Raw genomic sequence first — 70,303 nt, 5'->3', positions numbered from 1 at the left:
GCACCTCACCGCTGAAGGAAGACACCACTGCAAATGCATAGGAATAACCCTAATCAATGTTACTGCCTTTATTTTATCATGGCACGTGTACAAAGATTAAGGAGCATCATAAAATTTAGCAGTTTTGAACGTGAAGTTTCGCTTGGGTATAAGAATAAATCAACTAGAAAAGCATAGGAAGGAGATGAATAGGAAAAACAAGGAGCTGGATTAATTTGCAGCAGCACTGAGGTAATATCCAAGAGAAAACAAAAACTTTTTACAATATGAGAATGATCTTTCAGCCCCTTCTATCACCTGTTCAAATCACTTTTTCCCAGTACATGGCCCCTAAGCTTGAGAGGTTCCAACATTTATCTAAATTCTATTTACATTCCTTCATTCCCATTTTCACCGTCTTTTTAAATAGAGCATTTCAGAAAACCACTATTGTCTAAATAAAAAATGTTTTCTTCAAACCCTTCTAATCAAAGAGAGATTCAAGATGGCAGTAAGTAGCAGGACTTGCTCTTGAATGCTTGTTCTCATTTTTTATTGGAGCCTTTTGCAGTGGTTAAATCGGCAAAATTCACATGGCAGCTACACATTGGTCATGGGTGGAGTGGCAGCTCCTCCTGGTGGTTGGAGGCAGTGGCAGATGTAGCTCATGGCTACTGGAGGTGATAGCAGGGACATTCTTTCAGTATTCAAGGCTTGTGACAGCACAACCCCTCCAGTGATTGGAGGTGGCAGTAGCAATGAACATTAAAATAGTGGCACTGGGAAGGTGACATCGCAGAGATTGGCTCTTGATGAGACAGTGGTAGAACCCTGCTCCTTAAAAAGTGTCCCCCTGGCGTTATAGACCCTTCAAGCAAGGGGAAATGTTTTTGTATGTTCTCTCGCTCTCAGAACTTTATATTCAAATCAGACCCATTCAGAGCCTTCCTTGCACTAAGGAAAATAACTTTAATTGATCTCGTCTATCTCACTAACTAAATCACTCCAAGACAAGCAACATGGCCGGTAAATCTCCTCCATACTCTTTATAGTACAATCACATCCATCCAACACCACGGCAACCAGAGTTGCACACACTACTCCAACTGGGTCCAATGTTATATACAGCGCCATTATTAATGCTGTTCTTGTTTTCAATGTTTTGACATATCAAAACAAGCACATACCTTTTTCACATCTTATCTACCAGCTCTGCTGTCTTCAGGACTGTGGACAAGCAGTGGGAAGACTTGAAGTTTGCGCCTTGGAGCAAAACATCTCTAGTACTATCCAATTTCAAAACCACAGGCAATGTAGTCACACTCGTCATACATGTGAAATTGACTGTGTCCAGTAACTATGTAAAATCCAGAACACAAGGACATTTGAAAATAGAAGATTGTTAAATCTTTACAGCATTTGAGACTGGGTGAATGTAAGGAATACTCAGTATATTAAATATTTTGCTTTGGACAGGTAGTCTTCTTAATGATTTACTTAGGATTTTCTAACAAAACAATTGTGTTTATTGCACAAAATGTTTGCAAATAGAAGATAGCTACTGAATAGATCAAAAAATTCAGAAAATGCTTTACATATAGTGGTACAACCTGTAAATCACTAGCACATAAGGGAATCTAATCTAATCTAAACATGGAGTGGTTGAAGCAGATCATATTGACAAGGGAGAGTTTGATGGATACGTGGAAAAACAGATACATGAGTTCAGGATGGGAAAGTTAATGATCATATAAAGCCACTTGTAAAATGGTATTAGATTAGCTAGATCTAACCGGTATTAGATAGACAGAATAGCTGGATGAGCAGAAACTTCCTCCAATGTAAAGATTATTGAAGTCATTGACTTCGCAACACAAAATTTGTACCCATCCACACTGCCACCCCAATCCGTTATGTCTGGCAATTGAGGCTGAACCAGACGGTTTGCAAACTTGGTGTGGTATTAGATCCCAGGCTGAACTTTTCGCGACATGTAAACACAGACACTAAGGCTAGAAGGCGAGGACTGCAGATACCAGAGATCAGAATCAAAAAGTATGGCACCAAATACCACAGTAGGTCAGGTAGTATCTGAGGAGCAGGAGAATTGACATTTTGGGCAATAAGCCCTTCATCAGGAAAGTTGCAGGGAGCGGGGGAAAAAAGGGGCTGAGATATAAAAAGGAGGTTGGGGGTGGGGTGGCAATAGGTGGATGCAGGCAGGGGGTGAGTCAGAGCAGAGTGTAGAGTGGATAGGTGAGAAGGAAGATGGACAGATGGGACAGTTCAAGAGGGTGGTGCCATGTTGTGAAGGTTGGATCTTGGAGGGGGGGGGGGAAAGAAGAGGGGAGAGGAGAAATCTGGTGAAGTGGATGTTGATGCCATGTGGTTGTAGGGCCCCAAGGTAGAAGATAATTCCTCCAGGTATTAGGTGCCGTAATTTGGTGATGGTGGTGGTTCAGGACTTGCTTGTGCTTGATGGAGTGGGAGGTGAAGTTGAAGTGGTTGGCCACAGGGTGGTGGTGTTGTTTGGTGCATGTCCCAGAGATGTTCCCTGAAATGTTCTGCAAATTGGCATCCTATCTCCCCAATGTAGAGGAGACCACATTGAGAGCAATGGACACAGATGACATGTGTGGAAGTGCAGGAAATTGTCTGCTGAATTTGGGCGGATCCTTTGGGGCCTTGAATGGAGGTAGGGGTGTTGGGAGCGGGGGAGGGAGGTGGTGTGGGTGCAGGTGCAGGATTTACACCTTTTGCAGAAGCTAGGGAAGGTGCTGTGAGTGGAGGGCGGGTTGGTGGGGGTGTGTGGACCAAACAAGGGAGTCGCAGAGGGAATGGTCTTTGCAGAATGCTGATAGTGATGGGGAGGAAAATATCTCTCTGGTAGTGGAAATGGTGGAGGATGATGCGCTGTATTCTGAGATTGGTGGGGTGAAAGGTGAGGACTAGGCACGTTCAATCCTTGTTGCATTTGGACAGGTGGGGTTCAAGGCTGCCTGGCATTTTCCTCCATGACATCAGCCTACATATAAACTAATGAATTAGGAACTGGAACAGTCTCCTTAAGCCTTTTCCAACTTCTGGATGGTCGGATAGGGTTTTCAACTCCACTTTCCTGCCTCCCCTTCAAAACTCAAGAATCTACCTTTAACTTAAAAAAATTAAAATTACTCCAGTTCACCTACTGCTGAAACTTCTGTGTCTTACCACCTTCAATTTTGAGCTAACACACATCATCTGGCCTCCATTATTAGAGTCATAGAGATGTACAGCACAGAAACAGGGAGATGGGACAATGGGCTGAGAAGTGGCAAATGGAGTTTAACTGAGATAAAGGAGGTGCTGCATTTTGGGAAAGTAAATCTTAGCAGGACTTATACACTTAATGGTAAGGTCCTAGGGAATGTTGCTGAACAAGGACACCTTGGAGTACAGGTTCATAGCTCCTTGAAAGTGGAGTCACAGGTAGATAGGATAGTGAAGGAAGCATTTGGTATGCTTTCTTTTATTGGTCAGAGTATTGAGTACAGGAGTTGGGAGGTCATGTTGCAGCTGTACAGGACATTGGATAGGCCACTGTTGGAATATGGCATGCAATTCTGGTCTCTTTCCTATTGGAAAGATGGTGTGAAGCTTGAAAGGGTTCAGAAAAGATTTACAAGGATGTTGCCAGGGTTGGACAATTTGAGCTTGAGGGAGAGGTTGAATAGGCTGGGGCTGTTTTCCCTGCAACGTCGTAGACTGAGGGATGAACTTATAGAGGTTTATAAGATCATGATGGGCATGGATAGGATAAATAGACAAAGTCCTTTCTCTGGGGTGGGGAGTCAAGAACTAGAGGGCATAGGTTTAGGGTGAGAGGGGAAAGATATAAAAGAGACCGAAGGGGCAACTTTTTCACAGAGGGTGATAAGTGTATGGAATGAGCTGCCAGAGGATGTGGTGGAGGCTGGTACAATTGCAACATTTAAAAAGGCATCTGGATAGGTATATGAATAGGAAGGGTTTGGAGGGATATGGGCCAGGTGCTGGCAGGTGGGATTAGATTGGGATGGGATATCTGGTTGGCATGGACGAGTGGACCGAAGGATATTCTACCCTTTGATCTTGAGGTAACGTAAATTTCTGCAGTCATGGTGGTGAATGGGACACCTGTCTCCCAGTTAAAAAGTGACAATTTAAAAATTCTTACCTGTTCTTAAATTCCTCCAAGGCCTTACCCTTTCCTATCATTTCCAGATCTGCAATATGAGTAACCTGTGCTCCTCTAATTCTAGCATCTTGAGCATTGATTTTTTAGCGGTGCATAGAGCTTCCTAGCCCTCTGTGGTTCTCTTAACAGGCAATTTAAGCATTCCTATTTAACTAAGCTTTTGGTCATCTGATCTAAAATTAACATAGGTAACTTGAGTTATAACATTTCTGTAAAATAACTTGCTGTGTTATTATGCTATGGATGCAAAGTACAAGTTTTGGTAAACTTAGCACATTTTCCACATCAAGTAAACGTGCAATAGATGTCTGTACTTCACAAATAAAAATTTAGTTGTCGACATGCAATTTACAAGGTGAACACGTAATCTAATTGAAGTGAATGTATTTTAACTACACCGACAAAAATAATTTCTGGAGAAATGACACATTTCTAAAGTCATTTAGTTGCTTTTATGTCTCAGTCTCTCTCCTACTCCACAGTACATTTCACATATAACAACTCAGCATGTTCCATGCAGGAGAAATCTGTTAGTATACAAACAGAAAACATTGGAAATATATAGTAGATTAGCAACTGAAAAAAAGAAATATTTAATTAATGTTTAATTTAGGATCCAATTTTAGTGTCAGCCTACATTCCCATCTTCAGACATTGAAGATGAATTATTTCTTAAATAAAGATTGCATCAGTTAGCAGTTTATACTAAAATGTGATTAAAAACTATTTTACAGGCTTTTCGTAACTTGCAAAGGTAGCTTCACTCAGGGTTACCACTGACCAGTAACTCAACTGGACTCAACACAAATACAGCAACAAGAGCAGGTCAGAGACTAGGAATACTGAAGTAACTCCTCCTGATTTTCCAAAGCCTGACCAGCATCTACAAGGCACTAATCAGCTCCAGCTTGACACTACCCTTCCCTACAGGCATGGTGGATCTACCTACAGCACATGGAGTAGTTAAAGGCAGCATTTCACCACCACCTTCTCAAGGGCAACTCAGGACAGCCAATAAATGCTGGCCGAGCCATTAAACACTCGAGTTAAGAGAGCCAGGAGCTAATGTAGGCTCAGAAGGCTAAAGATTTGTGTAGTGCAGGGTATGTATAGCAAAATTTGCGGCTGATTTCAGGATTTTCCTGCAACATTCCTGGATTTTTAAAAAATGTGTAGAAATTGATCCATTTTAGTCTACACTGACAGACTGAATTCCAAAGGTTCAATTCCCTTATAGTGAAGAAGTGCCTTATATCTATCCTAAATGACCTGCACTTGGTTCTGAGATCTTTCTTGCAGATATTTTCAAATCAACCTTCCATAGCAGGTGGGACTTGGACCTGGGCCACTTGATTCAGAGGGAGGTGCGACAAAAGATCTTCCTTGCAGACTGCTGACCAGAATTCAATGCACGTGCATTTGATAGTGGATGTATATGCTGACGGCTGCACAAGTTGAATCAGCTTCTGACCTGTTTCTTATGTGTATCGCCACAAGTTTTCAAGTATCAGTAAGTTTATAGTCTCAAACAGGAACTGTTGGTGTCTTTGCTGCAAATGATTTTCTTGAGACAGCCACTCTCCTGCACATATGATTGTGGTTCATCAGATCATGCAGAAGCCAAAAGCTCTTCCCACTTAGGCTACCCACTTGATAGTCAGTGCTCAGTTGCTGCACATATTGGAATACAAAAGATTGGCTGAAATTCTTCACATAAATCAGACACTGAAATTGCTTCTCAAAGCCTTTTTTTGAGACATATCTGAATTTTTAAAAATGTGCAGTGGAATTGACCTGTCCAGTTTCGAAAGAAACCAAGACTGAGATGAAGATTGGAAACAAACATCTGTGGAAGGCTAAACCATAAAAATAACAGAACCAGAACTCCTATGATGATTCCAGGCTCACAGTACAAATCAGCTGATAAAAGGTGGAGGATAAAATCCAGGAAATTTCAGTGAACAAAAATAGTTTCTGCAGCTGTTGAAGACAACATTGCTGAATCAATACTATCCAGAGACTGTCACAAAAGGTTTTGGAGAGGTTCTGCAAACATGTGCTATTTTGGGGATTCGTGTGCCTGTGGAACTCAGGTTAGTTACAGTTATTGTTGGCTGGGGATCGGAGAGAAGGAGCTGACATTCTGTGCGGAAGCCAGTATTCTGAAAGACTGAAATCCGTGACATACACACCGAATGGACTGCCAAGTCAACTTGTAAGATCGGATTTATTTGTATGTTACATTTCATCTGTCATCTGTAGTTTAAAATCTACCACAATTTGCCTGTTAACTCTCGCTTACATTTATAACCCATGTTGATTTTAGGTTGAGTGTCCAAAATAGTCAGTTTTTGCTTTAACTCTTTTTTTAAGCAAAGTTTTAAATCAAAAAAGCCTACGGCTATTCTTTTAGTAAGAAACTGGGATTTTGGATTTTGTCTGTTAAAAATTTACCTCTCTTGACTAAGATCATGACGCGTGTGCGCACCAATTAGTTATGGAGGCTTGATGACAAAAGTCTTTCCCCACATAGAAAAAGAAACTTACAAGTGATATCAAAATTCAAAATAATTACAATTGTAATCAGAATATGGTCAGGAACAATATGGACTCATTGAAAATTGGCAATAGTAATTTATTAACTGGATGCTGCAATCAGTCCAAGAACATATTCTACTTACCACATAACTGATCAGCGTATAGAAATTTCCATGTGCTTGCATGCCCTGACAATTGGCAAATCAAGTTAGTTTTATTTAGGCAGTTTGTAATAGGCAAAGTGCAGATGAAATTCTTCAACATTCCTGGACTTGCAAAAGCCAAAATGCCTATTATTGGAATCACATCCAAAAGATCTTACAGTAATTGTTGTTATCTAAGTGAGTGCACCAATAGCAACACTAACAACTGACTTAGGATAAGTCAGCTCAAGTGTAAGAGCAAATTACTGCAGATTCTGAAATTTATACTGAAAACAAATGCTGGACATCACAGCTGGTCAGGCAGCATCCATGAAGAGTGCATGACATACACATGGCTCTCTCATCTAGACTCAATATTAGTTTGCTTTCTCCAGGGATGTTGCCTGACCCAGTGATGTCCAGCATTTGTTGTTTCCAGTGAGCTCAAATGTAGCTCATTCACACTTGTTGGAAGTTACATATTCATATACGAATGCCCACCTCAAAAAGAGGATATTCAAGCCTGTTGCCTTTTTTGAATTACCTTGAGCACTCAGGACCAGATAGTGGTTAGTCACGCCATGAAAAATACCAGTTCCATTCATCCCTATCTAATTCTACTCAAAAGCTAGGAGAAAAAGAGAGGACTGCAGATCCTGGAGATCAGAGTCAAGAGTGTGGTGCTGGAAAAGCGTAGCAGGTCAGGCTGCATCTGAGGAGCAGGAGAGTCAATGTTTCGGGCAAGAGTCCTTCATCAGGAATAAGGCTTGTGAGCCAAGGGAATGGGTCCGGGGGGTAAGCGAGCTGAGTGTCTAGGTAGATGGAGATGGGGGTATTGGTGATTCGTTGGAGAAGAGTATGGAACAAATAGGTGCAATGTAAGATGGACAGGTAGGACAAGTCACAAGGGTGATGTCGAGTTGGAAGGTTCCACACATCATTTAGTGTATCCGTTGCACCCGATGTGGCCTCCTCTACATTGGGGAGACAGAATATCAACTTGTGGAGTGCTTCAGAGAACATCTCTGGGACACCTGCACCAACCAACCCCACTGCCCCGTGACCAAACATTTCAACTCCCCTTCTCACTCCAAGGACATGCAGGTCCAGGGCCGCCTCCATCACCACACCCTAACCACCCAACATCCAGATGACAAAGGCCTCATCATCTGCCTCAGGACCCTCCAACCACATGGCATCCATGTGGACTTCACCAGTTCCCTCATTTCCCCCTTCCCCCCCACCTTATCCCAGATTTAACTTTTCAACTCTGCACCACCCTCATGACCTGTCCATCTTCCTTCCCACCTATCTGCTCCACCCTCCTCTCCAACCTATCACACTCCCAGCTCCCTTTCCCCTTGCCCCACACCCCCTCGGCTCACAAGTCCTGATCAAGATCTCTTGCCAGAAGTGTCAATTCTCCTGCTCCTTGGATGCTGCCTGATCTGTTGTGCTTTTCTAGCACCCCACTCTTTTAAAAAAGCCTGTTAACCCAACCTATTGCTTCCACATTACACCAAGTATCCACTATTATATCCCTCTTTTACATGTACCATTGTGTAAATGTCAGATTTCAAATATCCACAGTTCCATTTTTGTCCAGACTGCTTTGAGCAAACACTTCGGTGGCGATTCAAGACCAAAGCAAATCCTTTTACCACACTATTAAACTATTCCCAAAGCACCAATTCTATCCTCTTCCCCAGTGGTCTTAGCTGAACTTCCAACCCAATATCACCAAAGTTCATTCTCCCTTAGAACCTCAGCACAGCAGCTGAGAAATTCAAAACCTGCCCTTAGAAAAACTTGAGGGCAGACATACTAAGGGTACAAATTTCCACTTCCTGACATGACGTGGGACAATGACAAGAAAATACAGAATGAACACAAAAATTAGAATCTAGCTGGAGAAAAATTAAGATTTTATTCTCAAATCATAAAAAGGGGATATCAGAATTTCAGCTAAAATCTGGTATCTGAAAACCTAAAATCTTCTGTACACCACTTCTAATTCTCCTCTTCCCTGACAAACTAGATGGAGCAATTTCCCATCATGTAAATCAAAGCACATACCTGATGCAGCATCTCACTGAATGGTTGTTCTGGCCATCATCTGGTGCTACTTCACAATAGTGTCACTGCTCCATGCACACTCCTGCTTGATCCTTTGTCCATACAAAATCAGCATCAATAAACCACCAGTCTCACAACATGGTCAAGTCTACTTTAAGACCAAGTCTTTCACCACATTAGCATTTCAACACTTGTGTTGGATCTCCGAGACACCCATATCTTGCATATTTTTAAGTCACTTTTTGCAGAGGGAGACATGCAGCTGTGTAGGATACATCTTATGACTCTTGATTTGCTTCATCAACATACAATCACTTCTAGGATGCCAGCCTGTGTGGGTCACATCGCTTTCTTTGGTGCTCAGTTACAAGTTAACTGCCTCTGACTTGCAGTATACAGTACTACCATTTAACAGAGGGATGGCAATTCGAGATAGTGGGGTGCACAAAATATTCAAGGGGTGAACATGTTGCTGTGCAACTGTGTGTTTGCTGTGTAAACTGACACATTGTGCTTCAAATGGCTCTGCACAAAAAAGTGAAAGGACAGCAGTCTTCTGTAGGGTGGTGGTGATACAGTAGGTGAGGGAACATCATCATCAGTCAAGGTTCCAGTCAAAGGAGACAGCTCTGATCAGTCAAGCACTTACTCCTCGAGAAGTCCAGAGACCAGTCCCCTCAGCCCAGGAACTAGGTCACAAATCAGTCCTGCAGGTTAGGTGGAGCCAACTGGAGGTCACATGTCAGTTGGAGTGCTATGGGGACACGAGAGCTTGAGTTGGGCCAACCTATCATGCAATGAAACAAAGAAGGGAACTGAGTTTGATGGAAACAAATGCAAAAGCAGTAGTTAGCGATGATGCACAAACAGACAGGATGGTGAGGTGTCCTAAGGAACTGAGTAGGAAGTGCTGAGGGCAAAAATAGTTAACAGTTTGGAAGGATGATGTGGGTGAGAACTGTACAGTAGGTAGGATACATGCAACAGGTTGAGGTCTAGTCTACAAGCCTTCATAAGAAGCCTAAGCAGTGGCAAACTTTGGATAAGCGGTGGCTCTAAAAGCGTAAAGTAGCAGTGGAGGGCATAAGATCATTACCATTCTTCCTGCACTGCTGGGCATACCACTTCACCTGGGAGTGAGTGAAGCACCTGCAAATCAAATCCAGGCTAGCTTTATTTTTTGGTGCAGCCTCTTGTGGTGTACCACAGGAAGTACCACCTCCCACTCCACTATCCCATACCCCAAAACCTCCAGGTCCCGGTCAACAGAGGAAGAGAGCTGTCCTTTGCTCTGCACCACGTCCTAAGCGATAACAAACATTCTTGAGAAACAGTCCCTGTCTTGCAGTGTCTGAAATGGCATGCAGTTAGTTTTTAACAAGGCAGTGAAATGAAAACTGGAGGTCCCAATAGTGGAAGTGCTTCTATCCCTCCTGCCACATTATGCCCAGAGAAAAGATGCCAGAGAGTCTGGCTGCAAAGTAAATGAGGTGAAAAATGGAAGATGCACTAGAATTGGTGTTTGAGCTATGAATCTTGCTTCACAAAACACAGTCTGAAATCACAAAATTTCACCCAAAGATTCTTAACTAATCCCTCAAATATTCTAAGACAATAACGATCCTCAGATGATGCTGCACTAGACTCTCCCAAAGACCAGCTGAGATATTACTGAGTAACCCCTCATTCCCAACTCTCAAAGCCCAATTAAGATTCAGTCCTGTGATTAATTTCTTCATCTTCTCATCCCCAAATTCTGTAAGGCCCTCTCTATCCACTAAGATCAAACTGACTCTAATTCATGGCAGAACATTCAATGCCTGAACCTTACTATTCATGTCCAGTCAAATCCTGTCACTTAAACCTACCTTTACAAGTAGTATTACTCTCTTCACATTGCACCCATTATCGGATGACATGGGACTAAAATAATAAATGCATGAACAGAGTTGGTGCTGCTGATGAAACGTCATTTGTCATAGTATAAAATACACAATATAAATTTAATAGATTTTATTTGAGGGCAAATAGAAATAATTTTAAAATACATCATTTGCAAGTGATCTCACTTACAAAAGACATGAATTCATTTGGAAATACTTGTTAAAATTTGGATACAATACAATCATCTGCTATGGGAACTGAGCACATAGTTTGATAAACATCAAGGTACAATTTTACAGACCCATCATATGTTCTCTTTAACATTTTACTCTATTTGTGGCAATCTAAAACACACATGTATAACAATCGTTTGCCACCAATGGCTTCATACTCTTTTGTATGAAACCACAATTTTAAATCAAGTTTATTAACTTACAGCAATAGCAGTACTCAAGTTTATAAGTGGTCAAGCAAAACTCAACCAAGTATATTGGAAATGCTTCTTTTTCAAGGTCACATTAATACACCAGTGCTTATATTGTGCATTCCAACTTATTATTAAAACAAATGGACTCCAGTTTGCAATACCTGTGTTGGATACTGTTTTCAACTCCTCTGAAAACTTGACTTACAGCATGATGCATAACAGCTCAAGGTGTCAAATAAGAACAAAGTTAACTTAGGAATACTGTAGTCAGTTGGGAATACATTTTTGCTGAATTTCTTCTCTATTGGCACATTTTGAAAACAAAAATCAAGTAAAGAAAGTGCTGGATTAGTGTGCACAAATACCAAGGCTGCTCGAAATATATCTCATTTGATCCAAATCTTAAGATAGCCGATTATTAGAACAGTAACATCTCCATTTTCCCACTCTTTTCAAATGTCACCATTTAGTACGAGTCTGAAATTCTCAGCTTGTGGTTCTACCAATGTTTTCATTATTAAGTTGCTGATTTGGCCATTGCAATGCAGAAAAGACATTTTTCATCTTCGTGTGGAATTCAAAACCGCTTCCACAGGAAAAGGAGTTTACTGTGCATTTCATCAAAAATTGGGAGACACCAAATTTTTAAACTTGAAATTCTTCACTAAAGATTTGGGTGAGAAAATTATCCATTTTTACTATGAAAAGGACAGAAATATGCTCACCGTTTTCTTCTCTGGAATAAAAATAACCAGTCACTTGTGCCAAAATGTTTATTTACCACAATTGCCAAGAAGCATCTGAATAAGGAAGGAACATAGAAAGAGACACTTTTGGACATTACGTAGAAACAACAATAAGCAAAAGGTATTTTATCTTTGGAATGGATAATTTTGAAAACATTTCTAGCTGCTTCTGAATACAAAGATCCAGATACTCCTTGAATCAGGTTTCCTTGAACATTAATAAAAAATGTTTATTTAACTATCTCAAGCTAAATCACCTCAAAATTGAAAGTTCACATTTTTAAAACTGCTACATCCCTGAAATTTCAGAAGTAAAGCAAAAGCTAAATTTCCACAACTTTCGACTAATATCCTTAAATACTAAATCTTCTGTCTTTCACAAAACCCACAGCAAAACTCATTTGCAAGCATCACAAGAAAGTGAAGAAAGAACACTTTGGTAAAAATCCTTCTTGCGAACTTTAAAAATCTACACCTTTGAAGGCAGAAGTACTTTCAACAAATGAAGACAGTTATGAATGGAATGGTTCAGTCAAGATTGGCATTCTTACAATGAAATATTTCCAGACCAGGGCTCACTAATTGTTTACTAGTGATAAGTTTTAATTAAAAAGCTAGTTAAACTACACTCAATGAACAACTGTCATGTAGCCCAAGTGTTTTACAGAAACATGTAATGTAGGAAATTAATTCCTCTTAATAAAACAAATAGCCAGCATCATCATTGAAGCAGACAATTATATATCATCCATTTGACCTAAACAGGGAATAGCAAGTATCCCAAATGCATTGGCACGGATTTAGCCAACTTACTACTGCTTTGGAATTGTAATTAACCAGGACGCAAGAAACAGTTCAAACTGGAAACCTGGCCTGCCAGTTCTCATTCCTGTTTAAGCATATGTGAACCAAAAAAGAAGACAGGGTTTGTGTTAATCCCAATTACTGTAGCCATGCAAACTAAAACAGAGATCAAGTTGCCCAAATGTATTAGTGCTTCCAAAACATGAACAGCAGCATAATTCTGCTCTGCTGCAAAACTCTGCATAGCAAGGAGGCCTAACACATAAAGGCACCTCAATTGCATCATTTTATACAATTAGAAAAGACAGAAAAGGCAAGGACAGAAGAGTGAATAACTAGACCAATCACAATGACAGAAAATATTACAAGGGCATTGGTTAGGGTTTGCAAAGTTGGTAGATTCTAAATGGATTTGATATTTTTCACAAGTTTAGCAGCTATACATGAGCATGCCTCAATAAATCAATTTCAGAGAATAGAAACAGATGAATATTGTCCAGTTTTTAAAAGAATAACATACAATGCCCAGTGTGCCATACACGTTCATTATTGTCTAAAGTTCAATCATAAAGTATCTTCCAGTTCTTGCTATTTTTACTGCTTCAACTTGCTTGTAGCATTCTTTGGCAATCGTTGCCCTTTTATATATGCATAGTACCAGAAGTTGAGAAATAAAACCATAAAACTAACTCCATAAAGCCATATTATATACAGAAAGACTGGATACTGGTATTGGCAATTTTTCATGAAGAAGAACTGCCCAATGTGGACAGTAATCACCACAAACTGCACCTGAAAGTTGAAAGAAAAGTTAAGTTTGAGGTCAGAGAAACTGCTGTAACAAACCAGCCAAATTGCTTGTACATATTCTATGAACAGAACAAGAACGGCCATGAAATGAATACCTTGTCTGTAATATGCTCCAACTACCGTGTAAACTAACATTACCTTAGACACGGTTCAAACACAAAGAAAAACAGCTTAACTCCACGAGGTAAAAAAAAGAGTGACAGCCCTAAACATCAAGGCCACATTTAAATCAATATGGCAGCGAGGAGCTCTAAAAAGAGAGCCACTGGAAATCAGAAGGGAAATTCTGCTGGTTGGAATTTTACCGAACAGAGGAAGGTAATTGTGGTTGTTGGAAGTCAAATAATCTCAAATCCAGCATATCATTCGCAAAAGTTCCTCAATACAGTGTCCTAGAATCATTCGGGAGGCAGAGGTGGTCATAGATCAGATCTTTAGGGAAGTAGTTACTCCGAAAGTTATAGAGAGATGGGTGACAGTGAGGGGGAGTGGGAGGAAGCAGACAGTACAGGGACCCCCTGCGGTCATTCCCCTCAAGAACAAGTATACCGTTTTGGATACTTGTGGGGGGGGGGAATGACTTACCAGGGGTAAGCAACGAGGTTCAGGCCTCTGGCACGGAGCCTGTCCCCGTTGCTCAGAAGGGAAGGGCGGAGAAAGGTAGAGCGATAGTTATTGGGGACTCAATAGCAAGGGGCACAGATAGGCGGTTTTGCGGGGGCGACAGACTCACGATTTGCATGTTGCCTCCCAGGTGCAAGGATACGTGATGTCTCTGATCGTGTTTTCCGGATCCTCAAGGGGGAGGGGGAGCAGCCCCAGATCGTGGTCCACGTTGGCACCAACGACATAGGTAGGAAGAGGGGTGAGGATGTTAGACAGGCTTTCAGGGAGCTAGGTTGGAAGCTCAGAGCTAGAACGAAGAGAGTCGTTGTCTCTGGTTTGTTACCCGTGCCACATGATAGAGAGTCGAGGAATAGGGAGAGAGAAGTTTTAAATGCGTGGCTACAGGGATGGTGCAGGAGGGAGGGATTCCGGTTTCTGGACAACTGGCGTTCTTTCTGGGGAAGGTGGGACCTCTAAACAGGATGGTCTACACCTGAACCTGAGGGGCACCAGTATCCTTGGGGGGAGGTTTACTAGTGCTCTTTGGGAGGGTTTAAACTAACTCTGCAGGGGCATGGGAACCTGGACTGTAGCTTTAGGGTACAGGACCTTGAGTGTAGGGAGGTTAGGAACATGGCATCGATCTCGGAGGGTGCCTGTAAACAGGAAGGTGGCTTGAAGTGTGTATACTTCAATGCCAGAAGTATAAGAAATAAGGTAGGTGAACTTGCAGCGTGGGTTGGTACCTGGGACTTCGATGTTGTGGCCATTACAGAGACGTGGGTAGAACAGGGACAGGAATGGCTGTTGCAGGTTCCAGGGTTTAAATGTTTTATTAGGGTCAGAGATGGGGGTAAAAGAGGGGGAGGTGTGGCATTGCTTGTCAAGGATAGTATTACAGCAGTAGAAAGGATGATGGAGGAAGACTTGCCATCTGAGGTAGTGTGGGCAGAGGTTAGAAATAGGAAAGGTGAGGTCACCCTGTTAGGAGTTTTCTACAGGCCTCCTAATAGTCCAAGAGAAGTAGAGGAAAAGTATTGCCAGGATGATTCAGGAGAAGAGTGAAAGTAGCAGGGTGGTTGTTATGGGGGACTTTAACTTCCCAGATATTGACTGGGAAAGCTATAGCTCAAGTTCGTTAGATGGGTCGGTGTTTGTCCAATGTGTGCAGGAGGGTTTCCTGACACAATATGTAGACAGGCCAACAAGAGGTGAGGCCATACTGGATTTGGTTCTAGGTAATGAACCAGGCCAGGTGTTAGACTTGGAGGTAGGTGAGCACTTCGGGGGCAGTGACCACAACTCGGTGACTTTTACTCTCGTGATGGAGAGGGATAAGTGTGCACTGCAGGGCAACAGTTATAGCTGGGGGCAGGGAAATTATGATGCGGTGAGGCATGACTTAGGATGCGTGGATTGGAAAAATAGGCTTCAAGGGAAGAACACAAATGATATGTGGAGATTGTTCAAGGAACAGCTAATGGGTGTCCTTGATAAGTATGTACCAGTCAGTCAGGGAGTAAAGGGTCTTGTGAGGGAGCCGTAGTTTAACAAGGAATTGGAATCCCTTGTGAAAGGGAAGAGGGCGGCCTATGTAAAGATGAGGTGTGAAGGTTCAGTTGGGGCGATTGAGTGTTATAAGGCAGCCAGGAAGGATCTAAAGAGAGAGCTAAGAGCAGCGAGAAGGGGACATGAAAAGTCCTTAGTTGGTAGGATTAGGGAAAACCCTAAGGCTTTCTATAGGTATGTTAGGAATAAAAGAATGACTAGGGTAGGTATCGGTCCAGTCAAGGATAGTCGTGGGAAGTTGTGTGTGGAGGTGGAGGAGATTGGTGAGACACTAAATCAATACTTTTCGTCAGTATTCACTCAGGAACAGGACACTGTTGCTGATGTGAATATTGAGTCACAAGTGATTAGAATGGATGGCCTTGAGGTACGTAGGGAAGAGGTCTGGGGAATACTGGAAAGGATGAAAATAGATAAGTCCCCTGGGGCTGATGGCATTTATCCTAGGATCCTCTGGGAAGCTAGGGAGGAGATAGCAGAGCCATTGGCTTTGATTTTTAGGTCGTCATCTTCGGGAACAGTGCCAGAAGACTGGAGGATAGCGAATGTGGTCCCCTTGTTCAAGAAGGAGAGCAGGGATAGCCCGAGTAACTAAAGGCCAGTGAGTTTCACTTCTGTTGTGGGCAAAGTCTTAGAGAGAATTGTAAGGGATAGGACTTATGAACATCTGGATAGGAATAATGTGATCAAGGATAGTCATCATGGTTTTGTGAAGGGCAGGTCGTGCCTCACAAACCTTATTGAATTCTTTGAGAAGGTGACCAAGGAAGTGGACGAGGGTAAAGCAGTAGATGTGGTGTATATGGATTTTAGCAAGGCGTTCGATAAGGTACCCCATGGCAGGCTAATGCAAAAACTACGGAGGTATGGCATTGAGGGTGAATTAGAGGTTTGGATTAGGAATTGGTTGGCTGGAAGGAGACAGAGGGTAGTAGTTGATGGTATCGGTTCATCTTGGAGCGCAGTTACTAGCGGTGTTCCACAAGGATCTGTTATGGGACCATTGCTGTTTGTCATTTTTATAAATGACCTGGAGGAGGGGCTTGAAGGCTGGGTGAGCAAGTTTGCGGATGACACGAAAGTTGGTGGAGTTGTGGACAGCGAAGAAGGATGTGGCAGGTTACAGCGGGATATAGATAAGTTGCAGAGCTGGGCAGTAAGGTGGCAAATGGAATTCAATGTAGCTAAGCGTGAAGTCATTCACTTTGGTAGGAGTAACAAGAAGATGGATTACTGGGCTAATGGTAGACGACTTGGTAGTGTGGATGAGCAGACGGATCTTGGTGTCCATGTACACAGATCTTTGAAAGTTGCCACCCAGGTAAATAGTGCGGTGAAGGCGGCATATGGTGTACTGGGCTTTATTGGTAGAGGAATTGAGTTCCGGAGTCCTGAGGTCATGTTGCAGTTGTAGAAGACTCTGGTGCAGCCTCATCTGGAGTATTGTGTGCAGTTTTGGTCGCCATACTACAGGAAGGATGTGGAGGCATTGGAACGAGTGCAGAGGAGGTTTACCAGGATGTTGCCTGGCATGGTAGGAAGATCGTATGAGGAAAGGCTGAGGCACTTGGGGCTTTTCTCATTGGAGAAAAGAAGGTTTAGGGGAGATTTGATAGAGGTGTACAAGATGATTAGGGGTTTAGATAGAGTTGACAGTGAGAACCTTTTTCCGCGTATGGAGTCAGCTGTTACTCGGGGGCATAGCTTTAAATTAAGGGGTGGTAGGTATAGGACAGATGTTAGGGGTAGATTCTTTACTCAGCGAGTCGTGAGTTCATGGAATGCCCTGCCAGTAGCAGTGGTGGACTCTCCCTTTATGGCATTTAAGCAGGCATTGGACAAGCATATGGAGGATAGTGGGCTAGTGTAGGTTAGGTAGGCTTTGGTCGGCGCAACATCGAGGGCTGAAGGGCCTGTACTGCGCTGTATGTTTCTATGTTCTATGTTCTTGTATGTAGATTCAATCTTCTTCAATGACTTCAACATACGGTCAGAAGTGGTAATGTTCGCTGAAGACTGCAATGTTCAGTACCATTCACAGCTCAGATACTGAAACAGTTTATAACCATAAATTGCAAACCTTGAACAAAAACCCAGTCTTGGGCTGACAAGTTGCAAGCAACATTCACACCACAAGTGTCTGGCATAAAGTGTTTGGGCAGCATGGTGGCACAGTGGTTAGCACTGCTGCCTCACAGCGCCAGAGCCTGGGTTCAATTCCCGCCTCAGGCGACTGACTGTGTGGAGTTTGCACATTCTCCCCGTGTCTGCATGAGTTTCCTCCGGGTGCTCCGGTTTCCTCCCACAATCCAAAAATGTGCAGGTTAGGTGAATTGGCCATGCTAAATTGCCCATAGTGTTAGGTGAAGGGGTAAATGTAGGAGAATAGGTCTGGGTGGGTTAAAATTCAGCGGATTGGTGTGGACTTGTTGGGCCGAAGGGCCTGTTTCCACACTGTAAGTAATCTAAAAAAAAAACACCTCCAGCAAGAGAAGGTAACCATCACCCCCAATAATCAACGACATTAATCACAGAATCCCTCACTATCAATATCCTGGGGTTACCATGGACCATAAAATGAACTGCACTAATCCTTTCAATAGCATAGCTACAAGAATAGGTCAGAGACTAGAATCCAGCAGTAACTCATCTCCTGACTCCCCAAAAGCTTGTCTTACCCTCTTCCCTGCTTCAGGCTCACTGCCTTTATTCCTGATGAAGGGCTTTTGCCCAAAACGTCAATTTTGAAGCTCGTTGGATGCTGCCTGAACTGCTGTGCTCTTCCAGCACCATTAATCCAGAATCTGGTTTCCAGCATCTGCAGTCATTATTTTTACCTAGCAAAAGCAGCCTACTTAATTACCAAAACTCCACAATTCAGTTTTTCCACCACTGACGCTCAGTAGCAGCAGTGTCGACCATGCACGAGACACTGTAGAAGTTAAGCGAGACTTCTGAGAAAACATTTTCTAAAGTCATGACCACTACAATCTTGAAGCAAAAGGGTAACAGATACATGGGAACACCACTACCTTCAAGTTCTCCTCTAAGCCCTTCACCATCTTGACTAGGAAATATATTATTCCTTCACTGCGTTTGGGACAACATTTGGAACTTGCTCCTGATCATTCTCTATGTACCGATACTAAACAGATGACAGCAGTTGGAAAAAGCAACTCACCACCACTTTGTCAAGGGCAATGAGAGATTGGTAATAAATACTGGCTCAGCCAATGACAATCACATGTGACTAATGAATAAAAAAACTGGACAATTACAAAAGAGTCTCTTGAAGTGAAGAGACTGAGGTTTATTGTAGTTCAGTGTCCACAGGTACATTACAGCCTACTAATTCATATTTAGGCTTCTCAAAATAAAATTTTACCATATGGGTCTAGTTTTCTCTGTACAACAACAATCCATACAATACAAACAAAACAACTTCAAATTTGAGTAGCATCTATTTAAGTCCAAGAAAAATCACAAGAGGTGTTCAGTTCCACAATGCTCTGTGCAGATGTCACACCAAAATACATCACGAGCTTTGTATAATAAAACTCCGACTTTTAAACCTAATCCATCTCACTCCTGACCTGTACCTTGAAGATTAAGGAAGGTTTTGGGAACAGATGCTCCCCTTCATTTTGCTAAAAGGAAAACCTGGGCCCAAACATTTTGCTACGAAGTCTAACTGAAAACGGAGTACACAAGTTTTAAAACTTCAGAGCATATTACAAAATTGCATTTCTAAAACATCTGAGTTTGTAATCTAGCACCAAGCAGTTATTAAACCGCTACAAAGACAGATCAGCTAGGTTACACGTGACTTTCCGGTGATGGAGCCTGCCATCCCTCTCAGGACTTCCACACAGTCATAGCCTCTCAACATAGGAATTAATCTGTGCCCTTTGCCAGTTAACCTGACCTTGTCCTCCACAAATCAAGAAAACTTACCAATTGAATTGTCGTCATGTACTTCTTCCACCATAAATACTTCTGGTAAAATGGCCCCAATGCAGATAAACCATAGTACGTATACATGATTATGTGCACAATACAATTTACAAGAGCATGAAATGTTCCTAGACCACCTGTATGGGAAAGAGAAAGAGAAAGAAAAGGAAAAACACAGTTATACAAAGAAGTTGAAAAGAAAACCCAAAGAACAACGGACGTTGGCAATCAAACTACTGGGAAAAACTCAGCAGGTTTGGCAGCGTCTGTGAAGAGAAAGAGATAACACTTCAGTCCCACGATTCTTCCTCGGAACATTCTGAAAGAGGGCCATGGGAATCCGCTTTCTCTCCACAGATACTGCCAGACTTGCTGAATTTTTCCAGCAGTTTCAGTTTTTGTTAGACAAAGGAGCTGGATTAGTTCTTCAAATATTATGCTGGTACATAGTTAATACAAGTCCATTGAAAGAGCATCAAGCTTCTACTTTTAAGAGATATTTTATATTTTTAAAAATTCAGTACTGTTTTGAAAAAAGTAATGTTTATGAAGGCATGATCTGTTGTGCCAACTTCTATGAAGAGGTGAAAGTTTTTCAAAACACTACTGCCCAGGTAACTCATCAAAAGCCAAAAAGAGTGATTTAATCGATGAGCAAGGAGAAATTGGTTCTTTTCAATACCCAAACCATACAGTATTATTGTGATGGATCATACCACAGCATTAATCAATTCAAACACCAAGAATAGTCCTACCACTTAATGGCATTAAACTAACTACTAGAGATCGATTGGCAGTTTTCTTCACTGCATGAGGTTTCGTATTGCCACTGACAAAACAATGCAATCAGCTAATTTGTTTCCCGATTGAAATGATCAAAATAAGTTTGAAATTTTCCAACAATTAGAATATAAAAGAACAAAAGATTACACCTTTTATTTTGAGTCAGAAGTTCAGCAGAAGACATAATGTTAACTATTTCAACTTATTTTAAGTCCTAATTTTCCCTCTGGCATATTTAATTGCCAAAATAGCAATAATTTCATATGGATATATTTTAAATACTGAATCTTGTAAGGAAAGTCTAGTTTAGGGCAGCACGGTGGCTCAGTAGGTAGCATTGTTGTCTCATTGCACCAGGGTCCCAGGTTTGTTTCCAGCCTCAGGCACCTGTCTGTGTGGAGTTTACACAATCTCCCCACGTCTGCGTGGGTTTCCTCCGGGTGCTCTGGCTTCCTCCCACATTCCAAAGATGCACAGGTGAAGTGAATTGGCCATGCCCAATTGCCCATAGTGATAGTTGCATGAGTCAGAGGGAAATGGGCCTGGGCCGGATTACTCTTTGGAGGGTCGGTGTGGACTGGTTGGGCCAAAGGGCTTGTTTCCACTCTGTAGGGAATCTAATCTCATCTAAAGGACAAGGCAGCTCAGATAGTAATTTCTGCATTTAATTCTTTAACTGCACTTATAATTACTGTCCAACTGATAACATCAGAGCATGTTTTTCACCTTACAAATCTCTACTGCACAGGTTTCATGCAGCATGTGCTTCCTTACTCTCAGCACTGATCCAAAGGAGATTAAAAACTAAAAATGGTAGATAACATTGCAGAACAGAGATACATATCACCAGTTTAGCAGTAGTGAGGGTGGTTTGGGGATTTAGTTGCAGTTCCAAGATTGCTTGTTTAATATAAAGCAAGATGGATTTTACAGATGCAACTTGAGTGCTTTACAACAGTTGATAGAGCAGAGCATTCTCATGATATTAGTGGATAGGAGAATTGTAATAAGGTCTACCAAAATTGAAGAGCGAACATGATAACATTTGCACCCTCTGCAGTGTTAAGTAAAGGTGCACTGACTAGTTAATACAACTTGAAGTATTAAACTCTGACAACTTAGTCCAGAGCAATCTCAATTCAAAACACTGCAGCACAGGTATTAAGAGACAAAATAAACAGGAAATGCTCAGTAAATCACATGAAGTTATGGTCTGGAATTTCATTCTGTACGATGACTTGGGAACTGATGAAAAAGATGGTAGGGAGAGTCCAGATGCCCATTCGCTTTCCCAGGCTTTCAGATTTTTCAGGTTTATAAGCTGGTCTGGGACACAAACCCCACACATGACATTACAGACCTGGCCAGCTCCTTCGCAGAGATAGGCATGGCCCACTCCTCTAATTTTTGAGGTCAGGTGAGGTTTTTTTTAGAAAAAGTGTCAGTTCACAGCACCTCTGCTGTCATGAACTATATAGTTTGCATAAAGGGAACCTTCTGAACTTACTCAACAAACGTTTCTCTCTTCATTTCCTTGACAGGTTGTCCCTGTCAATCAACCCCTTTGCCCTTCATCCCAGGTTTCAGCACTACATCCATTCATGATATTTTTGAATATTTTAAGATTGAGGTGGGTAGATTGTCAGGCATAGGAATCAAGAGTTAGAGATAGAGAGGAGCATGAATTCAAAACAACAACCATCATCCTAGTGAGCAGACTCAATGGTGTGCCTCTGCTCCTATTTCTCAATCACATGAATCTTTTCCAGACAACTGCAGGTGTAACTAAAGCTTAGAAAATGAACATGGATTGCCATTGTTCAAAAGCATCCCTTCCACACAAAAAGGTCAATTTAAACCAATTACTACAACAGCTGAAATTGCAAGCAATTAATAAATGTAATGAAATTGATAGTTCAGACTGCTAGAGCTATCAATCAAACAGGAGCTCAGTTGTTGTTACAGGAGAAATGGATTTCTAGGCTCAGTCAAGAATAAGGAGTCTATATAATAAGGGTATACATACTCAATATAATAAAGGTCTCTGGATATACATACTTGGTAAGACATTAAAGGCATAAGAAACAGAGACAGCACAGGCAAATGGCATTGCGTTGGATGATCAGCCATGAGTAAAGTGCTAAAGGATCCATTCCTCAGATTTACAGTTTTCCCAAAGAGGGGACTTGGGGCTATTTGGGAGTGCACACCTTGGAATTAGGTACAGGAGGTAGATGAAGGAGCAGGAGAGGGGAAAAGGAGTAGTGAACATGCACTTAAAAAGGGGGCCTTTTAAACAGCTCCACATCCCCTGCAAGCAGCCCATGTTTCTCCAGAGTTAGCTGGCACTTGTGGAATAAAGATTCCAGTTTCTGTGACAATTTCTGAGGTGGGATGTGCATGTCCAGCAATTCCCCCAACTCAAACAACTGGAGGATAAAAATCTAGCTCATTGATTCAGGTTGCTTAAACATGGGTTAGACTTGTGAATAGTCAGAAATAGATTTTAAGAAAGGGAGGCAGTATTGCTGTCACTCCAAGGAGCATGATTGTCTAGCTAGGAAATTCCACATCACTGGTCATGGGTTCTAATGGGTCTGTGCATAGCTGATGAGACTCAGATTTCTTTCTCTGTTCATATTTTTGGCTGGTGTTTCCAAAAATTGATTCTTGGCCTTAAGATAGTTGACATTCCTTTCCTGTATTTAGTCTTCCCACTCGTGTTCTCAAAGACTTAATTCAGGAGCTTCTTCCAAGGATTCTTCCGAAAGAGGGTCTCATGTTGACATCGACACTTCATTTCTTGAGGCAAGTCTTCAGAATGCTTCCTTTGTCCTCTTCTGGTTGAGAGCCCCTTCCTCGAGCTGGGAAAATGTTTGCTTGACAGACAGAGCTCAAGCATCCAAAGAGCACACAGCCGGCTCAAAAGGAGTGGATTTCAGATAACCATGCCCTCTATGCTGGTGCTCTTAACTGCTTTCAAGGCCATAGATGTTATTACACCCAGCTAATGTGGAGACTCCATCTCAAACAGCGTTGATGGTACCTCAAGGATTTATGACAACATCAATGTGTCGTCCAAGTTTTGGAGCCATGTGGAAGGGTCAAAAGGATGATGCTGTCTTATACAAAAGGATCTTATATCCACACAGCTATCACTGTTCAGCTTGATCCTGAAGTGTCTGAAGGCAGTGCTTGTAAATGCCATGTTAAACCTCTGCAATTCTGTCAGTCTTAGATGAATTTAGAAGTCACACAACACCAGGTTATAGTCCAACAGGTTTGTTTGAAATCACAAGCTTTTAGAGAGATGATGTCACTTCACCTGACAAAGGAACAGTGCTCTAAAGTTTGTAATTTCAAACTCATTAGGCTATAACCTGGTGTTATGTGACTTATAACTTCATCCACCCCAGTACAACGCTGGCACTTTTGCATCAATCTTCGATGAGAGGTAGCTTGCCAGTTAAGGGAAGGATTTCAAACTTCCACGTTTGGGAGGATTTATCAGTTGATCTTAATGGACGGACAGACTAGAACTTGACCTGGGACAGGTTGGTAAAGAACTGGAGTCTTGGAGTGGAGGCTGAGACCAACTCTTCAGTATGCATTAAATAAAACTTGAAGACTGTCTTGAGACACAGCACAGAGATGACAGTCATCCACATACTGAAGTTCCACAACTGAGGTCTATCTTATTTTCTTGTTCGATTTTAACCAGTTGAGGTTGGAAAAAAAAAGTTGGGGTGATGACACATCCCTGCTTGATCTCAAAGATTTGTCATATTACAGTTGGTGAGGACCTACACCAACATCTTGTTGTGGAGATGAAAGACATTCATAAATTTCACTCAACAGCTGGCCTCTGACAGGGTCTTCCATAGCACTTGCTAATCGACCAAAGCTTTGGTCATGTCAAGTAGTAGTGTTGTTCCTGTCATTTCTCAGAGTTGCCAAGGAATGAAATGATGTCGATAGTTTGGTTGGAAAACGAGCTTTCAAAGATTTCCTCAAGCTGTGAGAAGGTGCCTCGTGGGGATTTGGTCAATGATCATTCTGGTGATGGAAAGTTGGGAGACCCCTCAAGCAATCTCCTCAGTCCACGGTCTCCTTTCTTGAAGGAAGTGATGGCGGCTCTATCCCAGAGACTGACAGGCATTTCTTCATTGCCCCAGACTTTCAGGGACAGTTGATAGACAAGCTCTGCTCCTCCAAGTTCAAAATCTCCAATAGAATACTGTCTACTCCTGCATCTTTTCCCATTTTTCATGGGTCAAATAGCAGCTTCAAATTCTGCCACATCAGGGTGGGAGTCCAAGGTAATCTTGGATGGGGAGGAGTTGGAGATTTCCTCAAAACAGGCCCACATTATTGACTGTACTGTGATTTAGAGTTCTTTTAAATGTTCTCTCCCTCAGGAAGTTGAGGTTTTCTGTTTTTCAAAAGGGTCCTATCTTTATTCTGCACCAGGTCGTGGCCAAAGGGTGTTGGGTCCATATGTTGTCTTGGTGCCATTGAAGAAATTCTGGTTACTGTGCTTATCAGCAAGGAGTTGCAGTTCCTTACCTTTCTTAGTCCACCACTGGTTTTTGATTTTCCTGGTTCTGCTTCGGAACTCCACCTTTGTTATGCTGGTCATGTTTTGCTGGCCATGGGGAGCTCTTCTTGTTGATGAGGTCTTCAATGTAGTGGTCATTCTTGTTGAACCAGGTCTTAGGGTTTCATAGTCTTGTAGCAGATGGTTTCATCACAGCAAGAGATGGTGGCAGTCTTCGGCTGTTTCCAGATTTCTCCACTCCCTTAAAATGAACACTTGATATTGAAGACATTATTGCAAGCTAACTAGTCTGATGTGCTCTTAAAGCCAAGGAGGGAGTGTAGGGTGAGAAGTGGAAGACATTAAGTGATAAAATGGGCTGCTGATGCAAGGCAACAGGGAGTGGCAATGTGACAAGTAAAGAAACAAAACATTTGTCTCGAGGTGGTGTGAATGACGATGATGAATAATTGCCAAACAGGATGTAACGATATTATGGCTTTAACAGGTATATTTTGCCCTGATTAGGTTTTTGGAGAGAGATTTTGAGCCAATAACATGAACAGCTTGAGGGGCCTTGGGGCTCTTTTCAATTTAGAATAGAAGCAGCCTGAATGAGTGAGTCAGGCTCTCTCAGAACCAGGATTTTATTTTAGATTTCAGTAGTTGTTAGGATTTCCAAGTTGGTTGCAGAAGCTGTTATGCATCTCTCTGCTACAGCTAAAAAAACTGGAGTTCTCTCCCTGCCAGAATCACAGGTGAGAATCTATTATATTGACTACCAAGGGCATATATAAATGCTGCTTATTAGTAGCTCAATAAATTGATTATTGTGTTGTTTTCCAACAGAATTAAAGTTGGACCAATTCTTCCTTCTTTTGTTTCTATTTTAACTGTAGGCGAATAAAGAGTGTTTTGCTAAGCAGAGTAATAGAACCAAATTATGACTGGAACCCCACATCTTACACTTGCCTCTAAATAAGAAAAAGTGAAGGTCTAATATCTGTTATTTCTTCGATGTATTTGAAGGGAATTTGGTCTGGTTCATAAGAGAGAAAAATGATTTTTTTTAAAGATTAGAACCCCTATTGTATGGAAAAAGGCCATTTGGCCCAACAAGTCCACACTGACCCTCAAAACAGTAACCCACATAGACCCATTCCTAACCTTACATTAACTTCTGACTAACACACTTAACAGGGAGAAAGTGAGGTCTGCAGATACTGGAGATTCAGAGACCTGCAACTGGAAAAGCACAGCAGGTCAGGCAGCATCCGAGGAGCTGGAGATTTGACATTTCAGGCTGGAGACCGAACACTATGGACAATTTAGCATGGCCAATTCACCTGACCTGCACATCTTTGGGATTGTGGGAGGAAACTGAAGCACCCGGAGGAATCCCTTGCAGACACTGGGATAATGTGCAATCTCCACACAGACAGTCACCTGAGGCTGGAATTGAACCCGGTCCCTGGCGCTGAGGCAACAGTGCTAACCACTAAGCCACTGTGGCACCTCCACTGAACCACCATGTCAAATTATAGGGACAGAAATGTTCTGAGATTGTTGGTCTCAAATCCATATGCAGCAGTGCTGAAGAATGCCGAAATGAAGGATAAGGTACTGTTCCTCCAGCTCATGGTGAGCTTCACGAGAACACAACCGGAGGCAGGTGACAGTAAAGTCAGAAAAGTGAATGCAACCAGAAGCTTGGGAGTCAGGATTACAACTCAATGAAAGTGATCAGTTATTCTGCTTTTGACCTTCCCAAATGGAGATTTAAAAGCCTATTTGTTCTACGGAGAGTCTTTCAAACTATTAGGATAGGGTCTGTTAGAAATTGTCTACTAACTATACCAAAGTCTTACTTAAGTATTTTGTAAAGCTACAGATGACATTGACATAGCCTGATTAATATATGGCACCAAGCACTGCTTCAAATGTAGAATATTAGTCAGTGTGCATGACTTTCAATGTTTGGGAGCAACAGTACAGAGAGTAGGGGCGTAATTGAAATCTCTGCATGTGACATTGGTGCTGAGCAAGATAAATAGCTAATTCCCACAAATATGCAGCCCCAGATCAAAAGTGGTACAGTGAACCAGCTGTTCAAGGTTAAACTCAAAATAGTGCAAACTTTCACAGTTCATTTGTGGGTTCATAATCCAAAATAATACTTAATTAGTAAGTTAAGTTTACCTGGAGCAAATTTGACTCCAAACCACCATGTGAAAGACATGATGGTGTGGTGATAAACATGAAGAAATGTCACTTGGCTGTTCTTCTTACGAAGCACAAAGAAGATCTGTACAGGAAAACAGGAAAAACTATCACAAGGTGAGTTATTTTAGGATGCTTCTGCCAGTTTTAGAACACCAATATTTTGAAAACCAAGGTTTTTTTTATGAATTGGACCTTAATATCAAGATAATTATTTCAGCCCAAACAAAATAGTTTGGAGTTTGTGGTGGGTGCACAGCAAAGTAGTTTTCAATTGTACATGAACTGTTGTGAAACAAATTTACAATGTGAGAAAGGAGCTTTCAGAAATCACCACTTGTTAATTGCCTCTGCAACAATATAATTTTCACATCAATCAGTTCAATGCACGTCAGTTGCAAGACCAGCATTTATTGCTGGTGTTGCCTTCCAGAAGGTGACAGCAAACCATTCTGAAATACTCCAAATAAAAATCCAATGTCACGCCTGTAATTAAAGCTGGATCTTGTTGACCTGTTGTGCAGCAACAGGTGAGAACCACAGTTGGGACAACAACAAAACATCATCCTTGAAAAACAAGGAAGTTTTAAAAATTTGCTCATATAATGTGAGGTTCTCCTGCTGGGCCAGCATTTACTACCTATCCTTAGCTGGACCAGTTTGGAGGAGCACGACAGATCAGGCAGCATCTGAGGAGCAGGAGAACAGATGTTTCAGGCATAAGCCCTCTATCAGGAATATGCCCGAAACGTCGACTCTCCTGTTTCTCAGATGCTGCCTGACCTGCTGTGCTTTTTAGCACCACATTCTCAACTCTGATCTCCAACATCTGCAGTCCTCACTTTTGCCTGTCTTATTGGAGATGTCAGCCAAAGCATCAGTTTTGACCAAGTCTTGCTACATTTGGATATGGTTTGTTTTAGTATCTGACAAGTGATGAATGGTGCTGAACATTAATAATTGCACAAATCCACTTACTGGTGGTATGATTGAGGTATGGTCATTGTTGAAGAAGTGAGTCAAAGGCAGAGTTTTACAGCACAATAATACACAGGCATTTCACATCTGCACTAGTAAAGAACTACCTAACTATTCTAATCCTATTTTCCAGTACTTATCCCATAGCCGTTTACACCATGGCACTGCAAGTACATTTATTAAAATTTAACACAGTATTAAGATGTGTTATGCAGGTATCTTCCTCTACCATGCTTAGATCCAGCAAATTCCAGATTCCCATGTCTCTCTGGGTAAAAATGGTGGATAGACCTCGGACGTTACACTGAAGAACTCCTGGAGAGATGTCCTGGGGCTGGAGATAAGTGTCCTCCAATAACAACCATTTTCCTTTCCAGGAGGCATACCCCAAGCTAGTGGAGTGCTTTGCTTCCACATCAGATAGTTTTGAGACACTTTTTAGTACCACACTGTCAAGTGTGAGCTTGATGCCAAGGTCAGTCACTGTCACCTTTGTTATCCATGTTTGAGGCAAGGCTGCCGTGAAGTCAGCAGTTGAGTCACTCTGGCCAAATTCAAACTAAGCTCAGTGACTGAGCAAGTGCCATGTGATAGAAAATTAATGGAGGAATCATCAGTGTGACAATGAAGGAAAATCGATGGGAAATCACTTGGCTGGGTTGCAAGTGTACAGGGCATACGTAGGCAATTTTCTACATAGACAAATAAATGCCAGTGTTGCAGATGTTCTTAAACAGCTTAGCTAGAGGCACAGCAACATCTGGAGCATTTCCTCAGCATTATTGCCAGAATATTGTTAGGAACACTGTCTTTTCACAATCCATAGCTTTCAGCAGTTGCTGAAAGTGCGATGCTGTGGAGCCCCAGAGACAGCTTATGCACAACAGCCTGACTTCAGGACTGAACATCAATATTGCTCCAGATAGGGGGAAGACCAGCACTAACACATTCTTAGTGTAACTGCTGCCAACCTTCACAAAATATGTCAAGCATTTCCAGCATCAACACAAGAATCAACATCTATTTTATGTCCCTTCTATTTTGGGGGTAGAAAAGAACAGAACATTTCAAATGGTGCCCTTGCAAAAGCTCATCCAATGAACCGTGTGCCACAAGATGTGACCAGAATGGCCCTGTAAATTACAGCTGAGAACAAGGCAGTTTGATAGCAACATAGATTAAAATTTTGTAAGGCATCTTTCTTAGAATACATTATGCTGCAGGACGGATGGACAAACAAACAAACCAGTGGCAATATCAAGAAACAAAAACTTGCTAATTAGCTCCCATGATACTTACAGTGTCCGATAGCTCAATAAACTTTGAAATGTAAAATAGCCAGCAAGTCCAGGCCATCTAAGAGAAAAGATACCAATACATGAAAGTGTAGCACAACTACATTTTTCCAGAAACTATTTATCCAACATATTTCATAACCTTCAGTCTAACAAGTTATTTTGCAAAAAAAAACTAATCGTCAAAATTACTGTATACTAATTGTTTCTGGGCAGTTAAGGTCAAACATTAAACGAATGAATCCCACCAGTGTAGTTTAACAAGCCCTTTTGGCCCATCTAGTCATACCAACCCTCCAAAAGAGTAACCCACCCAGATCCATTTCAAGAACCGATATTTACCCTGAGTAATGCACCTACAAGCAATTTAACATGTCCAATTCATCGAATCTGCACATCTTTGGATTCTAGGAGGAAACTGGAGCCTCTGATAAAACTCCAAACAGGCAGAGGTTGGAATTGATCCCGGGCCCCTGGCTCTGTGAGGCAGCAGTGCTAACCACTGAGCCATCATGCCACCCTAATGTCAGCCTAACCAGCAAAGCCCTCATTCCGTGGATAAATTTGAGAGAAGTCCCAAAACAGTAAATAAGTAATTAAACTGTAATGTGTTCTGATGTTTGTGGTTAAGAGAAAGTTTTGTATGAAGCAGCACAAGATCATGTCTTCAAAAACAAAGAAAAAAAAGGAAGCTATCATTCACATTACTTCAAGGGAAATTTGGGGCTCCATCTATCAACTGCCACAGGTAGTAGAAGATGCAGGTAGGCTTATAACATTTAAGTGACAGACAGGTACATGAAGAGGAAAGGCTTCAGAAGGGTATAGGTCAAATGCAGACAAGTTGCAAACTTGGTCAGCATGGACAAGTTGGATCAAAAGGATCTGTTTGTGCTATATGACTTTTGGGTTGAAACAAAACCTTTGAATATTTTTAAAGCAGAGATAAATTTGGTAAGAAGGGAATGGCAGTTAAATTAGGGTGGGCAGGAATGTAGATTTGAGATTATAATCAGATAAGCCATGGTATTTGCAGAGCAGGCTCAAGGGACTGACAGACCTTAAGTACATGGACTGTACTTCTACAATTTGCTCAGCCAAAATGATTTTAAGTTGTTTATCTGGCACAGACAATTGGGAACTTTTACTTCCCCACCCATCTCCCCCATCAAAAACTGGTTGGCAGATCAAGTTAAAAATATGCATATGCTCCGAGCATAACATGGTCAGGATAGTTGAACATTTACTTACCCTGAGGGCTTGAGGTGACCTGGAGTAATCAACAACATCACAACGGAATGAATATCCCGTGGCCCAGCCAGACATAAGGAACTGTGGAACCAGGAAAGTTAATTACTACAAGTTACCAAAAGAAACCCAAGAATTTTAAGTCTACCCATTTACATAAACAATTCTTGTTAACTCAATTTGTTTACAAAACTTCTAGTCAACTTTGATATATGTGGAAATCATTTACCACCACAACCTCGTCTACATTTGGTGACCATGATCTGAGCTACACTCACTCCAAAAATCAGTATCAGTAGTGGAATCAAATATCTTCACCCACAAGAAAAAAAAGAATAAACCATGTTTAAGTAGAAATATGGAATGCTAGACAAGACTTAAAATAGAACAGTGGAATCGAAGTAACAAGTTCATGAGATATATTTTTAAAAAATTTTTATTTGCTGTATTCTTCAAATTCAGAGTAAATTTCTTGTTGTCTTTTGACAAAGAAGCAGCCAATTTCCAAATCATCTAAGTTCAACAGAAGCACCAAAAAGTTTAGAACATCTTTAGTTAGCACATGACAATCATAAGTTAGCTTATTCACTTATTCAAGCTTTTGAATAATACCCTGCTTATCAAGGGCAAGAGAATCATAACCAGAGGAGAGCAGTGTTGTTTTGTAGCCTCCAGGTCAGGACTCAGCATGAAATGGCTGGTTTATCTTCAAAAAGCTACAGGCTACATCCACACTGATTAGTTCATTCGTGGTTTGTTTGGGGTGAACGTTTATTTCTATTTTCCGAGTTATTGCCCTTGGTCACAAATTTGTGTGGGCATAAAAGATTTGCAAATTTACCCAGAATTAGTTTGTATATGAAGGTAATGTGAGAATCAGGAATAGCATGTGGCCATGAGCTCCTTTTACATTAAACAGTCCTGTAATTTTTCCCAATAGTTTGAACTGACACTGCTTCATAATTTTTTTATCAAGACTATTCTTTTGTAATGACTGAATACTTTATAAATTCGACCTGTACACTAATATAAGACTTTTTAAAAGTTCAATTTAGAGGGTCGACTATAACACAGGCACTAGTTTGGAGGGGATGAAATTCATGCTGCAGTTCAAAATACTGTATTACTAGCACTGGTCGATTTGATCACACATCTAATCCCGGGTTTATAAAAAGAAAATCACATTACGGTAAAGATAATAACCAGAGAAAAGCAAGAGAACAAGAATTAATTAGTAGTAGTAAATTTTATTTATACATATCAGTACAAAAGTTTAACATGTCAAAGATTGATTGAAATCCTGCAAAATCAAATTGTTCACTACTTCAAAACTCAACTGCAGAAAGAATTACTGCCATTTTGAAGACAACTTACTAAACCTGTGTGCATGGTGTCTGCATTGCTGCTTTTAACAAGTATCTCTTGATGGTGCTGTTACAATCCACTTGAAAAAATACACTGTCAGTATTCCGTAGTAACTTGATTCCAACAGATAAGTAAATCAGAACTTGCATACTTTGATTTAAATCATTAATTTTAGCAGTACCCCAGGAGTAGCAGGACTTGCAAATCAGCATATTTTTGCAAGTAGGCTCTAATAGCCTTATTAGATGCTGAATGAGAAAAACAGACAGAAACTGGAGAAACTCAGGAGGTCTGGCAGAATCTGTGGAGAGATGTCAGAGTCAGTGTTTTGGGTTCAGTGATCCTTCATCAGACTTATGGAAGAGCCTCAGGTTGGTTTCTACCAGGTTGATTCAGCTCCTGACCTCATTACAGCCCAGGCACAGAGACAAAGGAGGTTAGCTGGAAAGGTGGAGTCAAGAGGATTGATCTTTTACACCAAGACAGCATTCAACTAAACATGCCAGAAGGATCCCTCACAAAACGGAAATCAATGCCAATTGAGGATGTACTCTGCTCGTTGAAATCGTTCTTTCACAGAGCAACACGGATCAACTCAGTGGGAGGAAAAGTGAAGACTGCAGACCAGTGTCAAAGAGTATGATGCTGGAAAAGCACAGCCAATTAAGCAGCATCCAAGGAGAACAGTCAACATTTTGAGCATAAAACTCTCCATTAGGAATTCCTGATGAAAAGCTTATGTTTGAAACATCGACTCTCCTGCTCCTCAGGTGCTGCCTGGCTGGCTGTGCTTTTCCAGCATCATACTCTTGGATCATTTCAATCATAGGTCATCACTGTAGCTTTCTTGGGACCTAAGCCCAACGAGTTTTACAAGGATTTCTCCCCAAATCAACGAGCTTCCCTCCATAAAAATCCGAAGTGGAAATGTTTGCTGATGTCCTAATGTAGCACAATCTGGACAACATCCAACTTGGGCTGATAAGTGGCAAGTAATATTCAAATGCCAGATAATAACTACCTCTAGGTACAGATAATCTAACCATTGCCCCATGACAGAGTGTCATGGAGAAGTACAGCATGGAAACAGACCCTTCAGCCCAACTTGTTCATGCCAACCTGACATCCTAACCTCATCTAGTCCCATTTACCAGCACTTGGCCCATATCCCTCTAAACCCTTCCTATTTGTATATCCACCCAGATGCCTTTTAAAATCTTGTAATTGTACCAGCCTCCACCATTTCCTCTGACTGCTCATTCAACACACACCACCCTCTGCGTGAAAACGTTGCCCCTTGGATCCCTTTTATATCTTTCACCTCTCAGCCAAAACCTATGCCCAATAGTTCTGGACTCCCCCACCCCAGGGAAAATTTATTTGAGGGAGAAGCTGAATAGGCTGGAGCTGTTTTCCCTGGAGTATCAGAGGTTGAGGGATGACCTTAGAGGTTTACAAAATCATGAGGGACATGGATAGGATAAATGCAAAGAGTCTTTTTCCAAGGAATGGGGAAATATAAAACTAGAGGGCATAAATTTAAGGTGACAGGGGAAGTTGTAAAAAGGACTTGAGGGGCAACCTCTTCATACAGAGGGAGGTGCATGAATGGAATGGGCTGCCGGAGATAGTGGCTTAAAGACTAAAGTAACTGCAGGTGCTGGAATCCAAGGTGGACAAGCAGGAAGCTGGAAGGACACATTAAGCCAGGCACTTTGAAGTTCTCTGCCATGTCCACCTTGGATTCCAGCATTTGCAGTTTTTTTTGTTTCTAACCAAGTCTGTACCACTGTTAAGTCTTTTCAAAGCATGCCTGCTTTGAAGGGATTCTCTGCTAGTCCTGAAAAAGGGTTACACCCAAAACATAGACTTCTCCACCTCTTGATGTTGCCTGGCTTGCTGTGTTCTTCCAGCCTCCTGCTTGTCTACCAGAGAGAAGTAGTTGAAGCAAATACAATAGCAACATTTAAAAAACATTTGGATAGGTACATGGACAGGAAGGGTTTAAGAGGGATATGAACCAAGTGCAGGCAATTGGAACTAGTGAGTGGGCACCATTGTCAGCATGGACCAGTTTGGGCCGAATAGCTCGATTCCATGCTGTATTACTCTATGACTAAAAGCAACAGATATGTAGGAACACCACTGCTGCAAGTTCCCCACCAAGCCAGACAACATCCTAATTTGGAACAACATTGCTGTACTTTCTGACACTGGGTCAAAAATCCTAGATGTCCTCCTTTCCCTTCCCAACAATCCTCTGGCTTTCCCTGCAGCCATTCAAGCAGGCAGCTCACCACATCATTTTCCTTCAGGATAATTAGGAAGGGGAGGTAAATGCCAGCCTATCATGCAACACCCATAGCCCATGAATGGATTTAAACATTAACTACAGGAAAAGAATTGCATACAACGAAACAAAAATGGAGGAATTCAGTGGGCTTCCAGAGATTGCAACGTAGGCAGATGAGAATGAGATGCTGGTCACAATTTTTCCGTTTTCCTCAGCATATTTACCAGTCTTCTCTGCATAATTCTTCTCCCCGTGCTGCTTTACCACCCAGCTTGGTCTTATAACTGGTATTCTTCCCCGTCAGGTCCCTCACCACCTTCCATATGCATTCATTCCAATGTCCCTCATTTCCTCTTATGCCACTTTTTCTCCACTATACCACACCTTTGGTTTTCATACACCAAGTTCTGCATAGTTTTTCATATTCTCAAATGACGGAAAGCACAGTATGTAGACTGCTAATGAGTAGATTGCAGTAATCTAAGGATTTCATTTTCAACTTAATGTAGATCTTTTAATTGTGGTTATTAAAAATTGGTGCATATTGTTTAATTGTTGCATGCTGGATGGATTTAATTTCTCCCTCAACACAAAATTATAATCTGCCTAAAATTGTTCTCCAGCCAATCAAGGATTGTCTGGATATTTTCGAATTACCTACATACCAACTTGATGATTCTCTAGGGGAGTTTTCATTTTGAAAAGGTTGATGCATGCCCAGTATAGCACAACATCATTAATGTGTGCTATATATTGCAATAACAAGGGCTGAAAGTGCACCCTAACCCAAAGCTACAAACTATAGAAACCAATGCAAACTCCTCCTCTTTACATCAAGATTCATCTTCAGACCTTAGGGCAATGGGATGACAACAAGATGATAAAAACATGAAGTAAAACTGAAACAAAACGTCAAGACAAGTAAAACAGCACTTGGTGTACTGAATGGCAGATGGAGTTTAATTTAGATATATGTGAAGTGCTGCATTTTGGTAAGACACATCTGGGCAAGATTTCTACATTTAATGGCAGAGTCCTGGAGAGTGTTGATGAATAAAGACCTTGGGATGCAAGTGCATTGTTCCTTCATGGTGGAGTCACACAAGTGAAGGCAGCATTTGTTACAATAGCCTTTATTAGTCAGTACATTAAGTAGAGAAGTTGGGAGGTCATGTTGCAGCTGTACAGGACTTTGGTTAGGCCACTGTTAGAATATTGTGTGCAATCCTTGTCTCCTTCCTATTGTGAAACTTGAAAGGGTTCAGAAAACATTTACAAGGATGTTGCCAGGGTTGGAGGATTTGAGCTATAGGGAGAGGCTCAATAGGCTAGGGCTATTTTCCCTGAAGCATTGGAGGCTCTATAACCTTATAGCAGTTTATAAATCATGAGGAGCATGGATAAGGTAAATAATCAAGATGGGGAGTTCAAAACTAAGGGCATAGGTTTAAGCTGAGCTGGGAAAGATTTAAAAAGAAATTCAGGAGCAACGTTTTCACGCAGAGGTTGGTGTGTGTAGAATGAACTGCTAGACGAAAAAGGTGGAGCCTGGTACAATTGCAACATTTAAAAGGCATCTGGATAGGTATATGAATAGGAAAGGTTTAGAGCAATATGGGTCAAGTGCTTGCAAATGGGGCTAGATTAATTTAGGATATTGGGTCGGCATGAATGAAATGAACTGAAGTGTCTGTTTCCATGTTGGACAACTCAATGACTCAATTAGTAACAACTGATGAACATGTTTAATTGAGGGATCTATTTTGACAAAATAAAAGGGCTGAATTTAAGGATGGTATTCCAGACACTAGGACTCACCAGTTCAAGATTTGGCTACAGATGTTGAGATGAAGCGATGGAGAAGAAAAATGTGCAAGAGATGGCAGAAATAGGTTAGCGCAGAGCCGCAACCTATAAGTGTTGTTAGCCAACAATCATATGAGGATATGCAGAGTCTTACGCACATTGGAGTAAAGAAAGTCAGCAAATTTGGAGTTGTGAAATATAGGACTGGCAAAAATAGATTTATGGATGATGATTCAGAGATAGACAATCTTCTAATTCTAGAAGTGTTAGTGCGCATGAATACGGAATCGGAAACGGATCAAAATTACTTAACATGCTTATTGTTAGAAAATGGTTTCCTTCACCTCAATAGAGAACAAATGGATTGAAGGGATGTAATAGATGGAAAATGAATATTTAACCAACGTTTGAGTTGGAGGGAGTTGAAGCTCATCTCTGGATCTTGATGAAGCAATTGGACAACATGACTGGCAGTTTGAGAAATTAAAAGTGGTTTCATATGAGCAAAGCTGACTCTTTTCATGCTTGTTGCCACTGAGGGATAGCATGTAAATATCAGAGATGCAGCTCAAAGACAGACCTACAGATTACTTCATCTTATACAGGCTAGACAAGTCCAACTATTGATGCAAAGCACGAATCAAAAAGAAACCTGACATTCACATTAAAGTAATATTTCAGCTGTAAAAAAAAAAGTTTGTTTGTTCATTTAGTGAGAAAAGCGAGGGAGCAGGAGGTAGTCCTTGGAACTCCCAAAGTTTAGCACAGACTTGTTACAACTCAACTCCTTTCAAGATACAGATACATGACTTGCACCAAAAATACGAAGGTCTGTTACAGCTAACTCAATCTGACATTTGCTACAAATACACGAGAGATTTGTTTCTCATGAAATAAAAGGGAAAAGCTGAAAAGACAGGGTGCAGAACAAGAGTGTGCAAGCAAGCACAAGTTGACTGCTCAGGACACCTTCAGCCCAAGGTAGAAATCCATGACATTTCACACTATCTTTAAAAGGGAGGGGTGGAAAGAGGCCTAACAAGAGGCATGGTTTGGAGGGGCGGGGGGTGATTTATGGAGATCATTGGTTGAGGAGTGAAGGACTAGCCCCCAAGTGCTACCCCTGCCTTTTACCATGGTCCTGGAATAAAAGTGGCGTTTTCAGCTGTGAAAGAAAATACAGTAGTGCTTCATATAGTTCAATAAGATGCAAAGGATCACTATACTGGAGTCAAAGGCTCAAACTTGCACTCTTCACATTTTTAGGAGTGTAACCATATGTTGTACCACAAAAGGGAAGCAGGAATAGGACTTAGTTTGCAGTTGAAGTTGATAAAACCTGTGTGACGTGATAATGAACATCTAGATCAATCCTTTCAACACAGGTGCCCTCACACCTTAAAAAAAAGTGCAAATGCAACAATGAATCAACAATGAATCATCTCATGTCTGCATATTTCACAAAAGCCATAATACAGGTAAAAGTACTCACTTCATAACACATATAGACCGAAAAGATCACAATAGAAAAATTGTACACAATCATTGCTTGCTTCAAATGTAATGGCTTCCTGTTCTCCATTAGTTTTGGCCCAAAGTATGTAACGAAGTAGAGGTAGGCTCCAAGGATAATTGTTTGTGGGAGTGGAGAAGACATTAATGGCCAATCTTCAACTCTGGGATCTACAAAACAAAACTAGCATTCATTAGTTTAGGTCTAATAAGTTGTACTGTTTTTAAAATGAATAAGATTAACCCTTGAAATCTAAGTGGTTTTGGTACATATTTAAGACTTGCTTTTTGTATAAGAAAAAGTTTGGTTTTTTAACTGAGCCCACTCAGCTAATGCATAGATTGTCATACATATGCTGCTTAAGAATATAAAGCTCAATATCCAAGTTACTGCTAGAAATTCTGACAAAGCATCCTGGCATACTACCTTAAGCCATCAATAACCTGAAGAAAACCAAAAAGGACTGAGAGGTCACAGTCATAAGAGTTGAAGTCACTCAACAATACCATGTTTTTTTTTTGGGGGGGGGGGGGGGTTGAGGTAAGAGGGGAGCTACGGATTGAGGGTAGATTTTGGGCAATGAGGTGGATCAGGGTGGGAGAGAGAGACAGAAACATACACTGGATCCATTTGCTATTCAAGTCTCACCAACCTTTTTCATGAGACCACATCCTCCTGCAATGGATTCAAAAGATCTAACGTCAAGGCCAAAATCTAAAACAAGTCAGGCTTTTTTTCAGACATATCCTCTACTGAAAGGCACTTACCTGCATCCTTAAGCCATTCATCATACAGCAACACTGCTCGGGCTGTCAGCTCTTTGAAGGACATTTTGAACTACGTGCAGATTCTACTCAGGAGTACTTCAGTTCTGCAGGCAAAATACAAGTTATCTCCTATAAATGCGTTTCATTAAGTTGGGGGTTTAGTACAACATCAACTTTACATCAAAAACAAAGTACTCATGTTTTTTTTTTATTAGTGAGGTGAAGGCTTGCTTCATATGGTGAGAAATAATTGGATCTGGTGTTTAAGAATAAGTTCAGCGCCAGTTGTCCAGATTAACTCTTGCATACTTATCAATTACTCAGTGCAGCATTTTAAACAAATAAGCTCAGTAAAAAAAAAACTTCCAATCATGAGCAGACTCCTTTAAAAATAATTGAAGGATAAAACCATAATGGCAGGCTCAAATACTTTAAGCAAAAATTGCTAAGGCATACAGTGTGTCAGCAGTCTGGGTTTGATACACATCAACTAATGCATTTCAATGAATGCTTGACCATCAGTTGTGCTTGGTGAAGCCTTAGATTCATCATATGAATTAATTATGGTTAACAGGTGAACAGATGATAGCAGGTATTAGTTAAATGCATGGTCCTAATTAAAATTAGGATCAGTCGTCCTGTGGCAGCCTCCCTGCCTCTGGTCCAACCTCCGATTAATTAAAAAATAAATAAAGAGGGAAAAGTTAGTGAAGAGCGCTGGGCAATGTTTTATTCAATAAAATTGATTTGGGGAAGAGCTCATTGTCCTGGTTTCTAATTTGCCGACAAATGCGCATCCAAGTGAACTTGGAAATCCTATTAAAGAAAACCAATGAAAATCTATGGGCCTTGAGATAGTGACTGGCCAATGAAACTGAATTATGGTAGCATTTTACAGAGAGGGGGAAAGAAAAAGGCTAGTGTATTTGCTAATTTATTATTCCAGGAAGTGAATATTCAAAGAAAATATTTCACCTAGTTAGGGGATTTTTAATGAAGAGTCTTCAATTAAGAATGACTGAATCTGGAGAAAGGTCACAAGGCCAGTGGAATTAAATCCTTTTAGCTGTCTTGGGGGAACTAAATACCATTTCAGTCTCTACTCATCACTTGCACTACACAATATTATCTCATTCTTAATCTCAACTCAAGCAAGTCAATGGTTAAGTGATGAGATCAGCTTGAAATACAGAAAGGTTATGCAGGGTTAAAGCATTTAGAATGCTTTGTCATGAGACCAAAGCATCTATTGCTCAAGAGAGTATCTAAATCGTTCAATGTCTCCTTCTAATAAGAAATGAAGTTGTGTCAATTAAAACGTAAATCCTTCTGAATGTTTAGAAGTGAACACAATACACGGCAGACATACTAATCAATTTCGTGAAGTTTGCAGAAACTCTGTCTAAAGTCTAAAGCAGGTGACCAGTGAAATACATGACATTTTACATATCAGCATAGGGAACAGGAGAATGAGCACGTGGGTGCGATATCAGGGCCATTTAAACTGGGAAGATAGTGATCAATTGGAAGATATGTATGGAAACTAAAATTCACTCCACCTTCCTCCAGAAAAGCAACTAACGCAAGTGAGTTTTAGACCACAGAAAACTCAGATTTTTTCAGGAGTCCATCCTTTAAAATACACTTTTCCTCATGTGCAGCTCAGCATATAATCAGGGCAGCCTGAAACCAGACCACTTGTTACGCTTAAAGCAATCTCTCCCATGGACCCTCCACATCAGATTTTGATCGAGGGCATCACACATGAAGTCCAAGCAGTAAATTATAAATCCTCATATTTCATTATAATAGGTGCCTTGGTTTCTAATCCTCCAACAGGAATAGTTCCCTTTTAACAGACATCTGATCCACTCCTGGCAGTTAGCATTCTAACCCTAAATTACCTTACTGCAGACTTCCAAGCATCACTGATTCGACAATATCAGAGGAATGAAGGCAATCACCAATGTGTCACGAGGAACCTGCTTGCAAACCTCTAACAATGTAACTTATCTATATTGTAGTGTTCAATACCACACTCTAGATGAGGTACATTTTTCCAGTTTGTATTTCAAGCCTCCTACAATTAAGAGGAGATGAACACCAATATTCTGAGCCATTCTGCTGTTTTGGCTCCAGCTTCCATTGTTGCGTGAGAGTGATTTTACCAGAGAGATTTAAGAACTCTTAGGTGCAGAATTGTCTTCTCCTCCCATGCACTTTGAGTGTTGCTTTGCATTCCAGCAACATTTCCTGCTTTACCACCAGTTAAGCATCTAACTCAATTCAAAAATCCATACTAATGTCAGTGGAAAGCAAAGTGTTAGGCAATCCAGCTTCGGAGGAGATTTACTTGTTGCACAAAATAAATGTGTTAACATTACAAACTTTGGGGAAGAAAACATGGAATGTTTGAATGTTCACAGTCAAAAATCAGTCTGGCAATTATTTGCAAGTCAGTTTGGATGCTCAAGGAAATACGGAAGAGGGGGAGAGAAGAAGGACGATGCAGATGAACATACAATAAGTAGGCTATTGAACCCCTCAATCCTGTGCCATGTTCAGTGTGACTAATCTGACTGCAGCCTCAACTCCATTCCCAAATACTCTCAATGACGATTGTCTCACTTCATCTGCAACATTCAGTTTAAAAATATTCAATGAACAGAACTAAGTTAGTTCTGAAGGAGGGTCACGGGACCCGAAGCAGTGGATTTCTCTCCAAGGATGCTGCCAGATCTGCTGAGGTTTTTCAGCAACCTGTGCTTCTGTTTGACTTTCAGCATTGGCAGTTTTTAGTTTTTGTTTAAAGAACAGTACACATACAAACAAGGCTTTTGGCCCATTAAGCCCGACACATCACCTTCCTAACATTTTGTTGGCTCTACACAGTTCATGACTCTATTCCCTGCCTATTCACATATTCTTAAAATAATCATATCTGCTTCTACCACTTCTTGTAGCACATTCAAACTATTTACTACCTCTTGGTAAATAATTTGCCTCTCATCTCCTTGAAAGTCTTCCCCTTTTTAAACCTTAAGCCTACAGTCCATGGCATTGCTGTCTCAACCTGGGAAAAAGACCAACTTTCCAATCTATCCATGCCTCTCATAAAAAGAGGTTTACTATAATCAGAACACCCCTCATCCTTTGATGTTAATGTGAAAACAAACCAAGTTTGTCCAATCTCTTCAGAGCTAATACCCTTAAGACTAGGCAACATCCAGATCAAACATTTCTGTACCGCCTCCAAAGCCTCCATTCTTCTGGTAGTATGGTGACCAGAGCTGTACACAAAATTTCAAATGTGGCCAAACTAAAGTTTATGCAGCTGCAACATGACTTGCCAATTTCTATCCTGTACCCTGACCAAAAATAAACATGCCATTTGGCATCTTGACCACCTTATCTCCTTGTGTTGCTAATTTCATAGAACAGCAGACCTATACACCTAAATTCCTTAAGGAAAACACTCCTGAGACCTTTGCCATTAACTATTCACTTCCCTCCTGCATTGGATCTCCCAAAATACATCAGCTTGCATTTGTCTGGATTCAACTGCACCTACCAATTCTCCATCCAAGTCCCCAGTGCATATCCTGCTACATCCTCACATATTTACTATTCACAGCTCCCCCCAATCTTGGCATTGTCTGCTAATGTACGAATGAGACAACCTATATTCTCCTCATAATTATTACAAACAATGGGCTTTCCAACACTGATCCCTGCAGAACACTGTTGTCTGAAGGTCTGTCAGAAAAACTCTTTCTCATCACTATTGTCTTTAACTTAGCCAGTTCGTCAATCTTACCGGTTCATAGATATCACATTACTTCACTTTTGTATCAGCCTACCATGAGGGACCGTGACAAAAGCCTTGCTAAAACTCATTATTGACCACATCCACTGCCCTACCCTCAATCATCTTGGTCATTTCCTCAAAAAAAATTCAAATCAAGTTTGAGACACCAATGTCTCATGACCCTCCAAAAAAACCCACCACATTTAAAGATAAGCGTTGTCTTATTTTAATTATATCCTTGAGTTTGCATCTCCACAACAAGAAACAAGCCTTTTTAACTTGGAATCCACCCTATGAAGTCTCAAGTTATTACGTATCAATAAAGGTCACTGTCTTGTTTTTCTAAATTCCAAGAGATTCAAGCTTAGCCTGTCCAACCTTTAAGATAACTTCATACTCTGCAACCCCAGTCCCTCTTCAGGTGGGAATGGAGTGAATCATCCAAATTGTCCCCAGTGTATGTGTACTCTCTTTTAATGAAAGGAGACAAACTGTGTACAAATCTCCAGATGTGGCCTTCCTAGCACTATAGGATTTTTTGGTTCCATTGTATTTTTATATGAACAAGTTCACACAACTAGATGCAAATATTTTGGCAACAATCATGACTGCATGGTTATATTATGGCTGCAGAATTAGATGTAACTTTCTCACTTAGACTGTATTTATTTGCAACATTACAGATTGAGGGTGGGGAGGTGGAGAAACAATTTCCTGCACATGCTGTATCGCACAGAGTATGAGCAAGCATCAATTAGCAACAAAAAAAGTTGGCTTGACATGGGCGAACAAAGTTAATGTTCAGCATTTTTAGGTATTTTTAGATGTTAACAAATTGCAAAGTTCCTACTGTATTAGAGAGAGGGCTGACCCTCCTGAGAACTAAAACCGAAACACCCAAAGAGAAGCACCTCATCCCATAATCTGTAAAAGGAGCGTGAAGAGGATTGCAACCTGCTTCTCAACAACTTCTAGTCGTTAAATCAAAATCAATTCCTGACATTCAGTTTAAAATCAAAGTAACAATTTGTTGATCAAACAGTGAACAAATTAAATAAACTATTAACAAACTGAATAAATCCCTTCTAACTATGCCCAAACAAAACAAGATTCTAATGGTATGCTGTTCCAATTAATACAAGTTCCACTCTTTAAAAGAAATATCATCTAATCTCTTGAAATTACAGCCAGGTTACATGACTTCAGGAATGTTCTGTGCCTTCTTCATCAATTCTTCTGTCAGGAATATTAACTAGTTGGTTGTTGGTACCATTATTTAGATGGCACTTTTTCTTGAACAGCGGAGCCTGAGAGAACAAGCAATTCGCTTGAGAGCGGAGGCAGTTAGCTCTGGTGGATGGCAGCTAGCTGAGGTCTGTGGACAACTGCCCCCTTTTTATACCATTGATGACATATCAATATTTCTTACAATAGGATTGGTCCTATGTTGTCAAAACCAGACTTAAATTTAATAGGTTTTTGGTATCTAAGTACCTGGTTCAAATTGATTGGCTAAATTCAAATGCGTGTTGTCTTCGTAAAAACTGCTATTTGGCCTGCTTACTGTACAGCCTTTCGATACACATTTCAATGAGTGTACTTCTTGTACTTGCAAACGTTCAAGCTGCTGCTCACGGACATCCATTTCCATCTAAGCACAGAAAAAGCACACCACCTTTTACAAGGGACCACACAATGCTTTCCCCCCAGCATTTTACAAACCCAAATTCTAACTACCTGTCTCCCAACCTACAAGTACTCTACCAAACTTTGTAACACTATATATAACCTACCAGTTAACAACTGTCCACTGAAACACATTCTACTGAATTGATTGAAGCATATGACAACAATTTGTAAATGAGATTCTAACATGCAGAATTGAGATTTGTTGATCTTTACCAAAAAGTATTAAGTTTAATATTGAGAAGAAAATTAGCCAAGGGAGAACTTGAAATGACTTGGTGATTAAGAGTCCCATTATTACCAGTTGAGCTCCTGAAGTGGAATAGAAACCTCCTGCACCCAGCCCAACTAAGCAGCACTCAAATCTCAAGAGGTTGCAATCCCAGAGTGGAATTTGGGATGAACTGATGCAGGCAACTGCTATTTTTCAATATGCGCCACTCAAATACGTTACAGTAAAATTTCCCCCATATGGCCACTCAGATGGTTACACAGGTTAATACACAAGTTTGAACTTGAACAATGGAATTCTCATAGAAAATGGTTTAATTGCAGTCCAATGCAACAAGAGACTAAATTGCTTTTGACAGAAGCAAAATTCTGTCACTGACCGATTAGAAAAGTGTGTCAGGAGTAATTGCACATGCATTAGTCGCCATGGAATGGCACAAATCTGCATGCACAACCCTTCCTGATGATATCTGGTCAACAAGATTTATAGTAGGTCTACTGAAATGATTAGATTTTGACAAAGAGCATTGCCAAATTATTCACGTATGCTTATTCCACGTTACTGATGGATGCAAAAACTAAAACTTTGGCCTCCATTTGAAAGGTACTTTTTTTTACTGGTACTCAAACTAGAACGGTAAAGGAGCAATAAAGTTAAAAAAACCTGTTTTTTTCATGCCACAGTGGCTACTGGGGAGTCACAGGAATGCTCGAAGACGCCAGCATATATTAAAAAAGAGTTGGTGGCAATCTAAGTTGATTGCAGCTGTCATTTGATGGAAGTGCAATGTAATGAAGCACCCTGCAGTCAACTTTGGTGACTCAGTTAATGTAGATTGTTCCTCACTATGAAGCCTACACCATGCTTATGGCAGTCTCAATACTCTAGTCATGCTAGAAGAAATAATAGGCCTTTTGAATTGAGTCAGTATTTCCCAATCTAGTTGCTTGTAGAGTGAATGTCAACACCAAGCTTGTGTAACTCACAATCATCTGTCCTGTGTACATTAGCAGTACATAAAAATGTGTCGCTGGAAAAGCGCAGGTCAGGCAGCAAAGGAACAGGAGAATCGACATAAGCCTATGCCCGAAACGTCGATTCTCCTGTTCCTTTGATGCTGCCTGACCTGCTGCGCTTTTCCAGCGACACATTTTTAAGCTCTGATCTCCAGCATCTGCAGTCCTCACTTTCTCCTACATTAGCAGTACAGCAAACTTCCTAGTTCACTCCAGACTACTGTCCTTATATTTCAGCTTTCAAGCATTTTCTTAGTTTATCACACATTGCAAGGTACGGTACAAGCAGGTGCAAGCTTGCTGAATCAGTGTTACCTTCTCTAGACCTCAGACTGGTATCCAGAGGAAAGATGAAAGCCCACATGTCTAGGATCTGGACAGTCTCAGGATACTTCGCTGGAGGGAAGAACCAACACCAACTATCCAATGGGAGTGTACTCTAGATTGTGCATCAAGTTTTCTTCTTTAGATGAAGGAGTTAAATGGCCTAGATTTTGTGATCTGTATCAGAAATAGAAGTTAAAAGAAAACACATTCTGCAGCAGGGTCACTGTTTTCAAACAGGAACTCTGCTTTCTCTCCACAGTTGCTGTCAGATCTACTTAGTGTCTCCAATAATCTTTTTGTTTTGAATTTTCAACATCTGCACGTTTTTAAATAAAAAAGACATTTGCCTTTAGATTGGTTCCTTCACAAAGCAAAGACAAATCCACATAAATCCCTGTATATTAGTCAGCTTGGAGAAAATAAATTATTTAGAGGAAGGCAAGGTTTGATCAGGGACAGTCAGCATGGATTGTCAGAGTGAGGTCATGGCTAACAAACCTCATGGAATTTTGATGGAATGAAGTGTTGGAATGAGGGTAGAACAGTTGATGTCATTTATGTGATTTCAGCAAGGCCTTTGATATAGTCTGACGGAAAGAAGATAAAAGCTCATGGAATCCAGGGAAAGTTGGCAAGTTGGATCCAAAGTTGCCATAGTGACAGGAGACAAAAGATGGTGGTAAAAGACTGTTTGAGAGATTGGAACCCAGCATTCAGTGGCATACCACTGGAATCAGTGCTGGGTCCCTTGTTTTGTTCTTGATAAAAGGCATAGAGAGAATATTGAAGGGATGAGAATGAAATTCATGGATGACAAAGGTTGGCTGGCTGGTTGACAGTGAGGAGGAAGACGTTAGGTTACAAGATGATATAGACAGTTTGGACAAATTAAAAAAGGTGTATTGGATATAAGCAGGCAGGGAAAGAGTTAAGTTCAGAGTTTTGTGAATCAAGTGGTTCAGCACAAGGACTTACAGTTAACATTGAGGTGTTGCAGGCAAGAGTAATGGGTTAACAACGTGGAAAAGCAGTCACGATGTACAGCCATTGAACAAGATGAGGTAGCATTCAGTATCTAAGGTCAGTTTAACAAGCTCAAAGTATTCATCATGTGAAGCCAGTTATTCATTGGGTAATAGCCTTAACCTTTACTACTGACACTCACTGATTGATCAGCTGACTGTTATAATATGTATGCGCCTTATCTGGATGCTTCTCCCTGTAAAATGACTATATAATTCATTAATAAACTGCTGTTCGAGAAAGAGTGAACTCATGTCTCTGTACACATGGGCAATTGTTCTCGATCTCCAGGGCCTGGAATAAAGAGGAAGAAGGCAATGCCTCCGGTTTCTGAGTGTTTTGCTTTGACTGAAGCAGGTAAACGGGACAAGATGGACAGATCAATGGCAGATGAAATTTTCCCTAATAAAGGTGAGTTGTTGCACTTTGGAAGAAGGAACAAAACGAGAGCACTGAATGAATGGCAGGATACTAGGAAGCTCAGATGAAGAGGAATCTTTGGGTGCTCGCTGTCAGATCCCTGAAGGTAGTTACTAGGATAGTTAGTTATGGTGGTATACAAGACATGTAGCAGTTGTAGTATCGATTACAAGAGTAGGAAGATCACATTGGTCAAGAAGGTCTAGAATTTTGGCAAGATCACAGTTGGACTACTGTGCACATTTTTGGTTGCCACATTGTAGGTAAGATTTGATTACACTAGAGGGGGTGCAAAGGAGATTCACCAGGATGTTGCTTAGGATGGAAAGTTTCAGCGATGGAGAGGGGCTGGATAAGCTTGGGTTGGCTGCTTCGGAGCAGGAAAGGTTCAGATGGTGGAAGGGACCTGACAGATGTATAAAGATTACAAAAGGCATGGACAGGATGGGTAGAAAGCAGTTGCTCTCCTAAGTTGAAACTTCAATGACAACGGGACATAATTTTTTTAAAAAAAACTGAAAGGCAGGTTCACAGGGGATTGGAGGAAAATCTTTCACACTGAGACAGTGATGGGGGTCAAGAATGCACTGCCCATAAGAATAGTTGAGGCAGGTAACCACAACCTTTAAACAGGTCCTTGGATGAGCACTTCAGATATCATAACATTCAAGGCTTTAGATCAAATGCAGTAAAGTCAGACTAACTTGGGCAGTTGTATACTTTTGGTGGTACAGACATAATTGGCCAAAAAAGGCCCTCTTCTCTCCTGCATGATTCAGTGTGGAACAGGTCATTTGATGCTATTGTTCTGGACAGCAGGCCCTACCTAAGATCAGAATCTCACCTGCCATAATCGGATCATTTTTAAACAGCAGGTTTCAAATCAGCTTGCTCAGATCACATTCTGCCAGCTGGTCAATTTCAGATGAGATCATAAGCAAGCCAATTTTATGTTTACAGAATTTCTTTCTCTAGGCAGTCAAAAGATAGTGGAAAGGCAACCATATGGACACACTCTCCTGTCATCCTGCAAGCTTGTACCTTGCCTGTTGTTTAATCAGCCACAGATCAGAGGTAGCATCTTAAATAAAAATCAAACCAGCAGCTGATACTCATGATTTCAATTTTCTGGAATCACCTTTAAATCATCTTGATACAGGATCTAGAAAGATCTAAGAACCCAATTAGGAAATATTTGAGTCACCAACCCATTATTCCACTTTGAGTACTTTTAAATATTAAGTGCTAAGCAGCCATTTCTTTTCTTTTAAAGAAAGAAACTTACAAGATCACCTGTGTGTCTTAGCCACAGCATTTAAATAATTAACAAAAACAAATTGCCAATTTTAATTAAACAAAAAAAATTGACCTGTAGTCAACCTACGAGCAGGAGAATAAATATAAAACCAGGGCCAATCACTTGTTACTTGACCAAAACATCCAAAGTAAAGTTACTGAAATTCATGACTATTAAAATTTTCCATTGAAGTTTATCTCCACGCTCAATTGCGGCAGAGAAACAATACATAAAAGGTAGAACACTCTTCTTAAAGAAAAGAAATACATGAAAAACTGTGTTTAAGCTCAAGCTATTGTACTTTTGCCTAACAATAGAGTAGAACAAATGAACGTCCACAACTTTGTAAACTACCAAGATTACATGGTCAGCAGAGGACTCTTGTGGTACAGTGTTTGTAAGCTGGACCATAAAGCTCAAATCTGACCCAGTTTGCGGCAGGTCATAAGATCAAAAACAGATTAATTAAAAAATATCTGCAGTCAGAGAATGGTGTATTGAGTCGTCCTCAAAACAAGAATTTCAGCTCTGCATCACTCTTATGAAGCAGACATTACATACAAATTGCAAACGTGACAAAAGCACTCATTAAACAATAGGTGTAAATTGCAGAATTATGAATAGCTGTCATTGGCAAATAGAAAAGTGTAGAAAAGAGAGAAAGATTAAAATCAAAACCAGCCATGAAAATTGGAACAAAATATTGGTGGAGGTGGTCATCTGATATTGCTGGTCTCTATGTTTAGTACACAAATGTTGCAAGTGCCCACTTGATGGAAATACCAGTTCTGGAGCTTCTTCAGAACCCTGGACTGTGAAGATGAAGTTCCGAGCCCCACAAGGGATTTAGACTTTTGGTGTTCTACCATGAACCTTGCAGAATTTAACCTTTCCTGCCCCCCATCCTGTCAGACTTTTCCGATTGAACAGCTTCCTACATTTCTACTTTTCACTTGCTGAAAGACTATTATTTATCCTAACTTTTTCCATTTCTGATTGAGGTCACTAACCTGAACCATTAACTTTCTCTCCACAGATGGTATTTGATCTGCTGAGCAACTTATGCATTGTACTTTTATTTCAGATTTGCAAAATCCACAGCAATTTTTTTCTTCTTTTGTATTAAAGAATTTTGAATGCTGCAAACACAGTTCCTCAAATTTTCAGATGTTGAAATACAATTATTGATCAGCCTAAATAACAAGGTCTTCACAACACAAGTTGACATTAGCATTATGCTTGAGCAGCTCAAAAAATGCTAAAATTTTAATAAAATTGGACCCTTCAGATCCTGAGCAGCTAAAGCATGCCCCAGCTCTCCACTATTCCACTATATTAAATTCCCCAACAATGAGTCTGCAAACATTCAGTAAACGTACATTGAAACCTTAGCTAGTTCACAATGCTCATTCCTTCCAGAAAATTCAGATTACATACCCTTAATATCAGCAGCACACTTGAAGTTGTCAGTATTGAACTGATGTCAAATGATTCCTTGCAATTTCATTCAAAATGGAAATTCACAACTGCTAAAATCAAAATCAAAGCCATGCTGAATGGATTTGATTAAATTATCCACAAATCCTGTCTGCATGACCAGTTTGCATCGGTTTTAATCCAGAAAAGACACTTGATTATCCTGAATGGATTGTTGTGAAGTCTGGTAGTCAGGTTGGTGCAATCACGTTATGTATTAATGTTGCCAGGAAACAAAAGCATTCATATACATTCCTACCCAATTCACAAACAATACATAATTGTCTCCACAGCATTAACTGTTCTTAGCCGAAAAGTAGTAGGGATCCTGCAAATGAGTTCCAGGATGAGGAAGAAGGGTAAATAAAGTTCAGTTGAATATTATATCAAAATCTTTTTCCACACACAAGCATACACAAATAATCAATGTTCAGACATTAAAAATGTATTCCAAATCAGGTTATGCCTTCAGGGAGAAAGTGAGGACTGCAGATGCTGGAGATCAGAGCTGAAAATGTGTTGCTGGAAAAGTGCAGCAGGTCAGGCAGCATCCAAGGAGCAGGAGAATCAACATTTCGGGCATGACGACGACAACATTTTAAAAGTAGAACTCAGTGGAATAGGTTACTGGACAATGACAGCATGCCTTCTCGTCAGTTAAAATGGCATCACAGATAGCAAAATTCTGCCCATCATATTTAACCAGTGTTACTTATGAGGACTTGGCTGACAAGAGAATTGCTTAATGGTTTAGTGATCATTCTACCTATTAATAGCTTGACTATACATTAATTATGGATTCAGTTTTTCCAAATTTCTTAGCTAAAATAAAGATAAAAATTACAAACAATTCAGAACATATGCCTTAGAGGGCAGACTGTCAATTAGTCTAAAGTTGTGCTCGATTAATCTAAATGTTTTGACAATGTAGCTAAATTGATAGAGGAATACGACAACTTTTGGAATTTCAGAAAATGGTCAATATCCTGAATGACAAAGGATAATCATGAAATTTGGGTATATGGGACACGAAAAAACAGATACAAAGGTTCATTTGATAAAAATAAGATACTGTTTTTATTTCAGATTGTCAGCATCTGCCGTAAGGGCGGAAAAATTCAATAGGTCTGTTAGCATCTATGTAAAGATTAGTAGTATTAAAATTGAGTTTGATGATTCTTGCTGACAATAAAGAGTACTTAAGTCATAGCAGCCATGAAATGTTAAATTGTTTTTCTCGCTTTTGCCACTGTGCTGCCAACACTCCTAATACAACCAACATTCATCAGTATTGCTAACATCAGAGAGAAGTTTATTCTGGAGTTACTCAGGAAACAATGCTAGGTCCTCTTTGAATTGCGCATAAAGTATACAAACAATGCATTTATCTAGCCAGGGAGGCATTCTGTCAGAGTGCTTGACAGCCAATGATGTATTTTTACTCTACACAGTCAGTTACAATGCAGAAAACATAAGTCAATTTATTCAAAAAAGTTTTACTTGTTACAGGTATTTATTTTGCGTGCTTCTGATTAAGAGGTAAATATTTTCCAGGATAACTTTCCTGTTGTTCTTTTAAACAAACAATGCCAAAGAATTTTTGGCATTCATACAAGCAGACAGAGCCTCGATTCAGCATCTCAGCTGAAAGACAATGGTTAACAGTGGCACTGATCCAGTAGTATTGCACTGGACATACCAGCCCTGTTTTCAGTTTACACCACAGAATGGGACTTTTAACCCAAAACCTAGAAAATGGAGGTTCTTTGATGGATTGGGATAATATTGAAACTTGTTGGAAAAGATTTGGAAAAAAAGAACTCAAAAGATGGAAAAAGGTGCTTCAGCGAGGCAGTGGCAGATTAAATTCAAATGTGGATCAATGTGGGGGAAAAAGACATTTTAAGACAAAAGAAAGATAATACATTTATTGCAAAGATCCTGAATGGTGCAAACAGACCAGAGATCTTAAAACAAACTTTATTCAATTGTAGGAATAAAAAGAAAATCCATTAAAAAGGTACACTGAATGGTGTTTACACATTAGGAAAGAAATACCAAAATTTTTCTTACAGCTGTTAACTGTATGGAGGAGTGTGTACAGATACTCTGTCCTGTTACAGACAGAGCAAATCTATTGACAGATCTCAATTACACAGCAGGCATGTCCACAGAGTGGACTATGAACTAAGTTTGCGTGCCCTATTGGTTGGGCAGTTCCAATTCAAAAAGCTGCGCTAAAGAGTGAGACTCCTACATCACCAAGACACGCCCTTCAGCTCAAACTGGTCTGTGCCAAAATGTCCATCCATGACCCCATTTCCCTGCACTTGGCCCAAATCCTTCTAAACCTTTCCTATCCATGTATTTGTCCAAAAGCCTTTCAAATGTTGTTAATGCATACGCCTCAACCACTTCTGCTGGCAACTCATTCCATAGGTGTACCATCCTCGCTGTAAATACATTGTCCCTCAGGTTCCCTTTTATATTTTCTCCTCTAACCTTAACCTGATGCCATATCATCCTCAATTGCCCAACCATAGGAAAAATACTGAGTATATACACCCTATTCTGCCTCTTAGGATCTTATACACTTCTGTAAGATTTCCCCCCTCAGTCTCCTATGTTCTAAAGAAACAAAGTCCTAACTTGACTACCTTCTCCCTATAACTCAGACCCTTGCGTCCAGGCAACATCCTTGTAAATTTCGTCTGCACTCTTTCCAATTTAATAACATCCTTCCTATAGGAAGGTGACCAAAGCGGAATACAATACTCCAAGTGCAGCCTCATCAGCATCCTGTACAATTGCAACATCATTTCTCAACTTCAGTACTCCATATCCTGAATGATAAAAGCCAGTGCGCCAAAAGCCTTCTTCCCTGTTACTCCACTTTCAGAGAACTGTGCACCTGATCTCCAAGGTTCCTCTGTTCCACTATACTCTTTAAGGCTCCACCATGGAACCATTGAGTTGACTTTCCAAAAATACAACACTTCACAATTATCTAAATTAGACTCCATTTGCTATTTCTCAGCTCATTTCCCCAGCTGATCAAGATCCAGCTGACATTTGAGAACCTTCCTCACTGTCCACGACACCACATATTTTAGTATCATCTGCAAACTTAATCATTCCTTATACATTCTCATCCAAATCATTAATACAAATAAACAGCAATGGGCCCAGCAGCAACCCCGGAGGTATGCTACTCACAGGCCTGTGCTGTTGATTCAACAAGCCTTTAGGCCTTGCTTGCTTAGATAATTTTAATAAATAATGGTGTCACGATAAACATATTAGCTAAAAATTGGCAAATTTAAAGTACAAACATTGTGCATAAAAATGAAAATGATATCAGTCTTTCATTGAAGATTCTGTTTCTAATGCAGAAGAAGAATTAAAAACCGGTGATGATCTATGGGGGAATTGTTGGAGGTTGCTCCTGTGGATGGACAAAAGCAGATCTGAGACATGAATGAAGGTTCTTTTGTCTCACTTTTATGCACTGTAGGTTATGGCTTTTGGTAGTTGGCTCAGTACAGCAGTGATGGCTACCACATTTTCAGAGAAGTAGTTTTTTTTAAAAAAGACAGTCCACTCACTGTTCAGAAAATTCTGAAAATGGTTAAATGTGGACAAGCTTTTATCCAGTTCAAAACTAATTGCAGCTCTTTGGGGCAACACAGTGGCTCAGTGGTTAGCACTGCTACCTCACAGCACCAGGGTCCCAGGTTCAATTCCAGCCTTGGGCAACTGTGTGTGGAATTTGCACATTCCCCCTGTGTCTGCGAGGGTTTCCTCTGGGTGCTCCAGTTTCCTCCCACAGTCCAAAGATATGCCGATCAGATGAACTGGCCATGCTAAATTGCCCATTGTGTTAGATGCATTAGTCACAGGGGCGTGGGTTGGTCTTCGGAGGGTCGGTGTGGACTTGTTGGGTCGAAGGATCTGTTTCCACTCTGTAGGGAACCTAATCTAAGCTGCTATTCACAGTTCCAAATTGGTATTGTGTTAGCAGACACATGGCCTTTCGGTTGAAGTAATTAACTTTCACTGTTTCAGCCATTAGTTTGGTTAGATATCAGTTAGTCAGGTTTTGGAAAGGTAGGAAACATTATTCACAAGTCAAGGGAAGCCATGAAATAAGTTTCTGATTATCCTTTGATATTTCAAGAGACCTCATGATTCTTTAAGAGTATAGACTGGTTCATATACCAGTTGAATCCACAAGAATCCACCTGGCTCTGGGAATAATTTTCAAAGACTGTTTGTGTCTAGTTTGAAGAGAGGAGCTTCCTTGGCAAGACATAACTATCTCAAATGTGTAATTACTCACAGTTCCCCTTCCATTTGAGTGGATAATTATGAGGGAATTCTGGGTCTGTGAAGGCTTGATCACAAAAATATTTAACAGAAATTGAATGCTGAAGGTGGTCCTGATCAAGGATTTTAGATTACAAAAGAATTTGGAAGAGAACACAGATAATGTTACCTTACTCACTGGGGATAATAGGCCTGATTTTTCAGTCACAAAAATAAGCTGTCTTTAGATCTTTATGTTTATAGCACTTGCAAGTCTCCCTTCAATAGATAAATCTTACAAAGTGTTGGTAGGAAGTGTTGGTCTTATCAAGAGTCTTCTAAACATGCGTTCTGAAGAGAAATCACACTGAACCTGCAACATTAATTCTCTCCCATAGATGCGGACCGACTTGTTGAGATTCCCATGCACGTGATTTTCATTTCAGATTTCTTGAATTCACAATATTTTGCTTTAAACTGAAAAAATGATCTGTTAGCTAAGTAGATGTAATGCAAAGAGTGAACAAGGTGAACTGTATTACATTCTAGAAAGGCAGACTGAAACCAAGATGCAGAAAATTGAACAAAAACAAAACAGGAGGAGGCCATTTAACCCACTGAGCCTGCTCTGGCATTTATTTTGATCATGGCTGATCATCTAACTCAACACCGTTCCTATTACATCCTTGGTTTCTTTTAATCAAAAGTGCTACATCCAACTCCTGCTTCAAATCAATGCTTTAGACTCAATTGCTTTGTTTGTGAAATTCCATGGACATACCATTCACTGACTGAAGAAATTTCTGCTCACCTTGGTACTAAACACTTTACTCCATATCCTTAAACCCTCACCCCTGGTTCTGGTCTTCTCATTCGGAGCATCCTTCGTGTATCTACCTTTCTACTCCTATCAGAGTTTCATAGGTTTCGATGAAATTCCACCTACTCCTTCCAAACTCCACTGAATTTAGTCCTGGCTGGTCCAGTCTTTCTTCATTTTTTTTAAAGATTACTTACAGTGTGGAAACAGACCCTCCAGCCCAACAAGTCCATATCGACCCTCTGAAGAGCAACCCACCCAGACCCATTCCTCTACATTTACCCCCTCACCTAACAGTATGGGCAATTTAGCATGGCCAATTCATCGAACCTGCACATTTTTGGATTGTGGGAGGAAACCCACGCTGATACGGGGAGATTATGCAAACTCCACACAGACAGTTGCCTGAGGCAGGAATTGAACCCAGGTCTCTGGCGCTGTGAGGCAGCAGTGCCCACTTGTTTTTTGCTTTTTCTTCCCCCAGTCCACAGTCCCAAGTGCACTGCTCAAACCCGTCCCACCAGCCCGGCCCACAAACCCGGGTGCACCGCTCAAACTTGTCCCTCCTCCCCAACAACAATTCCGAGTGCACTGCTCAAAACCGTCCACCCACCCCATGTTATGACATGGGGTAAATCCTCCTGCTTCGTTTAAACCAGCAACACAAGATTTATCCCATGCAGTAATCTGAAAGTTCAAGAAGCAAGAACTAGTTGAAGTTAAAGTAACATCTTTATTTCCTAAAAGTATAAGAGAATAATTAGCTAACTATTTACAACTTCTTCCTCTAACCTGCCTTTTACCTCCCCCTTCTACAATACAAGTCCAATAATCGGGGGGAAAGAGTAGATTTACCAAAATTAAACTTTTCAAAAACTACCTGAGAATGTGTGTAGGCTATAAGCAGCTAAGGGAAGAGTTAAGTTCTGAGTTTTGTAAAACAAGATGTTCAGCTGAGCATGAATCAGATTAGATAAGAACTTGCCGTTAACAATGGGGTGCTGGAGGCAAGGGTAATAGGTTAACAAGGTGGAAAAGCATTCATTACGTAGAGCCAGTTAATGTTAAGAACATTCCTTGTGCAATAGCAGATGGCTTAATCTTTACTATTGACACTTGCTGATTGTAACAGTCACCCAATCAATATATATATTGCCTTATCTGGATGCTTCTCCCTGTAAAGTGACTATATAATTCATTCAGAAACTGCTGTTCGAGAGAGAAAACAAAATTCACGTCTGTGCACACAACAAGCAGTGCAGTTGCTTCGACCGAGGGGGAGAATGGGACGATACAGATAGACAGACATCGAATCTGTTTTTCTTCTTCGGAATTTCTGCTTCACAGGTTACTGATCGATAAAGGTACCTTCAGGAGAGCTACTTTCTGGGCAGTCTGCAAATGCCATTGGCTTGACAGTTCTCCTCACAGCTGTTCAAGTTTTCCCTGGTGTTATACCCCCACTGCATCAGATTGTGTAGGTGGCTTTTAAAGTTGTCAACATGCCAAATTCAAACTGGATTGGAGTTTGATATTTTTTGGGGTATAATTTAAGTTATTTGGCCTAATTCGAATCTGTTTTGGCATTTCCAGGCAACCCAGCTAATCTAGCTTTTAACAGTGTTATGTTGTTACCTTATTCAGAACACTTGGTGCTGTCAGGTAGTTCTGCTTGCTTTTAACTCTTAAGGTACAGTACACCCTTATCTTCATAACACCTCCCATTTAAAAAAAGAATCTTAATAGGAAAAGAAAGAAACCATCTTTTCATTTCTTTAAACCCATTAACCTAACATATCGTAACTTTTTCCCCATATAACTCCTGGAACTGATACTCTGTCAATCATTCCCACTGTAACTTCCCTAGTCTTGAATTGGCACTCAAACCTGATCTTACATCGGAGAATGCTAAATTTCTGTCCATCTTTCCCACAAATTACCTCATCCCTTATTATCAATGACTGGTTAGATCCTGTATCTCTCAAAGTTACAAGTTCTCGTCCTCCCTCTCCCTCCCCCCACCCCATACTTGGAGTAAACTTTACCCAGTGGTGAATTTTTTGTAGCAATCAGATACTAAGTCTATACCCAGCTCTTTGGCTCTTCTTGGGGTCTCCTCTACTTCCTTCACTAATGTCACTGGCTTAGCTTTTTTTACTACAGCACCTTTAACAACCAGCACTATGACTGTGTGTCCCCCACTTTACCACAGTGAAAACCTTGGAGGCTTTTCACCTCCTTTCCACGCTCTTGGGCTTCTTTTTTATCCAGTGTCAAACTCTTACTAGAGTTATCTACTCTTGGTTTCGTAGTGTAGGATCTCCCCTTCTTCCAACTTAGAACCCTCACAGGATCATCTTCTGGCCGGAAACTTGTCTTATGCACCAAGACGTACTCATCTGCTAATTCCGCTGCCCTTCTCACTTCCCGAACTTTGTTTCTCCACATGAATTCTTCGCATCTCTGAACTGAGAGTTTTTAAAACTCCTCTCGCAGAATCATCTGAGCCTCAAAAACCTGTTTTCAAAGCACAAACCCATCTATCAAAATGACTCTCTTTAATTCTTTTGATCTCAACATAAATCTGAGTCGGTTCCTTCTTAGTGTTTCTGAACCGCTGTCTGTATGCTTCTGGTACCAATTCATAAGCACCAAATTAAGACTTCACCCAGATAGCTATTTTCTAATTGCAAAATCTAGCTAAATCTCTCACAAACAATTCCATCCCATTCAACTCGGGCCTGAGGATTTTACTATAATCACTAAGGCGGCACAGTGGTTAGCGCTGCTGCCTCACAGTGCCAGGGACCCAGGTTCAAGTCACTTGAGGTGGGAATGTCTGTGTGGTGTTTGCACATTCTCCCTGTGTCTGTGCGGATTTCCTCCAGGTGCACTGGTTTCGTACCACAATTCAAAGATGTGCAGGTCAGGTGAACTGACTGTGCTAAATTGCCCATAGTGTAAGGTGCATTAGTCAGAGGTAAATATAGGCTAGGAGAATGGGTCTGGGTGGGTTACTCTTCAGAGGGTCGGGATGGCCTTGTTGGGCCTGTTTGCATACTGTAATGAATCTAACTTAACTTAATTAGAGCCTGTATAACCGCTTCATAATATCTTGATACCTCATCGGACAGTGTAAGAAATACCTCACTTGCTCCGCCTACCAGTTTAGTCTGAAATAGCATTAACTGTAAATCCTCAGACCACTCCATCTGCCTAGCCTATTTTTCAAATGAAATAAAGGCAGCTTCAACATCTTTCATATCAAAATGTGGTAGAGTTTTGACATACTTTTCCATATCACGATCTTCTCTTTTAGTCTCTATTCTGTTAACTGGACTTTGCTGACTAGGTCACAACTTCTCAAGTTCAAATCCTCTCTCCCTTTGCTCAGCCAAGAACCTTCTCTCTCTCTCTCTCTCTTTTTCTCTTCCAACTCCATCTTCCTCAATTGTAACTGAGGTTTTTCTTCCTCTACTGCACTTGTCTGTTTCTCTGATACACCTAAGTGTTTGAATAATTCCCTTACAATTTCAGATTTACTTTTGTCCTTGGTTAAACCCAAATCTAACTTTATTTGCTCATTCTAAACACAAGGCCTTTTTCTTTCTGCCTAAAACTTTCTTGGCAAAATTGAGCATCATCTTCAAATCCCAGAATCTCTTTAGCAATTTTTAAGAGCCATTTCTCTCACTTTTAAATTTAAATCAACCACCAGTTACTGAAATTAAGTTAAATATAGATGAGACAATTTATGTAAAGATCTAGGACACTAGCCAGATGTTTAAATCTGCTAGGATTTGCATACCACTAAACCTAAGCAGTTCAAATCCCAACGATGAGCCCCTAAACAGTTATGGCACGGGGTAAACCCTCCTGCTTAAAATTTAAACCAACACCACAAGATTTATCCTGTGCAGTAATTTGTGAAATTTCAAGATGCCAAGATCTAGTCAAAGTAAAAATTAAACAACTTTTTCTTAAAAGTATAACAGAATAATTAACTATCAACTATCAACAACTCCTCTAACCTATCTTTTGCCTTCCCCTTCTATAATACTAGTCCAATAATTTTTTTTGGGGGGGGGGGGGGGGGGGGGGGGGGGGGTGGAGAAAGAGCATGGTTAAGATTTACCAAAATTCAACTTTTCAAAAATCAGCCAGACATCAAATCATCTTCTTAGGGATTTCTGCTTCAGGTTACTAATCAATAAAAAGGTACCTTTAAGAGAGCTATTCTCCAGCCAGTCTGCAGATGCCTGGTAGTTGTTCAATTTTCCCTGCTCTTATATTCCAGCTTTCAACCAAGCATTACAGTGTTACCTTATTCAGAACACTTGGTGCTGTCAGGTAGTCCTGCTAGCTTTTAACTCAAAAAAGGTACAGTACACCTTCATCTTCATAATATGTCAGTCTTGTCATCCCAGGCATCAGGTTGTCTTTCTCTCAATTTGCTGCACTTGCACACTTACTTTCAGTGACCGCTGTTCAAAGACACCCAAGTCTCAAAATATTCCCCTCTCAAATTACAGCCAGATAATAAATTTGCCTTCCCCTTTGTGCTACCAAAGTGGACAATCTCTCATTTATCCACATTCTACTGCATCTACCATACATGTACTCACTAGTCAGTTTGTCCACATCACACAAGCATCTCTGCGTCCTCCTCACAGCTCATCCTGCCACTCAATTTTGTCTCACCTACAAATGTGGAGATATTACATTTTGTTTCCTCATCTAAATTAAGTTTATTTATAGTGAATAGCTGGGACTGGAGCATTGAGCCCCACAGTATTCTACACCACTGCCTGACATTTGGAAAAATGGCCTGTTTATTGCTAGTTTACTTCCTGTCTTCTAAGCAGTTGTTTTCCATCCACCTTACACTATCTCCAATCCCATATGTTTTAAATTTCAAAAAAACAAAATCTTGTGGGACTTCCTTGAAAGCCTGATAGCCTCAATAAACCATTCACTGGCTACCCTGATCAACTCCACTAGTTACATTCTCAAATACTTTTGAATGGATTCTAGCATTTTTCTTAATACCAACATAGGTTGACTGGTCTGTAATTCCCAGTTTTTTCTATGCCTCCCTTTTTACATAGAGGCTACATTAGCTATCTCCTAATCTACGGAAACTGTTCTAAACTGTAAAATCTTTGAAATTAACCACTAATATATTCACTTTTCTAAGACCATTTCCTCAAGTGCTGTCAGATGTAGATCAAGGTCTGGGGATTTATCAGCCTTCAATCCCAACGATTTCTCCAATATCATTTCTTTATTTAGATTTCCTCCCATTGCTCCACCTCAGGAAACCCAGTGTTCTGCAACATTTCTGCGATGTTATTTGTGAAGACTAAACCAAACTGGTTCCCATTCCATCTTATAGAAGTACTGAGTGGAGTTGAATTAGATTTTAAGACTATTGGTGTTGGGAATGCTGGTTTGATTTGATAATTTCAGGTTCTCCAAACTCCATTCATCTGTGAATGGATCCTTAATTCTAACATCAATAATAAACAAATGGCATGCTCTAGCAATTATCAAGAATGCCTTTCTTATTATCAAAGTATATCAGTCTGTGCTTCAATTATTGCAGTGCAATGAAACAATAATAATTTAGAAGTTACAATTCAGTTAAATATACACAAAAGCAAACACTCAACTTGAAGGTACCCTATCTTTCTTCAAAAGAAAACAGGTTAACACAGGAGAAAAGATTGCAACTCAGTTGTTAAAATCTTAAAATACAATCTATAAAGCTGCAAAACAGTATAGGATCCAAACTCTCAAGCACATACATTGAGCAGTCCAACACCATTTTTTGAAAATTGTTATGTGGAATGTGATATTACTGACAAAGCCAACATTTGCTAACTAGCACTAACTGCCCTCCGACTTCATGCATATAAATGGGTAGTTTGTAAACCACATTCACACAGACTGGCTCAGGTAAAAATTTCTTTACCTGAAAGGGAGACTCCAAATGAAATTTCATGACAATCTATATGGTTGCCATATTAACTTTGAATTGCAGATTTTTTAGAGAATTCAAGTTTCACCATCTGTAATGGGAGAATTTGAATATAGGTTTCCAGCACATCAGCTGGTGTCCCTGTTATCGCAATAGTGGGGGAGGTGATGGCCTCGTGGCATTATCGCAGGTCTGTTAACCCCAAGACCCAGATAATGTTCTGGGTGCCCAGGTTTGCATTGGCAGACAATAGAATTTGAACTCAACAAATATCTGGTATTAAAAGTCTAATGACGACCTTGAATCTATTGTCTCATCAGGAAAAAAAAATACATCTGGTTCACTAATGTCCTTTAAGGAAGGAAACTGTCATCCTTACTTGGTCTGACTTACACGAGATTCCTGACCCATAACCATGTGGTTGGCTCTTAGTTGCCCTCTGGGCAATTAGGAATGGGCAATAAATGCCAGCAATACCCACATCCCGTGAATAAAGAAAAAAATTTCCACTATCCCACCGCCTCTGAACGATACAATACTAACTAACGTACTAAAACAAAACTCCACAAACTAAAAAGACTCGAAAATCTAAAGCAATATACAAGAAGAAATTCAAATAAGTACATATCTGTGGAAGAGTGTCGAACTTCCTCACAGCTCAAACAATTACTGAACTTCCCCCACACACAAAAAAACTCATCCTTGACTAACCTAAAGTTACTTTGTCAAGAAATGCATAAGTTGTATATAAGTAACAACCATAAATCATGGCCTGAGAGCAGAATATGTGGAATAGAGGACAAGCAACAGAATCATTCGCAATGAAGCTTGAAAGAGGGCGAATAAACAGGTCAATAGTGGTTATTCAGATCTGTAAAGATTGGGAAGTCAGATTTCCGAAAGAACGTTGAAAATCCAAAGATTTTCCATTTGCATTTGGAATCAGGAAAAAATGTAATTTCAAAATTTGCAGCTGACACCGTATTGGAGTGTATGTTTGATACGTGAGCAATGAGAAAAGGATACAGGAATATTTCATCAAAACTGCAGAATGAAGGGCAATTGTTAAATCAATGTCCACATTGACAACTATGGGGTAGCATATTTTATTTGAATAATTATATACTCAATTGTTGCAAAACAAGTGTTTTCAGGAACAAAGTGATGTGTGTATTTATACTACTCCAAGTAGCAGCAGAGTAATCAGGACATTAAAAATAAAACACAGGCTCATTTCTAAAAAAATTGGAAATCACCAAGTTGAACTTGAATAGAATGTTGGTTAGACCTACGAGAATACAATGTTTTGTCCTCCCATTGAGTAAAACGTGCTGCCGCAAGGAGAAGCGGACAGCGTTTTGACATTTAAGGGGCATTTGACTAAACACTGAGGAAGAGAGAAAAAAAATACAAGAGTTTGATTTGGTTAGAAGAGGTTCATGATGATGATAAACACCGTAGTACGCCTACATAACTCAACACCCTGGTTCCGCGCTGTAAATGCGGAATCGAGTATTTGCTCTGTCCTGGGAAAGGAAAACAAAAGTGCAAAGTTTCTGCTTTAATATCTGGAATTGTTCAAACAAAATCACAAATGTTAAGTCTTACTGAAATCTCAAAAACCAAAACTACATTAGCGGTATAACAATCTGCAGCAAAACTGGAATCTTAACATGTGGATTCGCATATTAAACCGAAGTGCGGTGGAAATAAACTCGAACTATCACGATAGGTCTATAATTAAACACAAGTAAAAGAGCAACGCAAAGGTACTTCCGGATTTGATGTACAGCAACTTTTCGGGCGGGTGTTGAAAGCATTTAATACACAAATACTACCTTGGCAGTACTGACAGAAACAAGCAGTGTAGCAAACGTATCTCCTTAAACAGTAAAGGAGGAAGCGCCATCTGTATTTCAATATTCATTTAGTATCAACACAAACTTTTAAATAGAGATTAAGTAAAAACTAAAATAACTGGAGGAAGGGTCACCGGACCCGAAACGTTAACTTTGATTTCTCTGCAGATGCTGCCAGACCTGTTGAGCTATAGCTTGAGTGGTGTTAATTCGTAGTTACAGTACTTTGCCGAAAAAACAAGTGTTTTAGTAGAAGAAAAAGTATCGAAAACAAACAACTTCAGATAAAAACTGCTTTATTTCAGTATACCTCAGAATCAGAGCTGAAAATGTGTTGCTGGAAAAGCGCAGCAGGTCAGGCAGCATCCAAGGAGCAGGAGAATCGACGTTTCGGGCATGAGCCCTTCTTTAGAATCAGTTAACATTTCCAAAGTATTCACTTTATATAGGCTTAACATTTCTACAAATTAAAAATAGCATTAATGCACGCAAACTAGAGGGCAGTCTGTAACTTTGAACAAAAATGCGAAATGGAATAAAAGGCAGAGATCAATGAATCAGCTCGGGCTTAATCAATTAGATGGACCCAACAAATAGAAACACGCCCTTGTACAGACATTAGTCGAATTCATGTAAACTGGATTAAACCCGCCTCGTTGGGAGCCTATCGACATTCGCAAGTCTTCGAAATCCACCTGTACTTCAATCAGCCCAGAACAATAACAGGAGACAAGCAACACACCGAATATTTTAATGTTGACTATATTCGATAACAGAGTTCTGTGATCGGCATTACTCACCAACTCTTAAATTCTGAAAAAAGATTGGGAGTAGATGAATGAACCTCCCACCAGTCAAGGTTAACCGAGGAACAAGTTGAGAAGACTCTCGCCTAAATAAACGTAAACCTAATTTAACACTGTTTTTGACTGCTTTACAAATACTCGAACACACACATTTGTTGCTCTTTTTCACCACGAAAACAAATGACCTGTGGTTGGAAACCCAGAATGTTTTAAACAGGTTTAAACTCAGTACTTCCCTACCTGTTGAGCGTGTGCAGGTGAAGCTGCCACTCACCGCCTCCCTATTACAAAGACCATTCTACAGGCTGTGCTGCGCTTGACACGTGATGAGGAGGGGTTTCCCTCACGCGGAGCTTGTTATTGGCTGCTCTGTTGCAGCCGCTCTGCAGGTAACGAGGGAGGCCGTGAATGGGTGACACCAACCCCACGGAGCAGCCTCAATGTTGACACATTCTTACATGGAGCGCACCCACAATCAATTGTATCACCTCGCTGTTGCAAACATGACACACCCAAGCATTTCAATGAGGTTTACTCGTATCGGTCAGAAACCAGTTTTTCCAGTAGTGTCGTAAGTGGTTTTGTGGTGCATCGCGCTTCCTGCATTGCTTTCTCGAAAGTTTTTTGGCAGTATCTATGGTTGCAAAATCGATTACAAGGTCTCAACAGGTTGCATTCCAGGCACTTTTATTATTTAATACAAACGCGATAAAGTAAAGATCGGATTCACTGAATCAAGATCTCACCAAATTGTGCAATTCGGTTGAAATTTCGATGAAAAAAATCAACTGGCTGTAAAGCAGGTTTTATCACAAGGGAATGTAGAAGTCACCACTCAAATGCTGAAATCTACGGCTCAGCTACAAAACAAAACCTCTCATTCTCGTGGGTTCCCATGTTGTAAGGTGTTACTCATAATAAACTGAAGAAGTCATTTGCTCTGATATTTTAAACTACAAATTTCCAGCAATATGTACCTCAATATTTCCGAAAAGATTTGTACTGTGGTCAAGTTCTGACTCCACTGAGTCGGTTTGTACTGTAGTTTGTACTGCAAGGGGCCACATCCCAAATGAAAATAGGTAAACGCATATCTGATATACTAGATTAGTGGTGCTGGAAGAGCACAGCAGTTCAGGTAGCATCCAACGAGCAGCGAAATCGACGTTTCGGGCAAAAGCCCTTCATCCGTCGATTTTGCTGCTCGTTGGATGCTTCCTGAACTGCTGTGCTCTTCCAGCACCACTAATCCAGTATTTGGTTTCCAGCATCTGCAGTTATTGTTTTTACCTCGCTTATCTGATAAAGGGAAAAACAATGACGGCAAATGCTGGAAACCAGATTCTGGATTAGTGGTGCTGGAAGAGCACAGCAGTTCACGCAGCATCCGAGGAGCAGTAAAATCGACGTTTCGGGCAAAAGCCCTTCATTAGGAATGCTTTTGCCCGAAACAGCGATTTTGTTGCTCCTCGGATGCTGCCTGAACTGCTGTGCTCTTCCAGCACCACTAATCCAGAATCCATAGAGTACAATGGGTGAGTGGGGGAGGGGATGAAAGTGATAGGTCGGGGGGTGGAGTAGATAGGTGGAAAAGAAGATAGGCAGGTGGGACAAGTCATGGGGACAGTGCTGAGCTGGATGTTTGGAACTAGGGTGAGGTGGGGGAAGGGGAAATGAGGAAACTGTTGAAGTCCACATTGATGCCCTGGGGTTGAAGTGTTCCGAGGCGGAAGATGAGGTGTTCTTCCTCCAGGTGGTGAGGAAGCAGCGGTGAAGGAGGCCCAGGACTTCCATGTCCTTGGCAGAGTGGGAGGGGGGAGTTGAAATGTTGGGCCACAGGGCAGTGTGGTTTACTGATGTGGGTGTCCCAGACATGTTCCCTAACACGCTCTGCTAGGAGGTGTCCAGTCTCCCCAATGTAGAGGAGACCACATCGGGAGCAACGGATACAATAAATGATATTAGTGGATGTGCAGGTAAAACTTTGATGGATGTGGATATAGTTGGGTTGGACCAGCAGTTACTACATCATTAAATTGCAGCATCGTAAATGATTCACATAATAACTCAAAATTACATTCTCCAGCTCACGTAACTTTCGATATATATTTGTGCTTGTATTTACAGTGCATGTTATCATGTCATAAAATGCTTAATAAACAAGTTACGTTTTGGAATACAATGTTACATATGCGAACATTGGATTGTCACCACTGATTATAGCAACACACTACTAAGCATCTTCCATTGCAATTACAACACTGACATCTACCTGAGAACAACAAAGAATAGGACACCACAGGAACAGGCCCCTGGCCCACCAAACCTGGACTGACATACAAAGCCTTGAGAAACTAAAATCGTTCGTCCAGACAGAATCATTCCGTTTCTATACATGTATGTGTCAAGATGCCACTTAAACATTGCCATTGTTCTTGCCTTCAACACCTCCTCTGATAGCACACTCAAGGTACTTATCACCCTCTGTGTAAAAAAACTTGCCTCTCACATCTCTTTTAAACTCTCTACCTTTTACCTTAAACACGTGACCCCAAGTAATTGACATTTCTACCCTGGGAAAAAGACTCCCAACTATCCATTCAATCTATGCCTCTCATAATATCAAAAACTTCTAACAGGTTGTCCCTCAGCTTCCAAGTTCAAGTGAAAACAATCCAAGTTTGTCCAATCTTTCCTCATAGCTTGTGCCCTTCAAACCAATCAACATCATGGTAAACCTTTCCTGTACTCTCTCCAAAGCCACCAAATCCCTATGATAACATGGTGACTAAAACTGTACACAATATTCCAAATGTGGCCTATCTAAAGATCTATATAGAGTCATAGAGATGTACAGCACGGAAACAGACCCTTTGGTCCAACTCATCCATGCTAAACAGGTATCCCAACCTAATCTAGTCCCACCTGCCAGCACCCGGCCCATATCCCTTCAAACACTTCTGCTTCATATACCCAACCAGATGCCTTTTAAATGTTGCAATTGTACCAGCCTCCACCACTTCCTCTGGCAGCTCCTTCCATACAAGTACCAAAAGTTGCCTCCTAGATCTCTTTTATATCATTCCCCTCTCACCCTAAACCTATGCCCTCTAGTACTGGACTCCCCCACCCCAGGGAAAAAAAACTTTGTCTATATATCCTATCCATGCCCCTCATGATTTTATAAACCTCTACAAGGTCACCCCTCAGCCGTCGATGCTCCAGGGAAAACAGCCCCAGCCTATTCAACCTCTCGCTTTAGCTCAAATCCTCCAACCCGAGCAACATCCTTGTAAATCTTTTCTGAACCCCTTTCAAGTTTCATAACATCTTTCCAATAGGAAGGAGACCAGAATTGCATGCAATATTCCAATAGTGGCCTAACCAATGTCCTGTACAGCTGCAACGTGACCTCCCAACTCCTGTACTCAATACTCTGACCAAGAAAGGAAAGCATACCAAATGCCTTCTTCACTATCCTATCTACCTGCGACTCCACTTTCAAGGAGCTATGAACCTGCACTCCAAGCTCTCTTTGTTCAGCAATACTCCCTTGGACCTTACCATTAAGTCCTGTTAAGATTTGCTTTCTCAAAATGCAGCACCTCAAATTTATCGAAATTAATCTCCATCTGCCACTTCTCAGCCCATTGGCCCATTTGGTCAAGATCCTGTTGTAATCTGAGGTAATCTTCTTCGCTGTCCACCACACATCCAATTTTGTTGTCATCAGCAAACTTACTAACGATACCTCTTATGCTCACATCCAAATCATTTATATAAATGATGAAAAGTCGTGGATCCAGCACCGATCCTTCTGGCACTCCACTGGTCACAGGCTCCAGCCTGAAAAACAACACTCCATCACCACCCTCTGTCTTCTACCTCTGAGTCAACTCTGTATCCATATGGCTAGTTCTCCCTATATTTCATGAGATCTAACCTTGCTAACCAGTCTCCCATGGGGAACCTTGTTGAATGCCTTACTAAAGATCACATCTACTGCTCTGCCCTCATCAATCCTCTTTGTTACTTCTTCAAAAAACTCAATCAAGTTTGTGAGACATGATTTCCCACGTATAAAGCCATGTTGACTATTGCTAATTAGTCCTTGCCTTTCCAAATACATGTGCATCCTGTCCCTCAGGATTCCCTCCAACAACTTGCCCACCACCGACGTCAGGCTCACTGGTCTATAGTTCCCTGGCTTGTCCTTACCACCTTTCTTAAACAGTGGCACTACATTAGCCAACCTTCAGTCTTCTGGCACCTCACCTGTGACTATTGATGATACAAACATCTCAGCAAGAGGCCCAGCAGTCACTTCTCTAGCTTCCCACAGAATTCTAAGGTACACCTGATCAGGTCCTAGGGATTTATCCACTTTTATGCATTTCAAGACATCCAGCACTTCCTCCTCGGTAATATTGACATTTTCAAGATGTCACCATCTACTTCCTTACATTCTATATCTTCTATGTCCTTTTCTACAGTAAATACTGATGCAAAGTACTCGTTTAGTATTTGCCCCATCTTCTGCAGCTCCACACAAAGGCCGCCTTGCTGATCTTTGAGGGGCCCTATTCTCTCCCTCGTTACCCTTTTGTCCTTAAATGTATTCGTAAAAACCCTCAGGATGCTCCTTCACTCTATTTACCAAAGCTATCTCATGTTCCCTTTTTGCCCTCCTGATTTCCCTCTTAAGTATACTGCTACTGCCTTTATACTCTTCTAAGGATGCACTCGATCTATCCTGTCTATACCTTACATAAGCTTCCTTCTTCTTCTTAACCAAACCCTCAATTTCTTTAGTCATCCAGCATTCCCTATACCTACCGGCCTTTCCTTTGACCCTAACAGGAATATACTTTCTCTGGACTCTCATTATCTCATTTCTGAAGGCTTCCCATTTTCCAGCCATCCCTTTACCTGCGAACATCTGCCCCCAATCAGCTTTTGAAAGCTCTTGCCTAATACCATCAAAATTGGCCTTACTCCAATTTAGGACTTCAACTTTTAGATCTGGTCTGTCCTTTTCGATCACTATTTTAAAATTAGTAGAATTATGGTCGCTGGCCCCAAAGTGCTCCCCCACTGACACATCAGTCACCTGCCCTGCCTTATTTCCCAAGAGTAGGTCAAGTTTTGCACCTTCTCTGATAGGTATATCCACATATTGAATCAGAAAATTTTCTTGTACACGCTTAACAAATTCCTCTCCATCTAAACCCTTAACACTATGGCAGTCCTGGTCTATGTTTGGAACGTTAAAATTCCCTACCATAACCACCCTATTATTCTTACAGATAACTGAGACCTCCTTACAAATTTCTTTCTCAATTTCCCTCTGACTATTGGGGGGGGGGGGCTCTATAATACAATCCCAGTAAGGTGATCATCCCTATCTTATTTCGCAGTTCCACACAAAAAAGTCCATGGATATATTTCCGGGAATATCCTCCCTAAGTACAGCTGTAATGCTATCCCTTATCAAAAACGCCACCCACCCTCCTCTCTTGCCTCCCTTTCTGTCCTTCCATTTATATCCTGGAACATTAAGCTGCCAGTACTGTCCATCCCTGGGCCATGTTTCTACAATTGTTATGATATCCTAGTCCCTTGTTCCTAACCATGCTCTGAGTTCATCTGCCTGCCTTCCCTGTAAGGCCTCTTGCATTGAAATAAATGCAGTTTAATTATCAGTCCTACTTGTTCTCTGCTTTGTCCCTGCCTACCCTGACTGTTTGACTCGCCTGTGTTCTCAACTGTACCAGTCTCAGATTGAAATCTTTCTTCACGATCTCCCTGGGTCCCGCACCGCCCCCACCCCCCTCCTCCCACCACCACCTTATCAATTTAAATCCTCCCAAGCAGCTCTAGCAAATTTCCCTGCCAGTATATTAGTCCCCTTCCAATCCAGGTGCAATCCGTCCTTCTTGTACAGGTCACTTCTACCCCAAAAGAGATTCCAATGATCCAAAAATGTGAATCCTTCTCCCATACACCAGCTCCTCAGCCGTGCATTCATCTGCTCTATCCTCCTATTTCTGCCCTCACTAACTCGTAGCACCGGGAGTAATCCAGATATTACTACTCTCAAGGACCTCCTTTTTAAATTCCTGCCTAACTCTCTGTAATCTCCCTGAATAATCCCACCTTTTCCCTTCCTACGTCGCTGGTTCCAATGTGTACAATGACCTCCTGCTGGTCCCTCTCTCCCGTGAGAACTTTCTGCACCCTCTCTGAGACATCCAGCTGCAACATAACTTGCCAGTTTTTATACTCTATGCCCTGACCAATGAAGGAAGCATGTCATATGCCTTCTAGACCATCTTATCCACTAGTGTTGCCACCCTCCGGTAACTGTGGACCTGTAAGCCCAGGTCTCTCTGTATGTTGATGCTTCTACAATTTACTGTATACCTCTCTCCTGTATTAGACCTTCCAAAATGCATCACCTCGCATTTTTTCAGATGCTACCTGGCATTTCTTCACTCAAGTCTCCAGCCTATCTATATCCTGGCAATTCTCCAAACTATGTGCAGCTCCCCAAACTTTGTATCAGACGCAAACTTACTAATCAGACCACCGACATTGTCCTCCAGATCGTTTCTATATATTGCAAAAAACAGGGGTCTCAGCACTAATCTCTGCACACCACTAATGGTTACAGATTTCTAGTCAGAAAAAC

The 70,303-nt window shown here is 40.8% G+C and overlaps 1 protein-coding gene across 1 annotated transcript; it reads right to left on the bottom strand.

Annotated features, from left to right (window-relative positions):
- Window positions 1-12,021: 12,021 nt before the first annotated feature.
- Window positions 12,022-38,661, bottom strand: elovl7a (ELOVL fatty acid elongase 7a). Its single transcript, XM_072571104.1, has 7 exons — window positions 38,558-38,661; window positions 37,770-37,960; window positions 30,817-30,897; window positions 29,570-29,626; window positions 27,272-27,377; window positions 19,753-19,889; window positions 12,022-13,605 (listed from the first exon to the last, which is right to left on the bottom strand). The coding sequence occupies exons 1-7, from the start codon at window positions 38,619-38,621 to the stop codon at window positions 13,408-13,410; spliced, it is 834 nt and encodes a 277-aa protein (XP_072427205.1). The 5' UTR covers window positions 38,622-38,661; the 3' UTR covers window positions 12,022-13,407.
- Between the last annotated feature and the right edge of the window lie 31,642 nt (window positions 38,662-70,303).

This window comes from Chiloscyllium punctatum, chromosome 1 (assembly GCF_047496795.1).
Source record: "Chiloscyllium punctatum isolate Juve2018m chromosome 1, sChiPun1.3, whole genome shotgun sequence".
Lineage (NCBI taxonomy): Eukaryota > Metazoa > Chordata > Chondrichthyes > Orectolobiformes > Hemiscylliidae > Chiloscyllium > Chiloscyllium punctatum.
The sequence above is the reverse complement of the archived record's forward strand: the minus strand, read 5'-3'. Positions and strand labels throughout refer to the sequence as shown.

Excerpts from the sequence above, each read along its gene's own strand:
- elovl7a (XM_072571104.1), bottom strand. The coding sequence starts at position 38,621 with ATGTCCTTCAAAGAGCTGACAGCCCGAGCAGTGTTGCTGTATGATGAA. Across the intron at positions 27,378-29,569 it reads TTATTGAGCTATCGGACACT|ATCTTCTTTGTGCTTCGTAA; the intron begins GTAAGTATCATG and ends TTTCCTGTACAG. Across the intron at positions 13,606-19,752 it reads ACATGACGACAATTCAATTG|GTGCAGTTTGTGGTGATTAC; the intron begins GTAAGTTTTCTT and ends TTCAACTTTCAG.